The sequence below is a fragment of the Sus scrofa genome, chromosome 12 (genome assembly GCF_000003025.6).
Source record: "Sus scrofa isolate TJ Tabasco breed Duroc chromosome 12, Sscrofa11.1, whole genome shotgun sequence".
NCBI lineage: Eukaryota > Metazoa > Chordata > Mammalia > Artiodactyla > Suidae > Sus > Sus scrofa.
In genome coordinates this window covers 21,452,678-21,523,999 of record NC_010454.4, presented here as the reverse complement: position 1 = coordinate 21,523,999, position 71,322 = coordinate 21,452,678, and the positions used below count along the sequence as shown (strand labels likewise).

The 71,322-nt window shown below is 43.4% G+C and overlaps 5 protein-coding genes across 5 annotated transcripts; all 5 read right to left on the bottom strand.

The window, feature by feature from the left end:
• KRT39 (keratin 39) lies at positions 23,625–32,324 on the bottom strand. Its single transcript, XM_003131481.4, is given in 9 exon segments — positions 23,625–23,895; positions 26,191–26,411; positions 27,749–27,874; positions 27,986–28,092; positions 28,095–28,146; positions 28,787–28,803; positions 28,806–28,942; positions 29,572–29,654; positions 31,081–32,324. Coding segments are annotated over 9 exon segments (1,473 nt in total). The 5' UTR covers positions 31,549–32,324; the 3' UTR covers positions 23,625–23,633.
• On the bottom strand, positions 34,502–43,275 carry KRT40 (keratin 40). The gene is made up of 7 exons (XM_021067013.1): positions 41,668–43,275; positions 40,333–40,415; positions 39,769–39,925; positions 38,122–38,283; positions 37,917–38,042; positions 35,854–36,074; positions 34,502–34,813 (listed from the first exon to the last, which is right to left on the bottom strand). Exons 1-7 carry the CDS (start codon positions 42,100–42,102, stop codon positions 34,714–34,716), a joined length of 1,284 nt encoding a protein of 427 aa, XP_020922672.1. The 5' UTR covers positions 42,103–43,275; the 3' UTR covers positions 34,502–34,713.
• On the bottom strand, positions 46,503–47,283 carry LOC110256009 (keratin-associated protein 3-2). Its single transcript, XM_021067010.1, has one exon. It carries the CDS (start codon positions 47,178–47,180, stop codon positions 46,881–46,883), a length of 300 nt encoding a protein of 99 aa, XP_020922669.1. The 5' UTR covers positions 47,181–47,283; the 3' UTR covers positions 46,503–46,880.
• LOC110256008 (keratin-associated protein 3-3-like) lies at positions 53,346–54,421 on the bottom strand. Its single transcript, XM_021067009.1, has one exon. The coding sequence runs from the start codon at positions 54,013–54,015 to the stop codon at positions 53,713–53,715; it is 303 nt and encodes a 100-aa protein (XP_020922668.1). The 5' UTR covers positions 54,016–54,421; the 3' UTR covers positions 53,346–53,712.
• On the bottom strand, positions 66,848–67,477 carry LOC110256010 (keratin-associated protein 3-1). Its single transcript, XM_021067011.1, has one exon. It carries the CDS (start codon positions 67,406–67,408, stop codon positions 67,112–67,114), a length of 297 nt encoding a protein of 98 aa, XP_020922670.1. The 5' UTR covers positions 67,409–67,477; the 3' UTR covers positions 66,848–67,111.

The following is a 71,322-nucleotide window of genomic DNA, read 5'->3' as shown; positions in this document are numbered from 1 at the left end:
GCAGCTCACGGCAACACCAGATCCTTAACCCACTGAGCGAGGCCAGGGATCGAACTCGCATTCTCATGGATACTAGTTGGGTTCTTAACCCGCTGAGCCACAACGAGAACTCCTGGTGCAGTTTTCTGCTTTTAGGTAGATCAACTGCAAATTGCTGAGCTTATTTTTAAACTGCTTTAAAAGAACTCTATGGATAAAGGCTCAACTGCACTCAAGTTCTAATTGTTCAGCATCTAAACTGTTCTTCTTTGTGTGACTTTCCAGAAGAAAGATGTGTAAGTTTCACAGTAGGTTCATCTTTCTGATAACCTAAGATATCGTTCCTAAAAGGAAACGATTTTGCAGGAGAGGTTGGAGGTGAGTGGATGGATGGGGTTTTACGTGGGTGTACCAGGGATCAGAGGAGAGTCCTGGCCACAGGTAACTGTCATTCACTGGGAGCACAGCGTATCTGTGCCTTTTGAAGATAACCATTCATCACTGCAGCCTTCCACAGGCTCCCTGTCCTTTACAGTAAGAATGGTCAAAACAAACCCTAGGTAGGTTTTCACTCTGCATGACATTTCAGAACCAATGAGTAGTAGATCTTCTGGCAAAATTGCTATATCATTATCCTGTGATTTAGGGAGTTACATAAAAAGATTAGACTTTATAGAAAAAAAATACAGCATCTAGTGGGACGCCAGGACAGACGTTTTATAAGTGCCTAAGTTTATCAAATGGTAGTCAAACAAAAATGAGATTTTCTCCTCTCTCGATTTTTCCTGGAAAGAGGGGCCACCAGCTAGAAGGTTGAAGCTGAGAAGTATTCAGTGTGGTATTTCAGAGGAGGAGGGGAAGGCCAGTCAACTTAAAGTTGCTTCCAGGGGTTCCTGTTGTGGCTCAGCAGGTGAAGAACCTGACATAGCGTCCATAAGGATGTGGGTTTGATCCCTGGACTTGCTCATTGGGTTAAAGATCTGGCATTTGCCACAGGCTACAGCATAGGTCGCAGATGTGGCTTGGATCTGGTGTTGCTGTGGCTGTGGTATGAGCTGCAGCTCTGATTTGACCCGTAGCCTGGAGACTTCCATATGCTGCAGGTGCGGCCATAAAAAAAATAATTAAATAAAAAGTTGCTTCCAAATAGTATCTTTATGTATTGACTGACAAACCAGGAAAAACGTTAAAACACACACACAGGCAAATAGAGTTTTAAGATCACAGAAGGAAGTTTTCTTAAGTGGTAGGTAATGAGACAATGCTGGTGGAAATCCTTCTAAATTTGATTTTTAAAAGCAGGAAAGCATTAGATAAGGGTACAGAGGTGGACAGGGCCTTATAAGTGACCACAAACAGTGTGGGAGCTTTAAGGGAAGAGTCAGGAAATTTTAAGAAGAGAAGGTATCAGAGTAAAGAAAGAGAAGGGAGATTTCAGTTAAGACTGCTATTGACAGAAATCTAATTCAGTATTTCTTCAAGTCCTAACTGGTATTAGCATATTTCTGAGCAACTTGAACACATAAAAGTGAAAGATGGGAGTACCCATTGTGGCATAGAGGGGTAAGGATCTGGCGCTGTCTCTGTAGTAGAACAGGTTCCATTCCTGGGCCAGCTCAGTGCCTTAAAGGGATCCAGCTTTGCCGCAGCTGTGGTGTATGTAGGTTGTGGCTGCAGCTTGGATTCAATCCCTAGCCTGGGAACTTCCGTGTGCCATGGCTGCAGCCACAGAAAAAAACCAACCAGCAAATGAACAACAGTGAAAGATGTTCTTGCACATATTCTGTGTCAAACAACTATCTAGCTGTTCTGGCACTTTATTTTAAGGAAGGTTAAGGGTCCAGCTATGGATGACTCATCTTTAATTTCTCAATACTGCCAGTGTATAGAGGGCTGTGGCTGGTCCTCCATCCATGTTTCTTAACCTTGGTCTTGGGCAGAATATAAAGCAGTGGATTTTGTGGGATAGACTGGGATAAAAATGAGAGGAAAAAGAAGGATGACTGTGGCAGGTGCAGTTCAAAAATAGTGACTGGGTCGATATGCTGTATAGCAGAAATTGATACAGTGAATCGCCTATATACTTATAAAAATAAAATAAAATTAAAAAAATAAGTGCTCCAACAGAGTAGATATTTCGGGGACATTCATTGTTGGGAAGGAGCAAGAGGTCCCAGGGAATAGCGTCAGAAAGAATCGATGGAAAGGAAAGAAGTCCTGTGGAATTTCCCAAAGTCTGGATTTGGCTGATTGCATCTCTGCACTATTTTTTTAACTTGTTCCTCTAGCTCTTGTTTTTCTTGTAAGGTGGCAGTTAGCTTGAATGACTTTATTAGATTCAGATTTGGCATTTGGGGCAAGAATACCTCATAGGAAAAGTTGTATAATTCCTATCATCCATGCTGTAACAAAAGGTCCTATCTGGACCTTCCTTGATTATGGATGCTTAGGCTCTTGTAGCTTCTGTTTCCATTGTGAAAAATTCTCAACTGAAAAACAAGACAATGCTTCTATTTAAACTGTTTTTTTTTTTTTAACTTGGAATTCAGTGGATAGACTTCAGGAGGTTAGTAAAGTCTCTAAAACTATGTGCAGAGTTTTCTCTGCATGTTCATATGTTTATTCTTCTGAGGGGCGATTATAACATCCAGTAACTTTTCAAAGGAGTGTATAAACAGAAACGGTTAGGATCCAGTGATGGAAAACTTTAAAGTTTCCTTCTTTCTCTTGGCCTCTAGTTACTAATAAAATGTTTAGGAGTTTTATGTATTCTAGGAACATACTATTGGACTTTGAAATGAACATATTTGTCATCTGTCTCATGCCCTTCATTTTACAGACAGGAAACAAAAGAAAGGAAATACCTCTGATAAGGGCCCATGGCTCGTCAATAGCAGAGTGAGGACCAGCAACAGTATTCGTTCTGTTTTAGAACTCCCTTATTCCTTTTTTTTTTTTTAAGGCTGCATCTGCAGCATATAGAAGTTCCCCGGGCTAGGGGAGGAATGGGAGCTGCAGCTGGAGCCTTCACCACAGCCACTGCAACACCAGATCTGAGCCTCATCCACGACCTACGATGCAACATGTGCCAACACAGGATCCTTAACCCACCAAGCAAGGCCAGGGATCGAACCCGCATCCTCGGGGACACTAGGTCGATTTCTTAACTGCCGAGCTACAACGGGAACTCCTTATTTTCAGATGGCTGGCTAGGTGTAAATATTTTTCATTTCCTTTTTTCTCCTATCCCAAATTATGTGTTGTTTTTTTTTTTTTCCTGATTCCATTGTTGGTTATGGTCTATAATCACAAATACTTAGTGTTAGAACCATCTAATTTAATTCACTTCATTATCTTAGTGAGAGTTTATTTTAGAGGTGCTCTGATTCTGTGACTGTAGACTAATAAGACACAGTCCCTGCCTTCAAGTATCCTTCAGTCTATGGATGGGGCAGGGGTTGTTTGGTTGTTTGCAAATTCAGTATTCTGCCCAGTGATACAATCTGTTATGAGAGGGTCTGTTCTGGGGGTGCTGAAAACACCCATTTTTACCCATCTGCACCTTGACCTCAGAGTGGCTATTTCTCAGGGGGATGGGACCACTTAGCATTATCATTTCCTGTTTGTCAGGATCTTTCACCTTTGAGCGGTGAAGTCACCATCATTTGAGTGGTGTTTTTGTCATTCAATACCTCAGCGTGGAGCTTGGGAAGGATGGGCGGGCCTCTCCCACGATGCTGGGAGCTGCATCTCATTTATCACAGTCACCTTCGGAAAAGGAGGCCCACCTCCTCCCTTCTCACTTCCTTTCCCAGATGACACCAAACCTATCTGAGAAAGTAAATGACCTGCCAGCCAGGGGACTTCCTTGAAAGGAGTGCCAGGACGGTCTGGTTTAAACCTGGCTTTAGGAAGATACGTCAGGTCCTTTTGGGCAACCTTTGGCACGCCACCGGGTCTGCTGGTGTGATCTTGTTCATTTAAGGCTACGGAAGAAACAGATCCTCGCTGGTGGGTGGGGAGTGTTAGTGCAAGATGACATGATTTCACTCTTCTTTTATTCTCCTTCTTAATCCAAAGAACATGATAGGTAATCAAATAAATCCCTTGTACAAAGACCGTTGTCACTGATAATCCTTGAATTAACCCACACATTAGCTTTAGTGCCTACTGGGTGTGACTTTCTTTTGCCATTTAAGGAGGCGTTTTGAGTAATTGTGGTATTTGTTTGTTTAGATGTCATCTCATGCAATTTGCTGAGTTTTTTTTTTTTTTGTCTTTTTAGGGCCACACCCATGGTATATGGAGGTTCCCAGGCTAGGGGTCGAATTGGAGGTACAGCTGCTGGCCTCTGCCACAGCCACAGCAATGCAGGATCTGAGTCACATCTGTGACCTACACCACAGCTCACGGCAACAGCAGATCCTTAACCCACTAAGCAAGTCCAGGGATCGAACCTGCAACCTCATGGTTCCTAGTCAGATTTGTTTCTGCTGCACCACAATGGGAACTCCTGCTGAGATCTTTTTTTTTTTAAATTGAAGTACAGTTGACTTAATTTCAGGTATTCAACAGAGTGATTTGATATTTTTATGGCTTATGCACTATACAAAGTTACTAAAATATTATTATTAGTAGTAGTAGTATTTTGTCTTTTTAGGGCTGCACTTGTGGCATATGGAAGTTCCCAGGCTAGGGGTCGAATCAGAGCTGTAGTTGCCCACCTATGCCATAGCCACAGCAGTTCAGGATCTGAGCTGTATCTTCAACCTACACCACAGATCACGGCAACACAGGATCCTTGGCGCACTGAACAAGGCCAGGGATCGAATCCGAACCCTCATGGATACTAGTCAGGTTCATTAGTGCTGGGCCATGATGGGAACCCTGACTTATTTATTTATTTATTTTAATTACTGGTAGCATGTGCCTCTTAATCCCCTTCCCACATTTTGCCCATCTTCTGATTCTCCTCCTCTCTGGCAACCATCCGTTTGTCCTTTGCTTTGTTAAGTTTGTTTCTGTTTTGTTATGTTTGTTTGTTTTAGATTCCACATGTACATGAAAACATACAGTATTTGTTTTTCTCTTTCTGACTTATTTTGCTTAGCAACATACCCTCTTGGTCCATCCATGTTGTGGCAAGTGACAAGATTTAATTTTTTATGACTAATATTCCATGGGTCGTACCACGTATGCCACATCTTCTTAGCCATTCATCTGTGGACGAGCACTTAATTGCTTCCATACCGTGGCTACTGTAAGTAACGCTGCAGTGAACATTGAAGTGTCTGTATCTTTTTAAAATTTTATTATTATGAAAGTATAGTTGATTTACAGTGTTACGTCAAGTTCTGTTGTACAACAAAGTGACCCAACTTGTGACACACATTTCCCTGTGCTGTACAGTAGGATCCCATTGCCCATCCATTCCAAATATAACAGTGTGCATCCAAAATTAGTGGGGTTTTTTTTCTCCCCTTTGGATAAATACCCAGATATATAATTGCTAGATCATGTGGTAGTTCTATTTTTAATTTTTGGAGGAAGCTCCATACTGTTTTCTGTAGTGGCTGCACCAGTTTACATTTCCAACAGCAGGGCACCGGGATGACCTTTTCTCCTCATCCTCTCCAACACTTGTTATTTCTTGTCTTTTTTTTTTTTTTTTTGGTCTTTTTTTGCTATTTATTGGGCCGCTCCTGCGGCATATGGAGGTTCCCAGGCTAGGGGTCCAATCGGAGCTGTAGCCACCAGCCTACACCAGAGCCACAGCAATGTGGGATCCGAGCCGCGTCTGCAACCTACACCACAGCTCACGGCAACGCCGGATCATTAACCCATTGAGCAAGGGCAGGGACCGAACCCGCAACCTCATGGTTCCTAGTCGGATTCGTTAACCACTGCGCCACAACGGGAACTCCTATTTCTTGTCTTTTTGATCATAGACGTCTGGAAGGTGTGACATGATAGCTCATTGTGGTTTTGATTTGCGTTTCTCTGATGATTAGTGATGTTGAACATCTTTTCGTGTGTCAGCTGGTCATCTGTATGTGTTCTTGGGAGAAATGTCTCTTCAGGTCTTCTGCTTATTTAATTGGATGTTTTTGTTCTTTGATGTTGAGTTGTACGAGTCCGGTGTATATTTTGGATATTAACTCCTTATCAGGCATATCATTTGTAAACATCTTCTCCCATTCAGTAAGTTGATTTTTTTGTTTGATTGATGTTTCCTTCAGTGTATAAAAGCTTTTTAACTTGATGTAGTCCCATTTGTTTATTTTTGCCTTTTTTGCTTTTGCCTAAGGAGATGGACACCCCCTGCCCCCGCCACCCAATATTGCTTAGACAAATGTCACAGAGAGTGCTGCATTTCTTTTCTCCCAGGAGTTTTATGGTTTCGGGCCTTACATTCAAGTCTTTAATCCACTTTGAGTTTTATTTTTGTGTATCATGTGAAAAAAGTGTTCTAGTTTCATTGTTTTCCGTGTAGCTGATCAGTGTTCCCAGTACTGCTTATGGAAGGGACTTTTCCCCCATGGCAAATTCTTGTCACCTTTGTTGTAGATTAATTGAACATAAGTGCATGGGTTTGTTTCTGGGCTCTCTGTCCTGTTCCACTGATCCACGTGCCTGTTTTGGTGCCAGAACCACATTGTTTTGATTTCTGTAGCTTTGTAGTATAGTTTGAAGTCAAGGAGTATGATACCTCCTGCTTTGTTCTTCTTTTTCAAGATGGCCTATGGGAAAGTCCTTGCACACCAAGATTCTTCCTTATTTGGCAGTTCTTGGTGCCTAAAATTCAACCATGTATCGTGTTTCATTTGCCAAAATATTGCTTCCTATTTAAAAAAAAAAAAAAACCTTAAGGTATTGTTTGCTTTTTTATTCATCCATTCATTCATTGAAAAAATATTTATTGACTACTCAGTCTAAGTGGCTGAGGCATAGAGAGCAAGGGGGAAAGTAGGATGAAATGAGTTGGCAATGAACACAGGTGCTGGGTTGTTCCGGGATTTCTCAACTCTGCTAAGTATTTTGATCTTTCGTATGAGAGCTATGGAAAACCACAGAATGATTTTAATCAGGGGAGTGCCATGCAGTGGTCATATTAGCATTTTAATATGATAACCCTGGCTGCCTTGTGGAGAATGAATGAGAGCAGGAATGAATGTGTGGGGGTCAGCTGGGAGGTTATTATACCGGTGCAGGAGCAAGAAAATGGGCATTTGTTTATTTCTTTCTTTTCTGGTAGAGGAATGACTCAGAGAAATGTGCAGAGATATTAGAGGAGTAGCACAGCATTAATTAGTTTTCTGCCCAGAAGAAGAAGACATTGGAGTAAAATTCAACTTATCATTGATTTTTTTTTTTTTTTCTTTTTAGGCTTGCAACTGCAGCATATGGAAGTTTCCAGTTGAGGGGCTGAATCGGAGCTGCAGCTTCTGGCCTATGCCACAGCTTATAGCAATGCCAAATCTGAGCTGCATCTGTGACCTACACCACAGCTCACAGCAATGCTGGGTGGTTAACACACCAAGCGAGGCCAGGAATCGAACCTGCACCCTCATGGATACTAGTCAGGTTTGTAACCCACTGAGCCACAACAGGAACTTCCCGTTATTGATTCTCATGGCATCCATTGTAAGCATATGCTTCATTCATCTATTCTACAGTATTATATATAAGAAATAGTATTTATTGTGCTATCTTTAGCTATGCATACCTGGTAATATTCTAATCAGTATGCTTTTTTGACAGGATGTCATCATATATTTTGCTAAAGTATTTTTTTGTTTAAGGATCTTGTTTCATGAGCCGATAACTATATGACGGACTCTTTATAGATGAAAGAATTAAACCAGTGAAAGGAGAAAGACCTGCCTAGATAAATATCCCCTTATAAAACGTATTCTTCTGTCTCCAGATGAATTAAAAAAAAACATTAATTTCAAGTGTGCCGGAGGCCAGCTCCGGTGGCCAGGGAGTGTATACTTTTCCCGAAGGAGAGGGACGCGCATCAGCTTTTGCAACGGAGACAGCCTCTTTGTCCCTTCTTTCAGGGCGCTGGACTGTTCAAATTTTTTTGGCGTAAGTGGTTGATTATATAGACAGTTCCTCACTACAGATTACATCATAGTGTTAAAAGTACATTGGTTAACTTTTACATGGTACAGCAGCTGTACATCATGTTCTAAGATCTTTGTTTTAACTAAATTTAGTGAGTACAATTTAAGGGCAATTAGGTACAATACATCATGTGGAAAGGAGGAGACTCAATACAAATCATCCCATAGCCAGCAAGTCTCCTCAAGTTAAAGAAGTCACAGACACAAGAATGTGGCATTCACAAATCTTGTTTTTAGACTGGTGCTTATCTTTAAAGCGTTATGGCAAGGAGACAGTGTAAGAAAATATAAACCAACTTAACTAGCTATCACTTAAAAGCTTCTATAACTCATAGCTAGGTGTCTTTTGGTCATGAATAATATATGTCTAACTTCTATGAACCTCATTAAAATCCTAACTCTAAAGTTTATTGTATAACTAGTTCGTAGATAAACACTATGTTTTAATTAAGTTGGATTTAAGTAGGGGAAAGTCCTTCAGGATGAAATTCTTATTATATTATTGTTGCAATTTTGTTAAATCACAAATCACCACAGGAAAATAAGAATGAAAAATAAGAATAATAAGCAAGTAATCAGGAAAGACTGAGGAAAACTGAATAACAAGTGCATAACAGAAAAGACTAAGTCATCCATGGAACAATCCCCACTCAGCAGCGCAAAATGGAAATTGTTTCCTGGAAAATTCAGTTCCCCACCAATGTCAGCAGGCGAGCCTTATTGTCTTCTGGGGCCTGTCCTCGGAATTGCGCCCGAACAGGCAGACGTCTCCTTGTTTAGGAATCTGCCCTCGGAACTGCACCGTTCAGACAGGCCCCTTTTTCTGATTAGGAGCTTGCCCTCGGAGTTGTACCGTTCAGGCAAGCTCCCTTCCTCGGCTCCTTGTATCTTCTTGGCTCCCCGCACAAGTGTTTAAAAAAATGTTTTTATTATAGTTGATTTACAGTGTTCTGTCAATTTCTGCTGTACAGCAAAGTTGACCATACATAGACATTCTTTTTCTCACCTCATCCGCTCATGTTCTAAACCAAGTCCATGCAAAGGTCAGCCTAAATTTACGCTGATGAATGTTTTGGTTACCAGCATGAAGTTCAAATTCTGATTTTACTCTCTGCCATCCAACCCCTCAGGCCTCAGTTTCCACAAATGTGAACTGAGATTCATACTCACCCCTGGGAGTTCTCACTGTGCTTCAACGGGTTAAGAACCAGATTAGTATCCATGAGGATGCAGGTTTGATCCCTGGCCTCACTCAGTGGGTTAAGGATCCAGTGGTGCCATGAGCTGTGGTGTAGACTGGCAGTTGCAGCTCCAGTTTGACCCCTAGCCTGGGAATTTCCATATGCTGCAGATGCAGCCCTAAAGAGAAAAATAAGGAAAAGAAAAAGATAAAAACCTCAGTCCTGATTGATGGGGTTATTGTGGGAATTAAATTAGAAAATCCATGCATTGCACATAAAAAAAGATTCAGTGGTTCTGTTTTGTTATATTTGTTTATTTATTTAGTTTTTAAAAAAATATTCCCCGGAGTTCCCGTTGTGGCGCAGTGGTTAACGAATCCGACTAGGAACCATGAGGTTGCGGGTTTGATCCCTGCCCTTGCTCAGTGGGTTAAGGATCCAGGGTTGCCGTGAGCTGTGGTGTAGGTCACAGACGTGGCTTGGATCCCGTGTTGCTGTGGCTCTGGCGTAGGCCAGTAGCTACAGCTCCAATTGGACCCCTAGCCTGGGAACTTCCATGTGCTGTGGGAGCGGCCCAAGAAATAGCAAAAAGACAAAAAAAAAAAAAAAATTCCTCATTTAGGTGGAAACACAAGAGTACTTGTTCTTCTTTGACTTATCTAAGTATAAATACCTTCTGTGTCCATCTGTGTTGTGGCACGTGGAAGATTTCATTCTTTTTCATGGCTCAGTAAAATTACATCATATTTTTACCGTATATTCTTCAGCCATTCATTTGTTGATGCACATTAAGAGGTACAAACTACTGGTTATAAAATGAATGAAGACACACAGGTGTACAGCACAGACAATATAGTCAGTAACTTTGTGTAGAGTATAGTCTATAATAATTGAATTTCTATGCTGTGTATCTGAAACTAATATAATATTGTAAGTCAACTATACTTCAATTAAAATGAAGGAAGAAAAGAAAATATGGGCAGAAGGAAGAAAAGGCTCAGTAGTGCTATTATTAAAACACATTTGTTGTGTGTGTTTGTGTGTGTGTGAGTTGTTGGAATATTCTATTTTGCACACCTCAACAACCTGATTAAAAAATGGGCAGAGGACCCAAACTGGCATTTTTCGAAAAAAGACCCATGGAAGGCCAACAAGCACATGAAAATATGCCCTACATTACTAATCATCAGGGAAATGCAGTTCCAAACCACAGTGAAATGTCCCCTCCCACCTCTTAGAATGGCTCTTATCAAAAAGATAAGAAATAACGAGTGTGGAGTTCCCATCGTGGTGCAGTGGAGAGGAATCCGACTAGGAACCATGAGAGGGTGGGTTCAATCCCCGGCCTCGTTCAGGATTTAAGGATCTGGCGTTGTCATGAGCTGTGGTGTAGGTCGAAGACTCGGCTCGGATCTGGCGTTGCTGTGGCTCTGGCGTAGGCTGGTGGCTATAGCTCCGATTGGATCCCTAGCCTGGGAACCTCCATATGCTGTGGGTGTGGCCCTAAAAAGACAAAAAAAAAAAAAAAAGTAAAGGAAAAAAAGAAATAACAAGTGTTGGAGTACATGTGGAGAAAAGGGAATCCTTGAACACGTTGGTGGGAATGAAAATTGACGCAGCCACCGTGGAAAATTGCATGGCGATTCCTCAAAAAAATAAGAATAAAACTACCATATGATCCAGCTATTCCACTTCTGGGTCGTTCTCCAAAGAAAATGAAAACAGAAAAGATATATACACCCCAATATTCATTCACTGAAGTATTGTTTACAAAAGCCAAGATGTGGAAACAACTTGTGTCTATCGATGGATGAATGGGTAAAGAAGATGTGATACCCACCCACCCACAAGCACAATGGAATACTATTCATATTAAAAAAAGAAATCTTGCCATTTGTGACAACATGGATGCACCTTGAGGGTATGGTGCTAAAGAAGTCAAGTGGAGAAAGGCAAAGCGTATGATTTCACTTCCATGTGGAATCTAAAAACAAACAAATGAACAAGCAAAACAAAGCAAAAGCAAACTCATAGAGAATAAACTAGTGATTACCAAAGGGGAAGCAGGTGGGATGGAGCAAAGTGGATGGAAGGGACCAATTGCATGGCGATGGATGATAAATAGACTTATGGCGAAGATCATTTTGTGGTGTATACACATATCTGAATTATAAAGTTTTACACCTGAAATTTATATAAGGTTACGTGCCAGTTTTACAGCAATAGAATAGAAAACTGCCAACTACCAATTTTCTCTAAAATTTTTAGATGCGGTTTTGACGAACACAAAATAATACATTAAATGTTGTGAAGCATAAAAACCAGAATTTCACAACGTGAAGACAATTTGGGGATTATTGCAATATTGCTCATGGTTTACCAAAATCCAATATCTCTTCATCTGTAGAAGTGGAATTTTGGCCAAGCCCATGTCTGTCCAGCCACAGTGCCTTTCTTAGTTTTGTTTATGCTCAGCTAGGGCAGCGTGTCTAAGCTCTTGCCAATGCAGTGCAGGCAGAAGGGCGCGCGCCTCCTTACACCTTGCACCTGAGCCTGTGCCTCTGCCATGTTCTCTTTCTTCTTCCCACCAGCTGCAACCCAAGAGCACAGCTGTGATTTATGCAACTCCATCAATGCCTGGGGCTGGAGTCACAATACAGAAGAATGAACCTGGGTCCTTGGATAAACAGTGTAGGGCAGATATGCCTGCCCACCTGGAACACTCCCCTGGGACTGTTGCAAAAGGAAACAGTCCATTTTGACTTCTTTTGTCACTTAAAGAAAAAGAATAGGGAGTTCCTGTTGTGGCTCAGTGGTAATGAACCTGACTAGCATCCGTGAGAACCAAGGTTCGATCCCTGGCCTCGCGCAGTGGGTTAAGGATCTGACGTTGCTGTTAGCTGTGGTGTAGGTTGCAGACGCGGCTCGGATCCTGCATTGCTGTGGCTCTGGCGTAGGCTGTGGCCGTGGGGTAAGCCAGCAGCTACAGCTCTGATTAGACCCCTAGCCTGGGAACTTCCATATACCGCAGGAGCAGCCGTAGAAAGACAAAAAGGAAAAAAGACAGAAAAAAGACAAAAAAAAAGAAAAAGAATAGTCTATTTTGGTCAGACAAAATGAACCTATAGCATACTGGCTTTGGATCCAGTTTGCTGGGAGATTATATACATTTTTTATAGAGTTCTCTAAATTTATAGACTTCACTTCAATATCCACTGGTGCATTTTATTATTTATGTACTTATGTATGTATGTATTTATTTATTTCTCTTATTAGGGCCGCACCCGCAGCATATGGAAGTTCCCAGGCTAGGGGTCAAATTGGATCTGCAGCTGCCAGCCTACACCACAGCCACAGCAACACCAGATCTGAGCCACATCTGCAACCTATACCACAGCTCACAGCAGTGCCAGGTCCTTAACCCATTGAGCAAGACCAGGGATCAAATCCACATCCTCATGGATACTAGTGGAGTTCTTAACCCTCTGAGCCCCAGTGGAAACTCTGTCCTGGGGAACTTTCAAAGTCTCTCTTTCTCATATTTGTTTAAGTTAAAGCATAGTTGATCTACAATGTTGTGCCAATTTCTGCTGTACAGCAAAGTGACCCAGTCCTACATACATATACATTCTTTTTCTCATAGTATCTCCCATCATGGTCTGTCCCAAGAGATTGGATATAGTTCCCTGTGCTGTTCAGCAGGACCTCATTGCTTATCCATTCTGGATGGAATAGTTTGTATCTACTAACCCATCCCCTCCCTCTCCCCTCCCCCGGGCAACCCCAAGTCTGTTTCTATGTCCATGAGTCTGTTTCTATTTTGCAGATAGCTTCATTTGTGCCCCAAGTCTTTCTTTCCTTTTCTTTTCTTTTCTTTTCTTTTTTTTTTTTTTGTCTTTTTGCCTTTTCTAGGGCCCCACCTGTAGCATATGGAGGTTCCCAGGCTAGGGGTCTAATCAGAGCTGTAGCCACCAGCCTATGCCAGAGCCACAGCAATGCAGGATCCAAGCCTCGTCTGTGACATACACCACAGCTCACGGCAACGCCGGATCCTTAACCCACTGAGTGAGGCCAGGGATCAAACCCACAACCTCATGGTTCCTTGTGGGATTTGTTAACCACTGAGCCACGACGGGAACTCCCACAAGTCTCACTTTTCTATATAGATTATATCCCATATATAATTCCCAGTTAATTTGATTGGTATATTTTATTCCTACTGCTTCCAAGTTATCTATTGAAAGTTATTTTATATCTTACAATGGATGCTATTTCTACTCTGAGGTTCCCAGAACATTCCGTATGTCACAATGTGTTATAAGACCTGGGGTCCGAGGTAGGGTGGAGCAGTGAACCAGCTTCCCTAGGGAGGCTTGAATATGTCCTATTTCTTTGGAGCAGGTAAAAGTCACCTCCCAGTGCCTGTTGTTGGATCTCACTTCCATTCTTTCCCTCCCATCTCTCTGTCTTCCTCACTTCCTGAATGGACTATGACTCTCTCTTTCTCCCTCTCTTTGTTCTTTCCTTGTGCTCCCAGAATTAGAGGAGCGGTCATCAGGCAGGGGTGGGCAAGTTGGCTGGAGAGACGGCATCATTCCAGCTAGTTGTCCTTTTTCTTTAATATTAAGATCATAACAAGTCAATTAGGGAATACATTCTGGCCACGGGTACCGTGATTGAAAAAAGAAGAGATGGTTTTTGCACGATGGTTGAAAGAGTAGGATCTGGAGTCAAATCGTCCTAGGTTTGGATCCTGGCTCTGATACTAATTATGTGTGTGACTCTGATTTAAGTTTAGAATGATTTCATGCCTCAGGCTCCTCCTTTGTAAATGAGCAGTGCAGCAACTGCAGGTAGAGAACACTGACCACTTTGTCTGGCACATGGGAAGTACTCAGTAAATGCTCATTGTTATTATTGTTGCTATAAAAAGATGCTCCCCAGAGGGTTATGGAGCATGTTTACATCTTCAAACCATTAGTTAAGGTGTAAGCCTAAATATATACTATCTTTAGGTCAGTTGTGTTCCCTGAGGCTTGGAGTACAATATGGAAACTTGATTTCATGTTGAAACTTTATTTAAACACTCATGACATTGTATGCATCCATCTTCAGATTTGGTCTTGGCATTCTAGGAGATAATACATGAGTCTCTCTCCCTCTCTCTCCTACTTAATTGTAGGCGAGTATAAGAGGCAGAATAATGGCTCCCCAATCAATGGCAAAGGAGAGTTTAGGATACTTGCAGTATCCTAACTGTTGAGTGCCTGATGAGCAGGCTAGAATGCAAATATGTTCATTTGACATTGACGGATGATCCATGCTGCAGCCATAATGTTCCTGTCTGCTTCTCAGGGCATCTTCTTTGTTGTTGTATCTGAGTATCCAAGAAAACAAATTGTGACATGGAGTTTGTTTGGCAAAATGGACTCGGAAGAGAGATGTGGGGTCTCAAGCATGAGGCCTCAGGAATGGCTCCAACACTCCATGTGCTAACGTGATGGTGTCCAGGGTCCCTCCTTCCTGGATTGGGCTGATTATCGACAGCATCGAGTTGGAGTTCCCCTCGTGGCTCAGTGGTAACGAACCCAACTAGTATCCATGAGGACCTAGGTTTGATCCCTGGCCTCACTCCATGGGTTAAGGATCTGGCATTGCTGTGGCTGTGGTGTAGGCAGGCAGCAGCAGCTCTGATTTGACCCTAGCCTGGGAACTTCCATATGCCATGGATGTGGCCGTAAAAAGACAAGCAAAACAACACAAAACAAAAAAATCATCCAGTTGCTTTGGGGCTCCCCTTTTTCAGAACTCCATGACAAACACATTATATCTTTAACCATCCATGCCTTTGATTGGGTTACAGGTATTATATTGTCCAATGTGAGTAAGATCAGGCCATTTTGAATAGAGAAGACTTGAATTTGTTGAAATTTTAACTTGACCCTTTAATGACCATATGATTCTGAGCAAGTTAACTTCCGTAAGCCTCAGTTCATTTATTAGTGACCTGGAAATAATAATGGTATTACAGGCTTGTTTTGAGATTGGGTGAGATAATCCATATAAAGCACTTAGCCAGGTCCAAGGCATGGTATTCAAAAGACCTTTAGTTGAGTACAAGTAGCTCTCTTCTTTGTACTTTTTGGCCACAGGAGGGATTGTGGCTTCTGCACAGATCTAACTGCTTTGATTGTCTCTTGCCTGTATTACGTTAATTCTGAGAGTTTTGAGGAGCCTTCCTAATGCTTTCTCTACTGGGCCCATAACCTGACTCCAGGGAACACTGGGCCCTGAGAGACAAGGGTAACAGCAATTGTACCAAGAGAAGAGCTACCAGTCCTTTGTGAACTGCCCTGTTCACAAAAATGATCCTGCTTACATGCCTGGCTTCATCCTCGTCTCTCTCCTCTTCCTGGGCCGTCTTCTTCCTATTGGCTGCCAAGTATGAAGGTTGGCATATTATGGGGAGGTTTTTGCCAGCTGAGTACCATAACATTCTGGAAAATAGAAGAGTTGGACCCATGTGTGAACATCATTTTATGAAGTTTATGTAAAACTAAAATAAAAGGTATTTCATCCTGGAGTTCCTGTCGTGGCTCCGTGGTTAAGGAATCTGACTAGTATCCTTGAGGAGGCAGTTTTGATCCTTGGCCTCACTCAGTGGGTTAAGGATCCGGTGTTGCCATGAGCTGTGGTGTAGGTCACAGACACGGCTCGGACCCCGAGTTGCTGTGGTTGTGGCGGTGGCTGGCGGCCACCACTCTGATTCGACCCCTAGCCTGGGAACTTCCATATGCTGCGGGTGTGGCCCTAAAAAGCAAAAGCAAAAAAAATTCCATCCTAATCATTATCAAGATGGCTTTGTAGGGCTGTGCCATTGTCTGATTGAGTGAAATACCTCATTAGCTCAAGTGTGAGTGTTTTGCCAGTTGAACGGGAGCTTTTCAAAGCAGCACAATGAAATTATACTCATGATGTTACCAGATGCCAGGGGTGTTTTCAGGGCTTTGCGTGCATTTACTGGTGTCATCATCTCAACCCTGTGAAGTAGAGGCTATTTATAGCCTCAGTTTAAAGACGAGGAAGTGGAGATGGAGAAGTTAAGTCATTGCCCAAGGTCTCAGGGTATGTGGCAGGGCTGGGAATCAGACCGGCTGGTCTAGCTTCAAGAATCTGTTCTTAATCAGCATGTGATTCTGCCTCTTGACCAGAGACGGCCAGCATTCTCTTCTGGCTTTTTCTCATGCCTCAGGAGGAGCCACTTGTTCTGAATTTTTGTCCTAGCCTCCTTTTCACCCTCAAGTGACGGAGTCCTCTCAGATGGGTTGTAATTTTTATCTGCCTTCCACTGTGAGACTTTGCCCTGCACCCACAAAAACCATGCTGAAGGATGGGCAGGGGTGGTTTCTCAGGCTGTGGAGGTGGAAGAGGAGGGCGGAGTTAGTTTTTTTCTGATGGGTCAGTGGAGAATGAATTGACAAACACTTACCGTCTATTGAGAGGCAGAGAACAGACCTTCTGCTGTTACATACAGGTTAGACCCGCGCGGTTCTCTATAACCAACTATGTGGATTTGGAGAAACTTGGCCTCAGGTTTGGCCTCTCTCTAGGTCTTTTGGGTCCGTACAGTTAAGTTGCTTCTCCAAGGGCCACGCACCTCAAATATGGGTACAGTTCTCCCCAGAGTAACTCTCAAGCACCGACTAGGTTCCCTGGGTCACCATAAAGAGCCAAAATATCAGAGATTTTTGCCCTGGTTAGAGTAAAAGCTTGCTTGATTTTTTTTTTTTTTTTCCGGTGGTTCTTTAGAGAAAGACACAGAGACAGGAGCCCCAAACACGCTGTCTCTTTCTGGGAAATAGGAAGAGAAACTTTAGCCTCAGGTGTGTTCTCCAGGTACCAGAGAATGTGTCTGAGTTGATTTTTAACTCTGTTCTAGACAGAGAGGGACGGGGGAGGGAGAGAAGGAAGAGAAGGAGGTGGGGGGGGGGAAGAGGAGGGAGAGGAGGGGAAGGAGAGTAGGAGGAAGTAAGAGGACCAGAAAAAAAAAAAAAAAGACCCATATTCAGAAACCTTGCTGCTGGTGACACCACCTTAATTAGGCTATTTGGAAACAAGGCATGTTACATGCTTTTCTTATGTGTCTCTTAGTGGTGGCCTGTGTCTTCAAAGCAGCGCCCAAGAAAACCCTCCAAATATGATGTTCTACCTGAAATGGTAATTCAATTAAATACACCTTTTCAATGTGGCCACATGGGGTTGTGCCCATTTGAACGTGTGTGTGGGTTGTTCCCAGGAAGCTTGTGAATCATGCATGGACACCCTGGCCAGCTATTCCTAGCCACCAAATAGCCAAAGGATTCATTTCCTATAAAAGACATTTGATTCCAGTGTTGAAACAATTCTTCACAGGCTTGCTTGTGCTGATACGAACCCATGGCACCGTCTTATGGGTGCTGCTTGCCTCAGCCTAGAAACTTCCTAGCATGGGTGGAACTTATTTTTCTTCTGGGACCCTTTCCTTTTCTCCTGAATTTTAATTCCCCCTTTTTAATTTAATTTAATTTAATTTAATTTATTTTTATTTTTGGCTGAACCCACAGGATGTGGAAGTTCCCAGGGTCAGGAATCGAACCTGAACCACAGCAGTGACAATGCTGAATCCTCAACCATTAGGCCACCAGGGAACTATAAAACTTTGATTTTAAATCAAAACAGTTAAGATAAACCTACTCAGGCAATGAGTAAGATACTTTTTATTTGATAAATGGAATTTATGGGAATTTATAGTAGTAACAACATACTATTGTTATCTTACGGAGAACTTAAAGATCTTATCAATCACATCTAATTGCTTGTAAAAGAAACCAGAGAGAGAAGGAGTTAGAGGATGTTAATTCTGGTGTCATTTCCTATGTGCAGATGCAGAAGATTAGACACAATGGGGTGAAGTAATATCAGGGCTTATAAGGGAAACTAAAGATATTAGATCAAAAAGATCCTTGGTTGAGTACCCCCCGTCTAAGCATAGAGAAGTCAAATGATGCTCCTAAGAACTATACCTGAAGGTCATGTGTAGGGTCCAGGGTTGTTTCCATCAGACCCAACTCTAGCTGTCTACTATATCCCATCCACTGCTGATTCAACTGGGTGTGAGAAGTAGAAGAGAGGGCACTGGATTCTCATTGACTGTGTACTGATGGACCAGTCACCCTTCTCTCTGGGCTGCAGTTTCTCCATCTCTGGTATGAAAAAGGCTGTTAGACGCCACCAAAATACCTTTCTAATTTTCGAAGAGATATTAGCACTCTCACGTTCATTGCGGCACTATTCTCAATAGCCAAGAAGAGGAAACAACCACTTCTGTTCATTGATGGATGAATGTGGATGAATGCATAAAACAGAATCATATACACACACATTGGAATATTATTCAGCCTTGAAAAATAAGGAACTTCGTCAATATCCAACAACATGGCTAAACATTACACTGAGTGAGGTTAGCCAGTCACACGAGGACAAATAATGCACGATTTCATTTATATGATACCTCTTAAATAATAAAAGTCATAGAAATGAAGAGTAGAATAGTAGTTGCCAGGGGCTTGGAACTGAGGAGGCGGGGGGGAGTTACTAATCAAGAAGTATAAAATTTCAGTCAGACAAGATAAATCTGTTCTAGGCATCTACTGTACAGCCTTGTGCCTATAGATAACAAAACTGGAATCATTCATTTAAAAATCTCTTAAGGGGATAGATCTCACGTAAAATATTCTTACCACAGCAAAACAAAATTTAAAATAAATTCACTTGTCTATGAATTTCCGGACAAAGAGAATGATCAGTGCTAATGACATAAAGACTCCTTGGATGGTTTCTCGGTAGAAGCAGTGACAAGCAAGCTGGAGAAAGGTGCTTGGAGTGATTGAGAATAATCTGTTGCTACTGTGAATTGTTTCTACTCTTGGGGACTGATTGTACAATGTGTCAATACAATGCTGTATTGACTTTCCTAGGGAAATCAGAGAACTTAAAATTCAGCCTTATTACTGTGTGGCAAATATAACTCCTCAAGGGAATCACCTAACTTCTCTATCTGTTGGTTTTTTTATCCTTTTTTCTTGTTTTTAAAAAAATTTTAAGTATAATTTTTGTACAGTTTTAAATGTTTACTTTCCATTTATAGTTATTACAAAATACTGGTTTCTTTTATCTTTTTTTGGGGGGGGGGCTTTTTAGGACTTGCACCCATGGCATGTGGAAGTTCCCAGGGTAGGGGTCTAATCAGAGCTACAGATGCCAGCCTACACCACAGCCATAGCAACTCGGGATCCGAGCCGAGTCTGTGAGCTACACCACAGCTCAAGGCAATGCTGGATCCCCAACTCACTGAATGAGGCCAGGGATCAAACCCAAATCCTGGTGGATACTAGTCAGGTTCATTTTAGCTGCACTGCAGTGGGAACTCCTCTTCATCTTTTAAATAGGAATATTATTAGTAGCTCCTTCAGGGTAGTATTGTTAGGATAAAGTGAGTTAGTAACATTTGTTTTTTAATTTTAAAAATTATTTTATTTTATTTTACTATTTTATTTTTGCTTTTTTAAGGCCACACCTGCAGCATATGGAAGTTCCCAGGCTAGGGGTCAAATTGGTGCTTCGGCTGCCAGCCTACACCACAGCCACAGCAATGCTGGATCCTTAGCCCACTGATCAAGGCCAGGGATTGAATTTCATGGATACCAGTTGGGTTTGTAACCCACGGAGCCACAACAGGGACTCCCTAGTAACACTTCCTAATGTCTTTATTATTGACTAACTCCACTTACAATCAAGTAGGTAGGTATGTGGAGGAGGAACTGTCTGCAAGTGAGGTCATCTGTCAAGCTAGTGTCAGAACCTAAAAGAAAGCCTCAGAGAGGCATCAAGTCACCTAGATTCTTAAACCAAAAGACACCTGTCAATTAGAAAGCAGGGAATTCCCTTTGTGGCTCTGTGGAAATGAATCCAACTAATATCCCGGAGGATGCGGGTTCAATCCCTGGCCCCAACTCAGTGGGTTAAAGGTCCAGCATTGCTGTGAGCTGTGGTGTAGGTCACAGACTTGGCTTAGATCCTGTGTTGCTGTGGCTGTGGTGTAGGCCAGCAGCTGCAGCTCTGATTTGACCCCTAGCCTAGGAACCTCCATATGCTTCACCTATGGCCCTAAAAAGGAAAAAAAAAAAAAAAAAAAAAAGTAGGCAATTAATCTCTATCTCAAAAGCCTATTTGTTTCTTTCTGGGCTTTCTATGTATATATTTCCTTTATTATTGCTCTCTGTTTCACCCCATCAAATGTCAACTCCCCTAGGAAGGCACTTTGTCTTCCTTGTTTAATGCCGCATCTCTAACCATAGTCAGACACCTGGCACTTACTCCTCCAAGTACTTTAATCCTCAGAATGAGCTGGTGGTCATTAGCACTCATGCCCCCATTTCACAGATGGGAAAAGCAAGTCCCAGGAAGGTTCAACAAACAGCTTGAGGTCTCAGGGTGAAGAAGCAGAGATGGGACTTGAACCCAGACTCTAGAGTACCTGCTATTTCCTGACTCACGGTTGTCTTTTGATTTGGGCTACAATTCTACTTATATTGAATCCCCCCATCTCCCTCTCCATCAGCCCCCTTTCTACTAGAACTGCTAGCCTGTGCTAAACTGGGTAAAAACCCTTTACCTCCCTCCTGTGGCTGTAGAGGATTCTGATGTACCTTCCTGGCAAAAATCCATTACCTTTAAAAGTTTGATGACTCATAGGCAAGGTCTAGTAGATGACTCTACCTTCCCTTCTGTAGAGAAAATACTTGAAACATCCATCCGCCTTTCAGTAGTCCGGCTCCCTCTTCCCCACGCAGTTTGTAATAAGTAATTCTGATCATGGAAGGCATGTGGGATACTTTGCTCTGAGCGGGAGGAAGGTGTTCCTATCCTGAGCTCAACTGACAATGGCAGTTACCTGCGTTAGCTCAAGGTTTGCCTGAGTCCAGCGAGGTTCTTAAACCCTCAGTCATGTTGGAATTAAACCTCAGAGCACACCGACTGGTTTCCCATTGAGTGCAGATGGTATGGGGTCCACTAGGGACCATCTCTGAACCAGACACAAAGGAAGAAGGCGTGGAAGGAAATGACCTGGACTTCGTTTTCAGTGTAGGAAACTCCCTTCTGCACAGTGTTTTACAGCTGACCAGACCCTTCACATCCTAATTCCATTTCATCCTTCCAGCCATGCAGCAGGCAGAACCCAAATTGTTAGGTCCCTTTTAGGCAGAGACACATACGCCCACACTGGGTTGAGACTCTGTCTTAGTCCAAGCCCCATGCTCTTTGCACATTTCCGTCCTTCATTCTGAGACAGCATGCAAGATAAGTGCTGGCTGGCCAGGGGTAATGTGAGCATTCAAGAGGAACAAGAGATTATTGATAGAAAAAGAGATCCCTCTGGGAGTTGTACATTCCATTTGCTTAGTGTAAGTTGCTACTTGTCTGGAGGAAGTGGATGGCTAAGCCATGAGCTAAGTAATGCTTTGGTCTTTGATGTGGGTTTCTGCCATCAACTGATACCTGATACACACGCTAAGACTTCAAAAACACTTTATTGAGTGGAGCTTGGGGGTTTGATCACGGGAGATCTTGTTCTGTTCTTTTTCTCCCCCAAAGCCAAACACTTTTATTAAAACTCCCAAACATGACTGGAGAACTAAATTCATGGAGAAAGAATTTTAACCTGTGATAATCATGACATCATTAGGTCTAGGGGCTCATATAAAAATAACACAATGGAAGTCGGTATGAGAAAAAGATTGTATGTATAGGTATGACTGAGTCACTATGCTGTACAGCAGAAATGGACAGAGCACTGCAAATCAGCTATACTCTCATAAAAGGAAAAAATAATTTGTGGTGTACTTTTCAGCATACGAAGCAGCCTTCCATAGCCAATTTCATTTGATCTTCACAATAAAATAGGTATGATCCTCATTTAACAAACAAACAAAAAAATTAAATGTGATGAAGCCTAAATGTTTTACCCAGGGTGGTGGTTAGGAGGTGGCAAGCATAGGGCTTCGAGACTTTTTGACTTCACGTTCTGTGTTTGACTTGGAACGATTTACTAAAATCTCTGTAAATGTCAAATAGTTTTTGGAGGGATTGACTTAAATACTCTGCCACCCCACTAGTATGAGAAAAAGAAGGTATGTATTTGTATGACTGGGTCACTATGCTATACAGCAGAAATTGACTCCAACACTGGAAATCGACTATACTCTAATAAAAAAATAATTTTTTTTGAAAAGAAGATGCTTTGATAGTGGCTGTACCTAAATGGTGCTTTCTCACACTGGGATTGCCTTGTGCTTGTGAGCAGCAATTCTTCATGACAACTTTTCTGCAAGGTGTATATCTCTATTAAGTCCGTTTGTCTCTGATGGATAGACGGAAGCAGGCCTCTAGAGTATATTTTCATGGGCACCTGTCACAGGGAGAGAGAGAGTCAGGGTTGTCTTGAGAGTGCCAGCTACATGTCCCTGGTCAAATAATCAGAACCAAATATGATGCCCTAAAGACTAGAAAGAGACATAGCCAACATTTCATGAAAGGGTTCGTGCTGTTTCTTCCAGACGCCAGAGTTTCACTCCCCCCAATGATTCCTGAAGCTTGATGGAAATATTTGGAGCATCTCATGGTCCACAAAGTTTTGAAGGTCATGGACATCTTTCAAAATATCTCGGGGGAAGGTGATGTGTGTGCGTGGGGATGAAAGTAATGGAGGCGCCAGGGTTCAGCAAGATTCGGACTCGGGATGATCCAAGGAAGCAAAGTCTTCAGGGTCTCTTGCTCTGTTCATGTGGATCCCACGTAGGCTTCTTTCTACATCCAAAGAAGGTGTTTAGAAGGGAAGGTTGCAGCTTTTCAAAGCCTTCCTGTGCCATGGCCAAGAACAATCCACAAACTTGTCGGACTGGCTCGGATGTGGAACGTAAGTAAACAGGGCTGAATAAACAGACCAGAAACCTGCCCATCACCTGTGGAGGATGTAGGTCACCTTCCCGGGCACCTAGACTTCAGCGCCTGAACCTCGGATAAACGGGAAATGGGCTCCCAGAGAAATGTCACTGATTACCGTGTTGGCGGCAGCGACTTAGGGAAAGACAGAATAAAAGATTTTTCTCTCTAGCGATGGGCCCCTGATGAGTAGCAGGAAACTAACTACTTTAAGGGATTGGGGGGGGGTTCTTAAGCCTTTCTGGCAGGAGCAAGCATTGGCCTCTCTGTCATGAATGAGGGTCATTTTTATCACCTTTCGAGGTTAGGCTTTGGCAGTCCGGGTGATGAAGCAAGGCTGCACGTGCTCGTGAGAAGAAATGACTTTCCCATCCTTAATCTCCTTGGTGGTGGTGCAGATTTTGATGAGAATTCGGGACAGGTCTCTGCAGGCAGCTCGGGCCTCGGGTATCCCACAGGGGTCTGAGGGAGGTGTGTGAGGCCGGGCTGTGTGTTCCACGGCTCTGGTCTTACTGGATGTGCAAGTGGAAGGTTGATATTTGGTGGCACATGGATGACAGGGGAGCCTAGGGGGAGAAAAACAAAAAAAAACAACAAAAAAGGAATTTTACCTGTAATCGAGGGAAGGCAGCGATGGTACAGAGAAACATGGCAGTGGTTAATTTTTCAATACCTGTCATTCAAAACAAGTATTTCCTACAGCTTGTTTATTCGTGGATATGGCTGTCATTAGTGGAAGAAAAAGGATCAGACCAGATCTATGGGAAAGCAACATCCTAGGTTTAGAAGTACTGGGATTGGAGTTCCCATCATGGCTCAGGGGTAATGAACCCGATGAGTATCCATGAGGATGCGGGTCCCATCCCTGGCCTTATTCAGTGGGTTAAAGATCCAGTGTTGCCACAGATGAGGCTCTGATCTCGTGTGGCTGGCTGTGGTATAGGCTGGCAGCTGCAGCTCCAATTCGACCCCTAGCCTGGGAACCTCCATGTGCCGAAGATGTGGCCCTAAAAAAAAAAAAAAAAAAAAAAAAAAAGTGCTAGAATTATATAAGCTGCCATTACAGCCAATGCCACAGCATTGCATGAACGTTCCCAGGAATCAAAGACTGGGGTGGAGCCCAGCTCTGTCACTTGCCAGCTGGTGACCTCAGATGTCAGTTCACCCTCCCCAGCTTTAGTTTTTCATCTGCAGAATGGATATAATGGAAGCTCAACAGTGACAAGGAACAAGTCAAAGGGCATCCTATCTGAGGAAAGGAAGTTAATCTGGTATTTTTCATAATCAGAGGATGAGTTGTGATGCTTCTAGTAGCCTGATCCCCATCTCTGGAAGAGTCCTCAACGGCTTCATCCTGAAGCTCTAAAGTCCTTCCGGGTGTCTATAAATGAATCATCTTTAGAGAATCGGAGCCACAAGGAATTAAAAGTAAGAACTCTTTGGAGTTCCTGCTGTGGCACAGTGGGTCAGGAATCTGACAGCAGCAGCTCAGATCCCTGCAGAGCCGGTTTGATCCCTGGCCTGGTGCAGGGGGTTAAAGGTTCTGCAGCTGCAGCGTAGGTAGCAGCTGGGGCTCCACAGGCCGTGAGTGTGGCACAGCGTCATGCTTCTTTGATGATTCAAGGCACTTTGATATATTGCAGCTCCTCAGCGTGATGATGTAGGACAGCTCTGTGCTAGTACAATGCGCACCTGCCAGTTCAAAAGATGGCTGTGGACCCGAGTTCACTTGTTTCGGGGAGGGAAGTCTCCTTAGCATTTGTAACTAAGTCTGCATCTGCAGCGTTAGTTTGGACCGAGTTGCATCCAAGAGCTCGTGTTCCATGTCAGTTCCTTGTGAATTGGTTAGATTCTTATCATTTTTTAAAAAAATAACAACTTCTCTAAAAAAGTGCTGAGAGGGAGTTCGCATCACGGCTCAGCAGTAACAAATCTGACTGGTATCCATGAGGAGGCAGGTTCAATCCCTGGCTTCGATCAGTGGGTTAAGGGTCTGGCATTGTCATGAGCTGTGGTGTAGGTCGAAGATGAGGCTTAGACCTGGTGTTGCTGTGGTGTAGGCCAGCAGCTGTAGCTCCAATTCGACCCCTGGCCTAGGAACTTCCATATGCTGCGTGTTCGGCCCTAAAAGAACCCCCCCCCCAAAAAAAAGTGCAGTGCTGCTGTCGGCCATCAAGGACAAGTGGCTGGACAGAGCTAGGGTTTCAGCCATGGTGGAATGTTTCTCCAAAGGGGCAGGATTGTCCTGTTTGATCTTGTGAAAGTCAGGCATTCATCTCGGGAGAAATCTGTCAATCACCAGGAATATTTATCTCTGGGGAAACTTTTTTTCACTAGTAATTTTTTTTTTCCTTTTTGTGGCTGCACTTGCAGCATATGGAGGTTCCTGGGTCAGGAGTCAAATCAGCTGCAGCTGTGGCCTGTGCCACAGCCATGGCAACACTGGATCCAAGCCACATCTGCAACCTATGCCACAGCTTGCAGCAGCACCAGATCCTTAACCCACTGAGAAAGGCCAGGGATCGAACCTACGTCCTCATGGATGCTAGTCAGATTTGTTTCCACTGAGCCGTGATGGGAACTCCTCCTCATAATTTTTAAAACTCTTAAGAAGCTAGTCAACCTGTAAGGACTTGAACTGGACTGCTGTCTCTTCAAGAAGATGCAGCTCAGCTAACCCTTCACTAGGTGACAGTGGTGGTGTCCAAACGGCTCAGCTGGAGGGAATGGACGGACTCTCCCAACCAAGGCTCCCCGTCACTAGCAGGAAGACCTAAGCACCTGTCCCCTGCTGCCCTAGGCAGTACACACATGTGTGTGTTTGAGCCTCTTTCTCGTGGAAGCTGCTTTTATTTACGTACTTGCCATCTGAGCGCTCCAGAAGGCTGCGGTACGTGGTAATCTCACACTCCAGACGGGACCGGATGTCCAGCAGAATCTCGTATTCTTGGTTCTGTCTTTCCAGGGCCCCCCGGATCTCTGCCAGCTGAGCCTCTAGGTTATCGATCAAACGCTGGATCTGGGCCAGCAAGGCTGCGTAGCGGGCCTCCGTCTCCGCCAGGGCCCATTCCTGGGAATCCCTCTGCCGTGGAAGAGGACAGGAGGATTTACAGTGGGGACAACTCTCTAAACCCAGGTCACTTGTGATCAGTATCATTTCATTTCTTTCTTTCTTTATTAGGGCCTCACATTTGGCACATGTGCCACCACGGGAGCTCCTAATTTTTATAGATGTGAAAACTGAGGTTCAAGAGGTGAGAGTTGCCCGAGGTCACTTGACTAGCTGGTGCCAAAACCTGCTTTGGGTCAGGGTCTTTCTAATACCCTTTGTATCAGAGCATTTATTGCTTTAGAGAGGCTGTAGAATGAGGCAGAAGTGGTCCCACCTTTGGAACCAGCATTCTGGCTCAGACTCTTATTTCTTTTGGGACTTTGACAAGTTACTTAATGCTTCAGGACCTCATGCCTCCATTTACAAAATAGGGGAGATGAAACATCTTGGCTTTGACTTGGGAAAAAACACCTTAGCTCTCTGAGCCTCATCTGAAAAATTGGCTTCGTAATGATGCTGCTTCCTACATAAGATTATTTCATAAATTTGATAGTTTGTAAAAATGTTTTGCATATAGTAAAATGCTCTTTTGCTGTTCCCAGAATGTACTCTGTGGATTATCATTGCCATGAGGTGCTCTGAAAAAAGAGTCTATAGTCAAATACAAAATACTATATATCCCTTTCCTACAATTTTGTTTAAAGAACGTGCCCATGGCATATGGAAGTTCTGGGGCCAGTGGGTGAATCTGAGCCATAGCTGTGATCCGTGCCATAGCTGTGGCAATGCCAGAGCCTTTAGCCCACTGTGCCGGGCCGGGAATCGAATCCCTTCCTCTGCAGTCACCGGAGCTGCTACAGTCGGATCCTTAACTCACTGAGCCACAGCGGGAACTTCAGGAAGGTACTCTGTTTAATCTTTGTTTAAAACACCATTTCCCAGACTTTCTTGGCCAGAAAGTCCTTTTTTATCACCAGACCCATTAACCAAGAAAGGAACTGTTGGAGTTCCCGTGGTGGCGCAGTGGTTAACGAATCTGACTAGGAACCATGAGGTTGCGGGTTCGATCCCTGCCCTTGCTCAGTGGGTTAACCATCTGGCGTTGCCGTGAGCTGTGGTGTAGGTTGCAGACGAGGCTCGGATCCCGCGTTGCTGTGGCTCTGGCGTAGGCCAGTGGCTACAGCTCTGATTCGACCCTAGCCGGGGAACCTCCATATGCCGCGGGAGCGGCCCAAAGAAATAGCAAAAAGACAAAAAAAGAAAGGAACTGTTGTCCTGAGGACAGGCTTTGGGAAACATTGCAGCGGACAGGGGTCAGGGGCCACTGCCAACCCTGCTGTGCTAAGTTCGGTCAGTGTCTCAGGTACCATTCGGTGCAGGGCCTGCAGTTCATTCTCTAGAGCGTTCACGGTGCTTCTCAGTTCAATGATCTCCCTCTGGCAGCACTGCTGCTGCTGAGTGCTGGTCGCCACCTGCTGGTTCAGGTCCTCCATCTGAAACACAGTCAAAGCCCATGGGTGGCTCGAAGGACAACACGCTGTAAGTCAAAGGCCCCTGGACATGCAAAGTCGACTTTTGGTTTTTGACCCGTCTCCCCTCCCTACCTGTGTGCAGAACCACTGTTCCACATCTCTGCGGTTTGTCTCCACGACGGACTCATACTGACATCTCATTTCTTGTAGAACCCGGTTTAGGTCAATAGAAGGGGCCGCGTCACTTCAATGCTGAGTCTCTCCCCAAGCTGGCTCTGTAAGGAGCTGATTTCCTACGGACATAAGAGGATTGCAAAATCACTTGGTGTTCTTATTTCTCTCTAAGAGCAATAATGTAGCCTAATTGCGCCTGAAGGAGAGCCCACGATAAAGGAATATGTAATTTATAGGTGCTGTGAAGATGCTGTAAAATGACGTAAGGCTATTTCAGATATGACTGGTTGTTCAAATAGATGCAACATTAAAAGGAATTGACTAGCAAGATCGGGACTTTAAAGAATTTAGATCATTTCCAGGGGTAATGGTGAAGTGCCACAGAGATAGAATTCCTCATGAAACACCGTAGTCTCCATGATGCCAATACGCGCTTATGCCAATATTGACGTCTGCCAATGGTGGCAGAAGTCCGTGCAGAGATGCCTGCAAAAGAGATGGGAAACTGTGAGGACAGGAAAGTTGGGTTGCTTCCTTCTCCTGGAAAAGCTAGAGAAGACAACAGAAGTTTCAGATATTGTGTTGTAGGCAGTGGATTTGAACCAATGGATGGAACCAATGATAGTAGCAGTGAGTCTATTCAGGGCTGAAAGACAGAGCAGTGGCCAGTGGGAGTACCTTTTGTCAAATTCAACTCAAAGAAATTGATGCCATTTTTAGAGGTTTAGTTTGTGATGCCTCCCTTGACCTTTCTCTAACCTCTTCATGGTTGTTTTGAGGCAAAGGAGCTCCTCCTTCAGAGACCGGACTTGTGCTTCCAGGTCAGCCTCGCCCAGGGTCAGTGCGTTCAGAATCTGCCGGAGGCCATTGGCATCTGCCTCCACTAGCTGGCGTAGGGACACCTCAGCTTCGTACCTTGGAAAGTGAGACATGGCAAAGAAAACATTAACATGTAGGTGGTGTACCTCAAGCCACGCAGAACTTTCTTTTGCATGTTCCTCTGGGCTTCTCATTTCCTATATTACTAGCATAGGTTTTATTCTCTTTAGAGGTGTAACCACTTGAAAAACATCCCTACTTAGTTATGACTCCTAAATTAGTTTGCCAGAGTGATGCTACCTTGTTATTTGAGACGAGAGGGATTATCCTTTTTTTCCCTGCTCCTTGAGGTAGTGCAGGTAAGTGGAAAGAGCAAGGAATTATGGCTTAGCAAGCTTGGGTCCAAATTTTGGCTTTGTCTTGGATAAGTAGCTGAACCCTGTGAAACCTGTTTTCTCACCTTAAATGGGGTAGTAATATATTATTAGCTTTACCTATTTTACGGCTTATTGTGCTGGTAATCAGATGCGTTCATATGTTAGAAACTACAGGTACTGTATATATGTGAGTTGTTATGATTCAGTCATTTATATTGAATTTGCAGTCTTCTCTGGGCGAGTTCTGACATGGTATGGGCAGGAGGGCTAGCAGACTTGGAGATGACCTTTTTGGGCACGTGTAGCGTCAGGTGCAGGGTCATGAATGGCAGTGTTGGGTGGGCTTACTTGGCTCTCAAGTCATCAGCAGCCAGTTTGGTGTTGTCAATTTGTGAGACCAGTCTGGAATTCTCAGCCTTGGTACACAAGATCTAGAATTAAGAAGTTGGACACACAAATGAGACAAACACCAAGATCTCCTCTGTAAAAGCCTCTGAAGGGCTTATGAGTGTTTCAATTGACAGGGGCAGGCTAGTTAGGCTTCTTATAGCTTTAGGCTTCTCATAGCTATGCTTAGGATGCTTGGGAAACTTGGGAAAGTCATAGTTTTTGTTATTTTCCTAAAAGATCAGCAAAAATTACGTCAATAAATTTGAAAAGATACATGTACCCCAGCGTTCATTGTAGCACTATTTACAATAGCCAAGACATGGAAGCAACCTAAATGTCTATCAACAGAGGAAGGGATAAAGGAGATGTGGTACATATATACAATGGAATATTACTCAGCCGTAAAAAAGAATGCAATAGTGCCATTTGCAGCAACGTGGATGGATCTAGAGATTATTATACTAAGTGAAGTAAGTCAGAAAAAGACAAATATCATATGATATCACTTATATGTGGAATCTAAAAAAAGGATACAAGTGAACTTATTTACAAAACAGAAACAGACTCACAGACATTGAAAATAAATTTATGGTTACCAAAGCTGCCCGGCCTACACCAGAGCCACAGCAGCACCAGATCCGAGCCACGTCTGTGACCTACACCACAGCTCATGGCAACGCCGGATCCTTAACCCACTGAGCAAGGGCAGGGATCGAACCCTCAACCTCATGATTCCTAGTCGGATTCACTAACCATTGATCCACGATGGGAACTCCACTTCAATAAAATTTTTAAAAATGAAAAAAACTTTTATAGATGTTTTACTGTTAAAATATACAATTAATCCTAAATTTGCATAACATGCCATGCCATGGTCCACTAGAATGTAAATGCTACAAGGGTGAGATTTTTTAATTTGATATGTCCCCAGAGCCTAGAATAATATCTGGTGCCTTGTTGTTGATGCTCAGTAAATATTTTTTGAAAAAATATAACAGAACAAATGCAGCATGTGTAGCAGCAGCATATCATTCTGAATAGGAAACTTAGGTTTAGTGTGGGGAGAAACTATTTAAACAATTTGGGGATGATGAAATGAGCATTAAAATGGAAAAGAGTGGTGATGGTCGAAAAAAATGGGACAAAAGTTAAAGTGTGTAACTTATTAAAACAACATTCACTTTCTCAGATCCCTGTTTTCTTATTCTTATTAAAGGACGGTTGTTAATACATATACGCTTTGGTCTCACATGCTCCAGTTTTAATGGCAGAGTCTATCTCTGGAAAATGAAAACCTGTAACACTCTAAATGTTGCCTCAAGTTGACAATTTCATTCAAGAGGTTTTCTTACTCTACGGAATGTTGTTCAGCATAAAGGGAACTAAAAATATGAAAGTTTAGTCAATGGCCACTGCCTGGGGAATGTCAGTTCACAACTTGATTATACAGGTTCTTGAGCATCTTACCTTCTGCTGGAGCTCCTCAATGATAGCGTAGCAGGACTGGTAGTCAGGACACATGACCGGGAGCTCTTTGTCACACTCTTCCTGGATTTTACACTCCAGGGCGGCGTTCTCTCGTTCCAGCATTCGTACCTTTTCCAGGTAGTTAGCAAGGCGGTCATTCAAGAACTGCATGGTCTCTTTCTCCTTACAGTGGATGCCTTCCTCACACCAGTGGCAATCATCCAGAGAGGGACAGGCACTGCAGTTGTTTATTAAGCAGAGGGGCGGGAGCCCAAAGCAAGGAGTGGGTTGGCAGCGCTGAGACAGGTGATTTCTCAGACCGTGACCCATTGGTTGACAGCTGTTGGCTTCCAGACCACCATGCCGGCAGCTGGTATGAGAAACAATGGTCCTTACGTCTGTGATCCTAGAACAGCTTCGACGTGGCGCTGAAGAAGACATAGTTGTTGTACAGCCTTTGGTATCCATAGTGTGTGTGCCCGCCTCGGTTTAGGTCAACGTCTTGGTCTCCAGGATACAAAGCTCAAGCAACTGGGACGGAGTTTAAATTCCAAGCCTCTTGGCTTTTTCCTCTTTGAAGTGCTTATATAGCCTTTGCTCTAGGTGGTGTCACAGCAGGTAAGATGTTTTCCTTTCTAATGTTATATCAAATCCCATAGAAACATCTCATTAGTCTGCTTTTTACTTGCCTGGGAAGAGTTACTTGACTCATAAAAATGTGCGTTTAGGTGGTTACTAAGTTATGACCCGTCACAACTACTACTTGTCATGGGATTCAGAGCTTCACCGTATATCTTCAAAAGGAACTCTCCTTACAGTTCTAACAGCATCCCTTATTAAGCAGGTGTGAGTGTATTAGGTTCATTAAGGCCTTTTGACCTCTTCCTCCGGCATTGAGCTTGACCAGGAATGAATCCATCCTTCTTTTCCTTTCTTCTTTAGAAAAAGGTGTCTATTGGTATCTAATAATTATTAATGATCTTCGAAATCAGTATTTTATTTTCATCGTTCAGACATTGTGAATATGGATGAAAATGTTGGCCTTAAATAAGACTCTTTTAAAGGTCTAGATTCCTGGCTTTCCAGGTAGGGTTTGTCTGATAATAAGAAATGCCTTGGAAAAGAGGTTGGGGCGCTCCTATCGTGGCTCAGTGGTTAACGAACCCAACGAGGACCTATGAGGACTCGGGTTCCATCCCTGGCCTTGCTCAGTGGGTTAAGGATCTGGCATGCTGTGGCTGTGGTGTAGGCCAGCAGCTGCAGCTCCCATTTGACCCCAGCCTATGCTGCAGGTACAGCCCTGAAAAGACAAAAGACAAGGAAAAAAAAAAAAAAAGACTTGGTTAACTTCTGATTTTTCTGGAACTCACATTCTATAACTTTTTTTTTGTTGTTCTGTGTTTGCTTGTCTTATCACACTAGCTAAAAATTTGTCATGGTATTGGTTTTATGTTTGCCGCTGAAACCTGATCTTTGAAAGGTGTGTTCTTTCTTAGCATTTTCTTAAGAAAACTGTTCCTCATCCTTTCTGGAGGCCCTAGGAGAGAGTCATGGCCTTGCCTTTCCCAGCTTCTAGAGGCTGTCTGCGTTCCTTGGCTTGTGGTCCCTTCCATCTTCGTAGCAGGCAATGGCCGGTCAAGGCGTCCTCACATCGCTCACATCTGACACGGACTCTTCTGCTCCCTCCTCCGTATTTAAGGAAGAGGCCTTGTGATGATGTTGGACACACTCATCATTGAGGATAATCTTCCTATTTTCAGGTCAGCTTATTAACAACCTCCCTTCCCCTTTGTCCCGTAGCCGAACACAGGCAAAGGTCCTGCGGTTAGAACATGAACAACGTTGGGGGCCATTATTCTGCACAACCCACCCTGGTAAGGAAAAAATACACAACAACAGTACCAACACCTAAAAAATATGCAGGAATCAATTTAGTTAGAAAGGCAGAAGACCTACATGAATAAAATGTTAAAACAGACCGAAGAACAGAAAACTAGAATAAGTGAAAAGATAGGTCCTTGGACTGAAATATTATATTCATCATTATAAAAATGTCAGTTATCTTTACCTTAATGCCACTTAGATCTTAACACATTTATTGAGATTGTCTCATGATGTGACTTTTTTCAAGTAGGTAAGATAAGTGTAAAGTTTTATAAGAAAAAGGAAAATACGAATGTTCTGGAACTTGACATTTTATCAGTTCAAGTGAAGTATAGAAACCTTACCTCCCTTGATCTCCTTTTACTCTCCTCTTCTTGGTTATTTTCCCATCTATTCCAGCAGGTGTTTCTGAATGGTTGGTTTCTCCAATTCTGGGTGTATGAGGCAAAAAGAAACCCCAGGAAACTCACCACTGTGTGGTTCCTTGACTCTCAAAGACTCGAGTTGGTTTGGCTTCTTCTACCTTTCAGAGTCAGCTTTTATTTGTTCTCTATGTGATTCCCAGAATTTTTCGCCATACTTAGAAGAGGAATGGGGGGAATATACATCTACTTCCTCTTTCTGGAAGTTCTCTTCCTTACTGTTTAACTGCGTGAGAATATTCATTCTTACACCCTGAGTGTCCAATGAACCTTAAGGTATTTTATGCAACCACAAATATAATGATCATGAGACAATCTTATATTTTTATTAGGCATGTAAACACCTAGATGGCAGGGTAAAAAATAGGTCAAGGTTATATGTGTATGCAACTATGATTACTGCTATAGGGGAAAAACCATTGTGAGAAAGAAAAGTGGATGTTTTCAGAATACTGGCAGTGGATGTTTGGGCTATGAATGATGAGGGATTTTTCCCTTTCATGTTCCAAATTAAAAAAAAAAAAGGAATCTGGTACTTTGATAATTAAAAGTAAAATAAAATACACATTTATTATATTCCTAAGTTTTTTCTCAGAATGATTCATAAAACTAATGACATTTTACATAAATAAGCTAATCTATCTGTATTAGCTAATCTATCTGTATTAGCTAAATAATCTATCTATCTGCTAAAAATATTTCTCCTCTGGATTTAGGCAAAATCAAACCACTGGCACGGGCAGTAGTTAGATAATTACCTTGGCATCAAGTGGCTAGTATTTGAACAGTAATAAGTCACAAAGCTGTGTTTGCCATATGCTGAGGAATGAAAACATTTTATTTGGAGATCAGCAAGAAAGCTCTACAGACACCAAGAATATCGCAAGCAAGCAAGCAGGGGAGGGAATGGTAAAACAGATATACATCACGGATGCTTAGAGGACAATTTCAAAATACGAAAGCCTTTTTTTTTTTCTTTTTAGGGCCGCACCCGAGGCATGTGGAAGTTCCCAGGCTAGGGGTTGAATGGGAGCTGTAGCCGCTGGCCTACACCACAGCCACAGCAATGCGGGATCTGAGCTGCACCTGCAACTTACACCACAGCTCACAGCAATGCCAGATCCCCAACACCCTGGGCGAGGCCAGGGATCGAACCAGCCCTCTTGGTTCCTGGTAGGATTTATTTCCGATGCACCACAACGGGACTCCTATGAAAGTCTTCTTGACTTGAGTTTCAAGTGTGGGTGTCCTCGAATGAAGCGCCGTCCCCTTCCCGAGATGCTGCTCGATTCCATCCCACCATCTGCAGGGCTGGGTGTTTACACCTTCATGCACAGCAGTTTTCAACGGTGCAAATTATGTACGCTGAGCATGGCTCACAAGCATTGCTTGATGCGCTGGTTGCAGTGCATGGGTTACAGGGAAGCCTGTGGAAAAATCCATTTTTAACTGAGCTTCACATGAGGAAGCTGGATATAATGTCAATGCAGAGAAAAACCATGGCAATATGTGCCCTGCATATTATGTTCTGAGGAATACTCTTTGCAGAATAACATTTGACTGAAACCTATTTTTTTTTTTTCTTTTTAGAGCCGCACCTATGGCATATGGAAGTTCCTAGGCTAGGGGTCAAATTGGAGCTGTAGCCGCCGGCCTACAACAGACACAGCAACACCAGATCTGAGCCACATCTGTGACCTACCCCACAGCCCTCGGCAATGCCAGATCCTTAACCCACTGAGTGAGGCCAGGGATTGAACCATATCCTCATGGATACTAGTCAGGCGCTTAACCCACAGAGCCACGATGGGAACTCCTGACTGAAACCTATTTTATCCCTGGATCTACAATTGTCACTTCATATACATTGCAGCAGTGATGGTTGAATGAGCTTTCATGTATTTTCTTTACTTGGCAAATGCCATCTTATGTCTGTTCCTGAGTTCCCCTTAATGGAAGACAGGAGCAAAGGGAGACGACGCAGCATGAGATGTCATATAGGATATCTTTGCTGCTTTAGAACTTTAGAATACTTGGAACATTTCTATTGTCATGGGATTAGCCTCGGTTGCTTTTCATTCTTTTTTTTTTTTTTTTTTTTTTTTTTTTGTCTTTTGTCTTTTGTCTTTTTTTTAGGGCCGCACCCGGGGCATATGGAGGTTCCCAAGCTAGGGGTCCACAGCAACGCCAAATCCGAGCCGTGTCTGCGACCTACACCACAGCTCACGGCAATACCGGATCCTTAACCCACTGAGTGAGGCCAGGGATCGAACCCACAACCTCATGGTTCCCAGTCGGATTCGTTTCCACTGCACCACGACAGGAAATCCTGCTTTTCGTTATTCTTTAGGGAGATCCTTTAACACATCAGGGATGTTTGACCTTGGCCAGATCTTGAGGAAGTAAGATTGTCCTTGCGCCTCTCTGTGACTCTGGGGCATGTTGAGAGTAATTGTGTGGAACTTGCCTGCAGTCCTCGCTCTCCAGGAGCCCCCGGTACGTGGTGATCTCACACTCCAGCCGGGCCTTCGTGTCCAGCAGCACCTCATACTCCTGGTTCTGACGCTCCAGGTCGCAGCGGATCTCAGCCAGCTGGGTCTCCACGCTGTCGATGAGGTGCTGCATCTGGGCCAGCTGCGAGCTATACTGGGCCTCGGTTTCTGCCACCGTGCATTCTAGAGATTCCGTCTGCAGAAGGAAAAGAGTACAAGAGCTGTTTTTACTCAGTCGCCAGGGCCAGATCACCTGTTTTCCACCCTTGTCTTAGCTTTTCTTCCCCACCCACCCCCAGCTCTGTGACTTTGGGAAGATTACTTAACTTCTCTGAGCTTCAGTTTTATTCTATAAAAAACGAGGAATGCAAAGCACCTTATTTCACAGGATGGTTGCGAGGGTTAGGCGAATAAATATATATAAAGTATGTAAAACGGTGCCTGGAAAAACTTTAAGGGTGGGTAAGCATTGATTTTCATCATCACTACAACCACCCAACCTGCCACATACATCTGTAGCCTAAAGAGGATCAAAAGCATTTCAGAGGCAACGTTGTATGTGGTCTCCTGGCTCCTCAGAAGAGACTCTGAGATTGAACCACTTGGATTCAGTTTCCATTTCTGCCTCTTAAAAATTGCAGGACCCGGAGTTCCCGTCGTGGCGCAGTGGTTAACGAATCCGACTAGGAACCATGAGGTTTCGGGTTCGGTCCCTCCCCTTGCTCAGTGGGTTAAGGATCCAGCGTTGCCGTGAGCTGTGGTGTAGATTGCAGACACGGCTCGATCCCGCGTTGCTGTGGCTCTGGCGTAGGCCGGTGGCTACAGCTCCAATTCGACCCCTAGCCTGGGAACCTCCATATGCTGCGGGAGCGGCCCAAGAAATAGCAAAAAAAAAAAAAAAAAAAGCAGGACCCTCTGTTACTTAATCCCAGTCTCGGTTCTCCTCATCTGTCTCACAGGGTCAGTACAAGGGCTTTGCCCCATGAGGTTATGTTGATGCTTAATTAGCTTTGTGCCTCTGCCTTTCACACAGTGAATGCTCAGCTATTATTCACCTAAATGTTCTCTGGAGGACCTAGGGTGGCACCCACAGAGGAACGGCTTAATGTAATCTCGAATGCGTGGTAGTCTTTTTGCTTGCGTGGAGTGGGAGGCAGGGAGGGGTCCAGGTGAGGTGTGGATCCTGGGAAAGTTTAGAATAGTTGTAGAATGCCAAGTCTGGACCTCTGTGTTTCAGATGGGATGGGGGGCTTGGAAAACTGGCCCGAATCAAAAGAGAGATGGAATCCATTGGAATTCTTGAGTGCCTTTGACTCAGAAGTTCCCCTCTTTCTGCTCCTGCCCATTCCCTCTCCCTCCTTGTCTCTGGACGGTGCCGCAGGATCATGCCTGAGCCCCGGGGGGGAAGGTCAGGGCATCCTAGTGGGGCAGTGCAAGCTGCTGACCTATCCCTTCTGCTTCTAGCTGCATAAACAGCATACTTGAAACAGGCAAGGGTAGAGATTACTAATATGTGAATCACATTAAAAATGATACAAGAGAACTTATTCACAAAATAGAAATGGAGTCAAAGGTTTTGAAGCCAAACTTAGGGTTGTGAAAGGGAAAACGCGGGGGGAATAAACTGGGAGATTGGCATATACACACTACGATACACAAGATCAGTAAGTAACAAGCACCTACTGTATAGCACAGGGAACGCTGGCTATTCAGGACTCTTTGATAGCCTACGTGGGGAAAGAATCTGAAAAAGAATGGATATATATATATATATATATATATATCTCCACTTATGGAGATATCCATATATATTTCACTTTTGCTGTGTACCTGAAACTAACACACTAATATAGTAAGTCAACTATATTCCAACAAAATTTATTTAAAAAAGAAAAAAAAGGCAAGGAAATGCAATCCTTGCACATTGGAAATTCAGACCTTCTGCTCCATGAACTGTGGGTCTCTCCTTTGGGTTATGGGGACACTATCTCGAGGCCTGACTCTTCAGTGACAAAACAGTTATCTTTCCCTTACACACCAGGCTTTGCTGTGCTTGAAGTTCAATCTCCAGAGCAGTGGCTGTGCGTTTCAGTTCCAGCATCTCCGTCTGGCAGCCCTGCAGCTGCTCTGCACTGGACAGCTGCTGCTGGTTCAGCTCCTCCGTCTGTAACACAGGCCTGATTAAGAGAAGGCAAATAGGGCACAATCGGGATGCCTGGCATTTTGCTGCTCCAGATGCTCACCTGAACGGCGAACCATTCTTCCATGTCTCTGTGGTTGTTGGCGAGCACGGTTTCATACTGACCACGCATCTCATCCAGGACCTTGTTGAGGTCCACGGTGGGGGCAGTGTTTAGCTCCACACTGAGTCGGTCCCCCAGCTGTTCACGAAGCACGTTGACCTCCTGTGGGTGGATATTATGGAGTAAATAATATCAGAGTGGTGGGAAAAAAAATTCAACTTGACACCCCAAAGGCATCCCATTTCTGGTTTGGGGAGTAGTGGGTAAAAGTGGGGGATCAGATTCAGACTGCCTAACCTGAGTCTGGTTTCATCACTCAGTTTCTCCACCTGTGGAATGGGTATGATTTTTACCTTTACCAGAGAGTTATTGCGAGATACACGAGTTAAGAGACATAGAAAACACTTATCAACACTTATTGGTGCCCAGTAAGTTCTCAGTGTCGGCTGTTATTATCGTCAACAAATGTTCAAGGGGAAGTTAGACTTTGTTATGTCATCCAGCTCTTCATTTTTTTTAGCATCATCAATAAGGGATAAGTAGGAGTTCCTCTGTGGCTCAGTGGTTAATGAACCTGATTAGTATCCATGAGGATGAGGGTTCAATCCCTGGCCTTGATCAGTGGGTTAAGGATCCAGTGTTGTCATGAGCTGTGGTGTAGGTCACAGACGCAGCTCATATCCTGCATTGCTGTGGCTGTGGTGTAGGCTGGCAGCTACAGCTCAGATTTGACCCCTAACCTGGGAACCTCCATATGCCAAGGGTGAGGCCCTAAAAAAGACAAAAGACAAAAAAAAAAAAAAGAGATAAGTATACACTTCACATTTAATGATTTTTTTTTTGGCCATGCCCAATGCATGCAGAAGTTCCTGGGCCAGGGGTTGAACTGTGCCATAGCAGTGACCAGAGCCACAGCAGTGACAATGCTACATATTTAATTGCCAGGCCACCAGGAAACTCCACATTTAGTGATTTTTAAAAGTTTATAAATGCAGCATATTTAAAAGTATTTGTCCAAATACTGCATGAGTCTATATTGCCTTTTTTTTTTCTTTTTCAGGGATGCACCTGCAGTGTGGAAGTTCCCAGGCTAGGGATCCAATTGGAGCTGCAGCTGTCGGCCTACACCACAGCCACCACAATGCTGGATCCAAGCTGCATCTTCAACCTACACTGCAGCTTGCAGCAATGCCGGATCCTTAACCCACTGAGCAAGGCCAGGGATCGGACCTGAATCCTCCTGGATACTAGTCGGGTTCCTAACCTGCTGAGCCATAATGGGAACTCCTATTTCCTTTTTGAAATGGCCTTTATATTCTGCAATGATCAGCCTGCTTTTCACACCTTATGGGTTAGAGTTAAGAGCAGCAGAAAGCCTCCAGGAAAACCATGTGTGGGTTTGCCTCGGCCACAAAAGCAGTGGCAGGTGAAAGGTTTGGTTCCTCCAGCTGGCCCTGGCCAGGGGTTAATTCCGTTACATTCAGAGACACACCAGAATGATCAGGCTGGGGAGTAATAGTGCCTCGAGTCCTTTTCTTCCACCTTAAGCAACATCTGCTCAAGTCCAATCTATATACACAACACGGGTTCTGTCAGTTTAACTGTGCCCCTCTTAGAGCCGTTCAGGGATTTTGCCCTTTTCCTCACCTCTTCATGGTTTTTCTTAAGGCAAAGGAGATCATCCTTCAGAGACTCCACATGAGCTTCCAGGTCAGACTGGCACAGGCTCAGCTCCCCCAGGATCCCACGCAGGCCGCTAATGTCCATCTCCACCAGCTGGCGGAGGGACAGCTCAGCATCGTACCTTTCACAGCAAGAGACACAGCCGGTGCTTACCCCGCTGGACACTGCGCAAAGCGCTGGGCCTACCAATGACTGACGCGTGGACCCAAGGAACCCACATATCGTGACTCCTTCTACTCCCCAAATAATGAAAATTCAAGCTGCGTGAGCATTCTTCGCTTTATATATATATATTTTTGGAGGGGAGGGGGGTTGGAATTTTCTTCTGTTTTCTTTACACAGAATGAAGCATTTTCATAGCACATATTTTATAGGGTTTGCTTAGAGATGAAAACAGAAGGAAATTTCACAATTACTTCTGGCTTAAAAAATATTATGTAGAGAATACCAGTGGTGTGTGTGGAGCTATGTGAGAGAAGGAGAGAAAGAGGCAACCGTAAATTATTTTCCAATTCAAATTAACCTTACTTTGACCTAAAGTCATCGGCAGCCAGTTTGCAGTTGTCAAGCTGTACAGCAAGTCTTGAGTTCTCTGCCTTCGTACACAAGATCTGGGAAGCAAGATATTATGTCATAAGTGGTTCTGTGAAAAGAAACCCAAGTATCTACTTGTTTAACCACTAAGGCATCACTTATCTTTTAAAGTTTTACAAGAAAATATAAAGTAGCTTTCAGGCTGCTTTTATTAACCGTGTCACTTTGTGAAGAAAAAAAGGAGCACCAGTTATAAATGAAATGGAGAAATAAAAAGGTTTAGTTTTTTAATGACACAAGACTTTTTTTTTTAACCGTCACACCTAAGGCAGGGCCAGGGGTCGAACTGGAGCTGCATCTTTAGGCTAATACCACAGCCACCTCAAGAGTAGATCCAAGCCACGTCTGTGACCCAGGCTGTGACAATGCCAGACCCTTGACCCACTGAGTGAGGCAAGGGATTGAACCTGCATCCTCATGGATACCATGTCACGTGAACCTGATGAGCCACAACAGGAACTCCAACCTAAGACATTTTGCAGTATCCCTTGGCACTTAGGTTTTTCTCCAGAAGTAGTTTGTTTTACGACTATAGTACCATCCAAGATAATAAAAAATTCATCAGTAATAAAGGGAAATAATTACTAGGTGAAATTATAGGATTAAAAAGATGGCATTTTGGGAGTTCCCTGGTGGCCTAGCAGTTAAGGATCTGGCATTGTCACTGTCATGGCATGGGTTCAAACCCTGGCCCGGGAACTTCTCCATGCTGCAGATATGCCCCTTCCAAAAGACATTTCAATATCTGCGTTAAAAATACTATACAGGATTTCCCGCTGTGCTCAGTGGGCTCAGCAGAGGCTCTGGACTGCTAGAACGAAAGTTCGATCCTGGCCCAGCACAGTGGGATAAGGATCCCACATTTTCTGCACCTGCAGCGTTAAGTCACAACTGCAGCTCAGATCTGATCCCCAGTCCAGGAACTCCGTGTGCGGGGGTGGGACGGGACAAAAAAGAAAAAAAAACGCGTACATGTGTACACGTACAGTGTGTCACACAGAAGTCCTTCTCGATATAACACTGTTGTTCCTCCTTCCCTAGCTGATAAAGGTAAATTTAGAGGTCAATTATTTTATCATGATCACTTAGTAATTAGCGGCAGCCTAGGGGCTGGTGCTGAGGCCTCCTGACTTTCCTCTGCATCGCATTACCTCTGAGAAGTCCCTCCCCTTTCCCTGGTATCCTGCCACAGAACAGCCTCTAGCAGAACAAAAATAAAGCAAGTCACAGACTGGGAAGGTGGGACTTCAGGGCGATGAAATACGAGACCTTTTGTTGGAGCTCTTCAATGGTGTCGAAGTAACTCTGATAATCAGGGCACACCGACGGGGCGTCCTCTTCACACTGTTCCCGGATCCTGCATTCCAGCTCCGCATTCAGCTCCTCCAGCCCGCGCACCTTCTCCAGATAGTTGGCGAGTCTGTCGTTCAGGAACTGCATCGTCTCCTTCTCGTTGCTGTTGAACGCGCCATCCTCACCCCAGACACAGTTCCCCACCAGGCACGGAGCGTGGCAGCTCCCGGCCAAGCAGCGCGGCCTGAGGCAACCAGCTGATGCACAGGACCTGGGAGTGTGGCATCTGGAGGTGGCACAGGCGCTGGGGAGACACGTGGCGTCCACGGGACCGGTTGAAGCAATCGCGCCATCAGAAGCCCCGGCCCTCGACGCAGAAGAGCAGCAGGAGGGGGAACAGTCAGAAGCCATCCTATCAGACGAGAAGGGCAGAGACTAGTTGCAAAACTCCAGCTGCCTGCCTCCAAAAGTCTCCTTCTCTCCGGAGACTTTTATATCAGCCCCCAAATGGGTATTTACGCAAAGCACGCAAAGCACCGGATGTTTTCCGGTGCCAGTTTTCATATGAACACTCATTAGTGTTGTTTATTTGCTGAAGAAGAGTTTTATGCCTCATAAAACAGGCATAACTTCAAGTTGCTAAATAAGGACACTGTTGCCATGTGCCGGGAGGATAAAAATGCTTTTTTTCAGAAAATCTTCATAGGAAATACTTTCCTTTTGACCAAATAAGGAAAGAAAAGGGAAAATTTGGCCAATCAGTAATTATAGATACAATTGATTGGGCATAAGGAAAATAATATTCCCACAGATTTTGAGCCTGTGCCTTGAAAATGGTTTATGTCTTCTTTTAAAATTAATATTACAAGTCATTTTTTCATTTTTTTAAGGTTTTATTGAGGTAGAGTTGACTTACAAGGTTGTGATAATTTCTGCTGGACAACAAAGCGGTTCAGTTATACACGTGCCCACATCCATTCTCTTACAGGTTCTTTCCCCGCATGGATTATTACAGAATACCGGGTAGAGTTCGCTATGCTATATGGCAGGTGTCCGATGGCCAGTCATTCCATATACCTCAGGGTGCATCTGCCCATCCCAACCTCCTGGTCCATCCCTCCCTGCCCCCACTTATCCCCTTTGGTACCCACAAGTTTGTTTTCAAAGTCTGTGAGTCTGTTTCTGTTCTGCAAATATGTTCATTTGCATCTTTTTTAAGATTCCACTTATAAGTGATATCACTCATTTAAGCGCCCCTTGTTTGTTTGTGTCACCACCATAAAAGTGTCCTGTGTGGTTTGCAGTCCTTGCAATGCTTTCTGTGGTCTCGCCGTGCTCACATGGTAAAGGAGTGAGGTGTGTACTGGGTTTAAAGTGTGTATGTGAACCATACCTACTTGGGTGCAAATTGACAAGTCACTTTACATAATGGATGGGCTTAATTTTTGCCCTCCAGTCCGAAAATATAAATTGGTTATCAAGTTATGGGGTTGTGATCATTTGATTTTTTTTTTTTCTTTTTTAGGGCCACACCTATGGCATGGGGAGGTTCCCAGGCTAGGGGTCCCGTTGGAGCTGTAGCTGCTGGCCTACGCCACAGCCTCAGACAAGCCAGATCCAAGGCACATCTGTGACCTGCACCACAGCTCACAGCAACACTGGATCCTTAACCCATTGACTGAGGCCAGGGATCAAACCCGAAACCTCATGGCTCCTAGTTGGATTATTTCCACTGCGCCACGACAGGAACTCCTGAAGTTGTCATCTTTGATTTCCTGAAAATTGCCGTCTCCACATTTCTAATGCCTCGTTTTCCTATCAGGGATACGGTGGTTTTTTTTTTTTTTTTTTTTAAACTGCATCTCTAATAGAAATGAAATACAAACTCTCTTATAATCTTTTAGTTTCTTGGGAAACTAAACCCTCATTAATTAAATTACATTTCAGAGTAGGGGCAAGGAAGAAACAGGCTTTTCTTCTGGGATATGGAGCCTCTTTTCTCTTTTTTACTAATTTATTTAATCTTGAAGCTCCCAAGAGCATGAAAATTAAAGATACTGGAACTTATGAATAAAATTCTATGAGTTCCAGCAGTTCCATTGGATGAAATCTCTTGTGGTACCAAATGGATAGGTATTTGAGATGTAAGTTTTCAGGATTCTCTCTTAAATTTTATCTTCACTTTTCACTTTTCTTGGCTTTAATTGTGATATTTATTTCCTTAAAAATGTACAGAATAATTTGTCTGCAGAATCTTTAAAATCTTTATGGGAAAAAAACAATTATTCTGACAACATTAATATTTTCTTGATTTAGAATAAACAGTTTTTTTCTAATTCTGAGCACTACTTCCTTAGGTAGCTGATAGCAAAAATAAACAAATAACCAAAGCCAAACCTAGAAATCTTAAATAAATGCATTAAAATAGTCTCTTATGACTTATTATTCATTGAGCAGAGTTGGGTTTTTTCTTTTTAGGGCCGCACTGATGGCATAGGGAAGTTCCCAGGCTAGGGGTTGAATCAGAGCTAGAGCTGCCAGTCTATGCCACGGCCATAGCAAAGTGGGATCCGAGCTGACTGTGCGACCTGCACCATAGCTCACAGCAATGCCAGATACTTAACCCATTGAGTGAGGCAAGAGATGGAACCCAAATTCTCACAGAGACTAGTCAGGTTCATTACCACTGAGCCACAGTGGGAACTCTGAGCAGAGTTGGGTTTGATTTTAGTAGTTCTCTTAATATTTCAACACTTGTGCTTAAAATTCTTAGTGTGCCAATGGTATAAGATGCAGTTCTGCAAAGGACATGAGTTCAAAGTTTCAAAAACATACTTGAAAGTTATAAATATCCACAGGAAAGTTATGATCCCACAGTGACCTAGAGTCAAAGGAAAAGTTTCTTTGAAAAAATAATCCACGTCTTGATTGTCCACCCATAGGTTCCAGGGGTTAAGGATCTGGCATTGTCACTGCTGAGGCTCAGGTCACTACTGTGGCATGGGTTCAATTCCTGGCCCAGGAACTTCTGCATAATGTGGACACAGCCAAACAATTTTACAAAAAGGATGTTACTAGATTTTCCCCCAATATAATTATACCATTTTACATTCTTGACAATAACATTTGAGAGATTTAGTTCCTCCGTATCTTCACCAACATGTGGTATTGTCAGACATTTATAATTAAAATGATTTTTTGGGTCACGTTTAAGTGTTACAGTTTAATTTACATTCTTTTGACTAATGATGTCGAGCAACTTTTCATGTATTTATTGGCCATTTGGATATCTTCTTTTGTGAAGTGACTTTTCAAATCTTCAGCGTATTTTTCATGGGCTGATTATCCAGGAGAAAGTATATGTTACTTGGCAATACAGTCTCTGCAGTTCTGCTAAATTGACCATCTCCAGGATTCTTTTATGCTTCCTGTAGGTCTGAGATTTCATTTGATATAATTATTCTTTTAAAGAAAAAGACTATTCTTTAGTGTTTTTCACAGTATAAATCTTCAGACATTTTTAATCAGTGTTGTTTATCTAAAAATATTTTTGCTTTCCTTTCAAGTTTTGAAGGCTATTTTGCAAGGTATTAGAATTCTGATTAACACTTTTTTTCACTTTCAGGACCTTAAAGATGAGGTTTGACTGAGCAGAGGTTAGATATCATTTTTCTCTTGATCCTTAGGCGTGGGTTTAGCTTTTTCTGGGACAGGTGTAATTTAGTGTGTTCTTTACTCGGGACTGTGATCCTTACTCTTTTCATAAGGCTCCTTACTCTTCTGGAATACGACTGAATGTCTAAGGGACTCAAAGAGCTTTGCCTGCTCCAGAAAGCCTGGAACTTCAAAGTCTTTTAGACTTGAATGACTTCTTGTATTTCCACTCAGCTCTTTATCCCCCAGCAGCCATTCTATGCTAGCATCTTGGAATTTCATCCTGTGTGCACGCAACGCAGCCTTTTGCAAGTACTTGAGCAGATCTTTTCCATAGACCTTTGCTCCTTCCCTCATACCTCATCCTCCTAGAACCCTACTGTGCAAATTCCAGCTGCCTGGACTTCATTTAGATATGCCACTTGTGTCTTGCCATGTCTGCAGCAAACCTCAGTATTCCCCTTTTAATTCTTTCCTGCTTCTCTGCTCCCATGCTCAGTTGGTGACCTAACACCACTGCCCAGTCTCTCTTTGGCAGCGTCTTCTTTATCATAGTCTTTTGATCTCCAGCTTCAGTCAATTTGTCCTTGACTATGTCTTTCTCTTCTTTATCTTTGGGGCAGCTATCTTGATTTCTTAATGGTTCTCACTTTTGTGGTACCACAGAAGTTTATTAATGCTACTGGTAGAGCACTTATATTTTTATCATAATACCATGCCTGGCATTCAATTAATAATGATCAGTTGTATGAGGGAATGAGAGGGTATTGTGTATGTATCTGCCTCATCCTCCAGACAGTCAGCTTATTTTTAGCAGGGACAATAAAATAGATTTTTAGTATGCTTATTGAATGGATGATATTGTTATTATTATTTTATTTTTTTGCAAAAACAGATCAGGCACATCTGGGTTAGTTGATTTATTATTTCATATTTGGTCTTACCTTAAACCATTTTTGGGGCAGAAAGTCAGAGAAGCTATGCCGATATACTGGACCATTTTATATGCAAAGCCATTTAGGTTTCTTGAAACAACAAGAACAATAAAAGCACCCTTTTCGATTTTTCAGATGTTCTCATTTCTTAAAATGCAGACCTTTGGATTCAAGAAATACACTCAATGAATTAACAAAAATAAACAGAAGTAACTATAGACATTTGTGCTATGCCAGAGATGTAAAATTTATTAGGATAATCATGAAGAAGTTCCTCAATTTCCAGAAAGATACCATTCAAGACTGGAAACAGAATTCCCAAAGCACCCAAAGAAAGATACACTTTCACATGAAGGAATCAAGCAACTTTGGCAAGTCTATGAGCATCCACCTATTCCAATTGCCCTAGTTTACTGATCTCTGATCCATGGCCATTGAAAATCTCTTGGTTTCTTTTTTATGGAGGTTGTCAATGAGAGTGCCATCCTTGTTCCAGCATTGAAAGTGGAGCCACATTTGTTGCAGGTACCGAGACAGGTGAATACTAGAGCTTCTGGGTTGACTCGTTCCACATCAGGCTCCGAGCAAAGCAGTCATCACTCAGCAGCATCTTGGGATGCAGGGCTCACTGCCGCCGGGCTGAACGTAGGTTGTAAGATTGAGGGTCTCCAGGCCAGGGGTGGGCTGGGAGGAGTTGAGCAGGAAGCAGGTGGGCACACAGGGCTGAGGGATGTGGCAGGGTGGGGGGCAGTTGTCACAGCAGATTGGCTCCAATAGCCAAGTCGTGTGGGGGCAGGTGCTGGGCAGGCAGACTCCACACCGGCAGAATTTGTCAGAGGAGCAGATGGTGGTGGCGGGGCCGGTGGGGACGCTGCAGCATCGGGCAACACAGCAGGCCATGGTGTTGGGAAACTGTGTTTTTGATCGGTTTGATTTAAAGAAAGCTGGGACTTCTTCTGAGATGTGAATGTCTCTCTTTTGCTCTGGAGCTCTTATATATCCTCTCCAGTGGGTGTTGGTCCAACCAGAAGGCTTCTTTCCTGGTTCTTGTTTGTGTTAGTGCACCCATTATCCTTTGATTGGTTTGACATTTAGAGGCTTGTAAAGAGTCTCTAGTTTCCTAATTAACCTTTATTTGAGTTCATTGCTAAATCGGAACTGATTACTCTTGCTATTTGTCACTGGAACACAAGCTTTATGAGGTATCACTGAAGGCTTCTGCTATTATAATTCCAACACCAGCCCTGACGGGAATATGCGTGATGTGTGCCTGTAGTATGTAGGTCTCTTCTCTGGTGCTGCTCAGTTTTTATTCTCATGACCCGTTGGTCTGATGAAGTATTCTTGTTTTAAAGAGAAGAACCTCGTTTCAGTAACTCTCTTTTAGCTTTTGGGTCTTTAAAAAATTATCTAATTTTTAATCGATGTGTCATCGATATGGAATATTGTATTAGTTTAGTCTGGGTACTTCTGAAGATCAAAATTACATTAATATGGGGAAATACGCTATTTTTCCAGTCTTTATCATCACATATTATGTATTCATTTAAAACTCTGAACTACATAGAAAGGTATAAAGAAGACAAATCATCCATAATTTTATCATCAGGAGAAATTCTCTACTAATGTTTCCATATATCCCTCTGGTCATTTTTCTATACATTTGTTTATCATTTTATTAAATCACAGGAGTTACATATATATATATAAAATATATAATATATATATCATATCTATCTTTGGCTACACTCTCGGCATGTGGAATTTCCGGGGCCAGGGATCAAACCTGGGCCCCAGTAGTGATAACTCCGGGTCCTTAACCCTCTGAGCTACCAGAGAACTCTCCTTGGAATCATATTGTGCCTACTGTCGTATAACTTGCCTTTTTGCTTAAACATATACATTTTCATTATCTTGTATTCTTAAGTATATTTGATAACGTTATTTTTAGTATTTCCTAGTGTTCATTGTAAAACTGTATTTCTAAGTTGCCTAAAAATCTTATCTTTTTCATCATTTAAGCTATTTGCAACTTTATGATAATTGTGGCCATAGTTACTATTGTCTATAAATCTTCATTCACTTTCCTGATCACTTCAGAAACGAGAGTAATTACTGGGTGGAATTATTGGACCAAACATTAAGGAGTGATATTTTAAGGCTTCTGATATTCATTGCCATACTGCTCTCCAGAAATGGGTCTATTTACCTTTTTTTTTTTTTCCCTATTATGTATTCCTAGCAACTCTGTTTGAGAATTCCTGTTTCCCTATGCTTATGGTGGATCTGTTATTTGAAAAGTGTTTCCCAATTTGGTGGGTGAAAAATGAAATTTTATTATTGTAGTATTTGTATTTCTTTTATAACTGTTGGGTTTGAACATTCGTGCATTGTCCATTTATCTTTCTAGTGAGAACAAGCTTGCTTCGTTTTCTTCTCTGCTAAGAATTGGAAAGTTGATTTTTTTTTTTTTTTTTGTCTTTTTAGGGCCAAACCCGTAGCATACGGAGGTTCCCAGGCTAGGGGTCCAATCGGAGCTGTAGCTGCTGGCCTACATCAGAGCCGCAGCAGCAACGTGGGATCCAAGCTGCATCTGCAAGCTACACCACAGCTCACGGCAATGCCAGATCCTTAACCCACTGAGCGAGGCCAGGGATCGAACCCGTGTCCTCATGGGTGCTAGTCGGGTTCGTTAACTGCTGAGCCACGACAGGAACTCTGAAAGTTGGATTTTTAACTTATTTCTATATAATAAGTAAAAGAATAATTAAGGACAGAGATACTAATATTGCTACTAGTGGAAAGTGAAGTAAAGGGGGTTCCTGCCGTGATGCAGTGGGTTAAAACTCCAACTGCAGTGGCTCGGGTTGCTTCAGAGGCTCTGGTTTGATCCCTGGCCAATGCGGTGGGTTAACAGATCTGGTGTTGCTGCAGCTGTGGCATAGGTTGCAGCCAGCTGTGGCTCGGACTCAGTCCCTTGTTTGGAAATTTCCATAGGCCTTGGGTGCAGCTACAAAAAAGAAAAAGAAAAACAGAAAAAGATAGTGAAGTTAAGGACCTAAACTAATTGGTCCACATTTGACCTTGTTCACTGTTATTGTTGTTGCTGTTGTTTTCCCCAGTGTCCTGCATTTTCTCCCCAGATAGTAGAGACTGGCTTCTAGTTCCAGTAGACGGCTGAAGCGTCAGGCTTGGCGCCTTCTGTAAGAGGGAGCGCAGAGTGGGCTCCTGTCCAGGGTTGTCCTGACAACTCAAGCCAATTTCCCCTCAACTGTGACTCACCCATCCTTCAAGCCTTCTCACTTCCTTTAGGTATTCTTGTATCTCAGTGCACAGTGGCGGGAAGCCCTGTGTGGTTTTTTCGGGAGATGGTGTAGATTCAGAAGGGCTACATTCAGGGTTATGAGAGCCCTTTTCCAGGTATTGCTGGTCACTTCTTGTTAGGGCAGGCAATGCACTTTTGAAGCCTCACCTCTCTCCTCTGCAAAATAGGGGTCTTTCCATTTGCCTTCTTCCCCTCTGAATACCATTGTGAGGCTCGCAGGAGCTAAAAATGGATTCAAGTCCACAGACAACCATAAAGTGCCATTCAGAGATATGTGATCATGGCCATTATCTGAGCGCGTCCCAGAGCAAACTCAGGGCAAGAGAAAGGGGAGGAAACATAGTGCAAAGAAGAAAAAATAGTTGAAAGGAGGAAAAAGAGCAACCTTATAGGAAATAGCAGATATTAATCTACCAGTTCACACCTATGGTTAGAGAACATGACTGGCATAGAAATGAATACATTTTTTTTGGTCTTTTTTTCCTTTTCTATGGTGGCTCCCGTGGCATGTGGAGGTTCCCAGGCTAGGGGTTGAATCAGAGCTGTAGACCCCAGCCTATGCCACAGCCACAGCAACGCAGGATCCGAGCCACGTCTTCAATGTACACCACAGCTCATGGCAACGCCGGATCCTTAACCCACTGAGCGAGGCCAGGGATCGAACCTGCAACTTCATGGTTCCTAGTCAGATCCGTTAACCACTGAGCCATGATGGGAACTCCAATAAATTTCAAATTAAGAAAAACTCTCAACGGTTCTTGCAAGAAGGGGTTCACGATCTCTGCTAAGGTCCCTAGATTCCTCTCGGATTGATTTTTGTGTGAATACCTGCAAAATTGCTCACCCTTTTACTCTGGACTGATTAATATTTTTTTCAGTATCTAAGAAATAATTCAACATGCATTTATTGAACAGTTGCCCTGTGCGAGGCACTGTGGTAAGTGGTGGATGCACAGCAGGGAGCAAAATAAACATTGTCTCTGCTTTCATGGACTTTAGAGTCTGGTGGGAGGTTTAGCGTATACACAATGGATTATTATAAATTACTGTTGCTATAATTTATGATAGGAAGGAAAACAATTGAGTTCCAAGAGCAAAAAATAAACAGAAGGGAGTTCCCGTAGTGGCACAGTGGTTAACAAATCCGACTAGGAACCATGAGGTTGAGGGTTTGGTCCCTCCCTTTGCTCATTGGGTTAATGATCTGGCTTTGCCGTGAGCTGTGGTGTAGGTTGCAGATGCGGCTCGGATCCTGCGTCGGATCCTGCGTTGCTGTGGCTCTGGCATAGGCCAGTGGCTACAGCTCCGATTGGACCCCTAGCCTGGGAACTTCCATATGCCGTGGGAGCGGCCCAAGAAATAGCAAAAAGACAAAAAAATAAAATAAAAAACAGAAGGAAATTATTTTGACGTTTTAAGAAAAGCATCATAAAGGGGTTTGCAGACTCTCACAATTAGAATTTCATGGCAGAAAAATAACAGTCTTATTTAGAATGCATATTATTCTGAGTAAACCTTTTAAGGATAAAGGAATTGTTCCTATTTGATGTGGAATAGTACGTTTTTACATTGGAAATTAGATTCAGGGTTACAGTTTAGAAGGTTGTAAAATATCGAGTTTATGAATAAACTCTCTCTTATTGGAAAGCCTTGCAGTACTTTATTGACATTTTCTCTGCAATGATCTCCAACACCTGGGAATAGTCCTTAGTTTACAAATTAGGGGAGTGAGTTCTAGAGAGATGAGATAACTTGCCTTCTATGGCCTGGTGACTGACTTGACTAAAAACATAAACATATGATCTCTTAGGAGTGAGCTACCTTTTATGTGGTTTAAAATGTAAGTTTAAAGTGTATGTCAGAGACGGAGTTCCCGTCGTGGCTCAGTGGTTAACGAATCCGACTTGGAACCGTGAGGTGGCGGGTTCGATCCCTGGCCTTGGCTCAGTGGGTTAAGGATCCAGCGTTGCTGTGAGCTGCGGTGTAGGTTGCAGATGCTGCTTGGATCCTGCGTTGCTGTGGCTCTGGCGTAGGCCGGTGGCTACAGCTCTGATTCGACCCTTAGCCTGGGAACCTCCATATGCTGCAGGAGCGGCCCAAGAAATGGCAAAAAGACAAAATAGAATAAAATAAAGTATACGTCAGAGATACTGAGCATATTTTATTTTTAGAAACAAAGGGTGCCCTTTTCCTTTAAGGAAATGCAGGAAAAACATGGTAATTCTTGATGAGATGGTAGATTTTCAAAGTGTTTAAAAATCTATATACACACACACACACACACACGAACTTGCCCAGTTTTAATTACACTTTTCTATAGTCAATGAAGCTATCTGTGACCATGAAGATGCAAATTAAAGATTGATAATAAAAAGAAATAGAAAGGAAAAGGGAAGTATGATTGTTAGTCTCTTGCTTCAAATCTCATTGCTTCAAGGGTTCAGCCTGAACCCCTCTGCACGGGGCAGGAGTGGGGAGGTGCTTCTCTCTCCGTGCCTCAGCCTCTCCCCGCTTCACTGCATCTGGGAGTTACTGAGCTGCTGTTGCGTCTGAAACAGCTCTTCCCACCTCTCCTGCCTTGTCACCTTTTAATGCTGAGCCTGGAGAGCTTGCAGGCTTTCGGTAACTTCCCCTCACCCTGACGCTGAGTCACCAAATGAATCCGGGGACTCCTTCTGCAGGCTTGCCGGGCACCACAGCAGCAATCACAGGGCATTATCATTACATTCATACCACAAACACCCAGATTTTGTGACTGCAAAAACTTGTCTGTCTCCTTCACCAGATTTGAGAGAAACTCGAGGGCATTTTAGGTAATAACATTTCTTCTGTCTTTATACTCTTAGTGTGGGTTTGGAGCCTGGCCCTGGGGAGGCACTCCAGAAATAATGGCCAAGTGAATGGACTAAATCCTTTGTTGACCTTATCCTAGGTCAAGGCCCATCTTCCCATGGCTTCCAAGTTCTTTTCATTCAAAGCTGAGCTGTTCATAAGCCTATGGGATCCTCTAAGAAATCCTCCCCCTGTATGAGACCAAAAGCACAAGGAAAACATTTAAAAACATGTTTATTTAGGAGTTCCTGTCATTGTGGTTCAGAGGAAACGAATCTGACTAGCATCCCTGAGGATGCAGGTTCGATCCCTGGCCTTGCTCAGTGGGTTAAGGATCTGGCGTTGCCGTGAGCCGTGGTGTAGGTCAAAGAATTGGCCTGGATCCCGAGTTGCCGTGGCTCTGGGGCAGGCCAGTGGCTGCAGTTCCAATTTGACCCCTAGCCTGGGAACCTCCATATGCCTCGGGGTGGGGCCCTAAAAAGACAAAAAATAAAAAAATAATTACAGAATGAAAGGCAGACGTGCAAGGAGTTGAATCCTGGTTTCCTTAGCAACTAACTTTGCAACTTTGCGAGTATTGACTCACTCTTAAAACTGCATTTTCCTCATCTCTTATGCTGTTTTAAGAGTCAGATGAGTGAATAGAGTGATATACCTGGCAAAGGATGGGCAAATAAACGTTGGCTCACCCTCAAATTGTATTTATTTGAGGAAGAAAAGAGAAGATACACACTTTAAAGTTAGCAAGCCAGCACTTTTAAAGTTAGCAAGCCGTGTTAATAAGCTAGTTTCCATCATTCCTCTGAGATGCTTTAAAATAAATAAATAAATAAAAGGATTATCTTAGCATTACCTTTCTTCAATGAAAGAAACATACCCAAACCTCTAACATAAATGAAGAACACATCTCACCACACAAGTAAAGTTTATTGGAAAACCCATCAAGAAATTAATTTCCCTCTAGGAAAACACCCGTCCAAGAAATGGGATCCAAGAAGCCACATGATCAGGAAAGTGGAGTCTGAGGTCTTGTAGATTTCAGTACTGTTTTGATTAGAGATGACGTTCTCTGCCCAAATGAATCCAATGGTTACTTAGCGAAATAACCATTTAAAAAGTCTTGATTTTCTTTCCATTATGATGAGAGGCAGGTTTTCCACATCTAGGCCAACTGGTCTGCCTCAATATCTGATAAAATCTGGAGGCAAGTGAATGCTGAGGACACAGCCCAGCCTGCGTTCTTTACTGCCAGGCGCTGAGGGCGTCAGCCATCACTCAGCAGCATCTTGGGATGCAGGGCTCGCTGCAGCCAGGCTGAACGTGGGTTGTGAGATTGAGGGTCTCCAGGCCAGGGGTGGGCTGGGAGGAGTTGAGCAGGAAGCAGGTGGGCACACAGGGCTGAGGGATGTGGCAGGGTGGGGGGCAGTTGTCACAGCAGATTGGCTCCAGTAGCCAAACAGTGTGGGGGCAGGTGCTGGGCAGGCAGACTCCACACCGGCAGAATTTGTCAGAGGAGCAGATGGTGGTGGCGGGGCCAGTGGGGACTCTGCAGCAGTAACGGATCGCGGAGCAAGCCATAGTATCGGGAATCTGGTTTGCTTTGGTTTCTTGGAGAGAAAGACGAGATTTCGAGAATGCAGATGTCTCCTCTGACTTTTGGGCTCTTATATACTTTGCTCATTGAGCGTTGGTCCAACCAGAAGGCTTCCCCTCATTGTGGTTTATGTCACTCTTTTCCACCAAGATTCTCTAATCAGTTTGGTATTTACTTGTCCACTAAGAGTTTCTGCCCTTATTAAAGGAATCATGTTTTTGACTCATTGACTTGTTATTTCTTGTCATATGATCACAGTTTACCTTCACAGGGCTGTGGAATGTCAAATCGTACATAAATTACGGATAATCAGTCTAAGTGACTCTTCAGCTATCATTTCAGAGGCTAAATTCTTCTCCTTTTTTCCCCCTTAGTTTTAAATAATATGCATAACATGATCAGGATTTTTAATGAGTAATTTCCAAATATGCAACTCAAATCATTTATTGGATCATTTTCTACTCAATATTGTCAACAAAGACATGGCTACTTATAGATGAATGTTGCGCATAACTATATGAGTCTCAGACATATTTGCCTTATTTATTGATGATATAATTTAAATTTTATCGAGACAGCAAGGTGAAAGCCTGAATGGAATAAATGAAATCCATTTCATTATTTTAATAAGTCTATAGTGAGTTCCTAAAAGTTGTATTACTCTATGGGTTAAGGTTTTTTTAAAATTTAAATATTTTTTAAATTAATTAATTTATTTTTGTCTTTTTCAGGCCACACCAGCGGCAATGGAGGTCCCCAGGCTAGGGGGTGAATTGGAGCTATAGCTGCTGATCTACGCCACAGCCACAGCCACGCAGGATCCGAGCTGTGTCTTTGACCTACACCACAGCTCATGGCAACGTGAAATCCTTAACCCACTGAATGAGGCCAGGGATCAAACCTACATACTCATGGTTACTAGTCAGATTCGTTTCCACTGAGCCACAATGGGAACTCCTAATTTTTTTTTGTTTTGTTTTTGTTTTTTTGTTTTTTGTTTTTTGTTTTTTGTCTTTTTGCTATTTCTTGGGCCGCTCCCTCGGCATATGGAGATTCCCAGGCTAGGGGTCCAGTCGGAGCTGTAGCCATCGGCCTACACCAGAGCCACAGCAACGCTGGATCCGAGCCGCGTCTGCAACCTACACCACAGCTCACGGCAATGCTGGATCGTTAACCCACTGAGCAAGGGCAGGGACCGAACCTGCAACCTCATGGTTCCTAGTCGGATTCGTTAACCACTGCGCCATGACGGGAACTCCGGAACTCCTAATTTTTTTAAAACAGTCTCTTGGAGTTCCCTGGTGGCCTAGTGGTTAAGGATTCGATATTATCACTGTTGTGGCTCATATTTGATCCCTGGCCTGGGAACTTCTGCATGCCATGGGCAAGACCAAAAAAAAAAAAACCAAAAAAACAAAACTCCTTCCCCCAGAGACCCCAGTCTCTGTTCTCAAAGTTGTGCCAACGTTGTAACAAGTCAAAGTGTCAATTTACTGGAAGAGAAGACCTACCCACTTCCTACTGATAGGGAAATGTACCCTTAAAAGAAAATTATCCCCATCTTCCTTCATTTTCTCAGGAATTATATACTTTAAAATAAGATGAAACAGGCAAGAAGAAGTCATAAGATTCACAAAGAAACCATCAGTCCTGGGAGGGGATCTGGTCCAGTCTGGAGATTTGGCACCATGGCATTCATAGAAGTCGTTTTTTTCTAATGACATATTCCCGCCCTGGTGTCTTGGTTTTCATATCTCAGGTCGTCAGCAAGGTTGTAAATTCCTTTGAACCTTCTTCACCTCAGGTGGCCTTGGTTTGCCTCCTGCGGGCTGGCCGATGAGGAGGTCGAAGCAGATCCTTGCCGGTGTGAAATTCATCACGGTTCCACGTGTCCACGAACTGCCCCACTCGCAGCCCCCCAGCAACTCGGGGAGGAGCACCTGCGTCACACAGGCTTTGGGTGGCAGATGGTTGTTGACTAAAAGCAAAGTACAGAATCTCTTGTCTCTGAGGGCACATTTATGGCAGGACACTCTGACCTGCTTCTCGGAGAAGAAGGCGGGCTCAGACACATCCGTGGAAAATAATACATGTCATTGGTAAGGCAGCCTCGTGGACGTTGAGGAGTCGTTTGTGAAGTTGGTTTGACTTGGACATAAATATTGATGTTTATTATAAAGCACATTAAATAGAAGCGAAGGTGTACCCCTGTGACCATGGTCATATTGTTTCTTTTTTTTAAATTTTATTTAAATTTATTTATTTATTTATTTATTGCTTTTTAGGGCCACACCCGAGGCATATGGAGGTTCCCAGGCTAGGGGGTCCAATTGGAAATGCAGCCGCTGGCCTATGCCAGAGCCACAGCAACATGGGATTTGAGCCCTGTCTGCGACCTACACCACAGCTCAGGGCAACGCCGGATCCTTAACCCACTGAGCAAGGCCAGGGATCAAACCTGCATCCTCATAGATCCTAGTCTGGTTCATTAACCACTGAGCCATGTATTTTTATTTGAGTATAGTTGATTTACAGTGTTGCGTCCATTTCTGCTGTACGGCTTAGTGACCCAGTTGTACATACATATACATTCTTTTTCTCATAGTATCTCCCATCATGGTCTATCCTGAGAGATTGGATATAGTTCCCTGTGCTGTTCAGCAGGACCTCGTTACTTATCCAGTCTAAATGTAATAGCTCGTATCTACCAACCCCAGACTTCCCATCCATCTCTCACTTCCACCCCCCTCTTCCTTGGCAACCATAAGTCTGTTCTCTATGTCCATGAACCTGTTTCTGCTTTGTAGATACTTTCACTTGTGCTGTAATTTAGATTCCACATATGAGTGAGATCATATGGTATTTGTCTTTTTCTTTCTGACTTAATTCAATTTTTTTTTTCTTTTTTAGGGCCATGCTTATGGCACATAGAAGTTCCCAGGCGAGGGGTCGAATTGCTGCTGTGGCTGCCAGTCCACGCCACAGCTACAGCAACGCAGATTTGAGCCGCATCTGCAGCCTATACCACAGCTCACAGCAACATCAGATCCTTAACCCACTGAGTGAGATCAGCAATATCCGAGCCACATCTGTGACCTACACCACAGCTTGCAGCAATGCCAGGTCCTTAACCCACTGAGTGAGGCCAGGGATCGAACCCGCATCCTCACAGACACTATGTTGATTCTTAACCCGATGAGCCCCAGTGGGACCCCCTAAAATTGTTTTGCATTCAAAGCTTCACCTGGATGAGACAATGAAAAAAACGTGGCTCGGCTCAATGTCTGTCTCTTACTGCCAGTTCTTCAACCTCTATAAAGATGTCTATGAGTTACTTCCAGAGGCAGGGAAAAAATTAAAATTACAAGTAGTGGCTGACCTTGGAATTTAAAATGACTCCAAAGTTAAGAGTTTAATATATTTTATTATCTGCGGAATTTTCTTCACATAGTCACATATCCCTGTGAGGCCTTCTTTTGACTGGGAGATTTATGTGGATGTCAGCAGAAAGGGTAATTCTGCTGGGCATATTTATAGGTTCCTGATGCATGCATGTGTCAAGAGTCGGGTAATTATGGCATTAAACATTGAGACAGCACATGGTTTGGGGAGCAGTGGTGTTTATTGCAAATAAGGATGTCCATGAGAGCGTTTTTTCCACTTCTCATTTGAAATCATTGTTCAAAACGCAGAACACTTCACAGAGTTCCCCTTGTGGCTCAGCAGGTTAAGGACCCAACTTTGTCTCCATGAGGATGTGGATTTGATCCCTCACCTCACTCAGTGGGTTAAGGATCTGGCATTGCCACAAACTGTGGCATAGGCCGCAGCAGTATCTCGGATCTGGTGTTGCTGTGGCTGTGGCGTAGGTCTCAGCTGCAGCTTTGATCGGGTCCCTGGCCTGGGAACTTACCTATGCCACAGGTGCAGCCTTTAAAAAAACAAAACCGCAGAACACGTCTGCAAAACTGAAGGCACAGGGTCAGAACATTTCGTAGCTTCTAATTAAAGGCTGCTGAGCAGCTCTTTGTGACTATTGCAGGCCTTTAGGGCAGTGTGGGCAAGCTCGTTGAGTCATCTTTGGTCAGCAGCTCGGGGCTCTGCATTCCCAGAGCTGGACGCAGGTGGTGACAGAGACGCCACTCAGGTTTGGAGCAGGGTGGCTGCTGTGGAGCAGCCAACACGATGGCACATAGGAGTCAGGCACGCAGCAGGGTGGGGGACAGGTGTCGCAGCAGGTGGGCTGAAGGAGGCTGATCTCATGTGAGCAGGTGCTGGGCAGGCAGACTCCACATGGACCGCACACATCAGAGGAGCCGATGGTGGTGGCGAGTCTGGTGGGGATGCTGCAGCTTCCTTGCAGACAGGACTTACAGCAAGACATGGAGACAGTGGATCAGGTAGATTTTGGTTGCAAAGAAAGGTTTTCTCTTCCAAAGTTGTCCTCTGTGTCTTTTATAACCACCCGTCTCAGGGAACATGGCTTCTGCCCATCAGAATGTTTCCTCGTCATTGTTTGTATAATGCCGTACAAATAACTCGCTATATTCTTATTTATCAACAACGGAAGAGCTCTCCTTCAGTTTTATTTGGTTGTGTTGCTACGTTCAAACTTGCTTCCTGGTGCAGTTTCAAAATGGTGTCAATGTAGGCTCTCCACTTACCTATGCACAGGTAAATAATCAGTATCTACTCTTTTTAAAATTTATTTTATTTTTATTATAGTTGATTGACAGTGTTGTGTCAATTTCCGCTGTACAGCATACTGACCCAGTCATACATATACATGCATTCTTTTTCTCGTAGTATCTCCCATCATGGTCTATTCTATCCCAAGAGACTGGATATAGTTCCCTGTGCTGTACGGACCCCATTGTTTATCCATTCTAAAAGGAATAGTTTGCATCTATCACCCCCAAGCTCCCCATCCAACCCCCACTTCCACCCCCCTCCCCCTTGGGCAACCAGAAGTCTAGGCCCGTGAGTCTGATCTACTCTTTCCTCTTTTTCACCAACCAGAATGTGTACTTAGAAGGAATCACTGCTGAGTGTGAGGAGTCAAGAGGGATTCCCCAAGAAGTTAGAAATGATCCCTCTCAGAATGTGTGCCTGGATCTATTCGGGAAGTCAAAACCCGTGGGATGGTTTATTTTAGCAGATTCAGGGCTTGCTGGCTTTTCATGGGTTTGAGGAGATAAATAAATATTGACGATATGTCGGATGATCTTGATGGGGACGTTCAGAGCCCGCTGGATCATTTTCACTACCTCGTCTATGTATGCGATTATGTATAAACATAAACAAGCTCTCAGGTTTAGAAAGGACGTTGGCTTTTTTAAACCAGAGGTGAGAACATATTAACACATTGATTCATGAGACAATCCAGGGCCTGAAAAATGAATTTGGCTCTCTTTGCAAACTAGCATGAAAAGTTCTTTCTTTTGAGATAACCAAACTGCCAACTTGCCTATTCTACTTTTTCTAAATCACTGCCAAAGCGGATGATCACTATCAAACAGACAGCTGCCTCTAAAAAGTTCCTTCCACTTATTTCGGTTACAGTGTTACGATATCATGGCTAAAGCCCATATGTAACTAGAGGAAAGGAGACTGGTCAGCAAATGCATTCACGGTGAGTCAAGTAGTTACTGAATCTCTTGTTTGTTTGCTTGTTTGCTTTTTAGGGCTGCCCCTGCAGCATATGGAGGTTCCCAGGCTAGGGGTCAAATCGGAGCTATAGCTGCCAGCCTACACCACAGCCACAGCAATGCAGGATCTGAGCTGCATCTGCGACCTACACCACAGCTCACGGCAACGCCGGATCCTTAACCCACTGAATGAGGCCAGGGATCGAACCTGCAACCTCATGGTTCCTAGTCGGATTCATTTCCGCTGAGCCACAACGGGAACTCCCCGAATCTCTGATAGTAGGAGAGATAGAAACATAGAAGACATGGTGCCTGTCCCCAAGGAGTACGTGTTCAGATGGAAAAGGTTAGACATCCCTTTGCACGTAATCCATACAACATATAATTAAGTACATGATGGGGAAATGACAGAGTTTCAGAGATGGGTCTGAATCTTGATCATAACTTACATGCTGAGAGAACTAGATGAAGTTACAAACTTGGGGGATTCAGTTTTTTCAGTTACAAACGTGGGAAAAATAGGAGGTCCTGTTGTAGCTCAGGGGTAATGAAGCCGGCTAGTATCCGTAAAGACCAGCTTCCATTACAGGCCTCGCGCAGTGGGTTAAGGATCTGGGGTGTAGGTGGCAGACTCAGCCCGGATCTGGCGTTGCTGTGGCTGTGGTGTCAGCCTGTGGCTGCAGCTCTGATTCAACCCCTACCCTGGGAACTTCCATATGCTGTGGGTGCAGCCCTAAAAAGACAAAAACCAAAAATCAAAAAACCAACCCACAAATTTGGGAAAAAGAATTACCTACTATAGGCTTATTGCAAAAGCTAGATTAAGTGAGAATTACATATGCAACTCATTCAGCACTGTGTATGGTACAGTAGAGTCACGAAATAAATGGCAATTTCTCCTCCGGAGATTGTGAGAATTCCCATAAGAAGAAATATGATGAAAGAGGGCTGAAAGACCACAAGTTCTTCATGTAGGGTTTGGGGTAAATTGTTCTGATGAGAAATGCTTTGAAAAGTTAAGGAAAGCAGGAGTTCCCATTGTGGCTAAGTGGTTAACAAATCCGACCAGGAACCATGAGGTTGCAGGTTCGATCCCTGGCCTTGGCTCAGTGGGTTAAGGATCCAGCGTTGCTGTGAGCTGTGGTGTAGGTTGCAGATGTGACTCAGATCCAGCATTGCTGTGGCTCTGGTGTAGGGCGGCGGCTACAGTGCCAATTAGACCCTAACCTGGGAACCTCCATATGCCTCGGGAAGCGGCCCTAGAAAAGGCAAAAAGACCAAAAAAAAAAAAAAAAAAAAAAGTTAAGGAAAGCAATGACTTCTATCACACTGCTCTGTCTACCCACAGCACGGCCCCAGCAGAACTGGCCATGCCTCTATTGCACCCATATCCACCCATATCACTTTGCTGCATTTTGGGGGTGCACACATTGTTTTCTCTTCCTGCGAATGTAATCTTCAAAGAAGGTACTAGGTCTCATTTTTCTGACTTCCTTGTTATCTTGTACAGACCCTGGATCACGAGGTGGAGTCTGAGGTCAGAATACATGGAATGCATAGCTAAGGAGGTTTAGAAGTTGATAACGAGCATTTATGGGTTGCTTCTGTATCCAGGTTAGTCAGGAAAACAAGCCAACAAAATCCTCACATAATGATTTCAACAGAGAGACTCTTAAAATACGAAATTGGTGAAGCAGGTATGGGAAGACGGAAAAAGCAAAACGAAATGAAAAAATAGGTAAGAGGAGTTCCCGTCGTGGCGCAGTGGTTAACGAATTTGACTAGGAACCATGAGGCTGCGGGTTCGGTCCCTGCCCTTGCTCAGTGGGTTAAGGATCCTGCGTTGCCGTGAGCTGTGGTGTAGGTTGCAGACGCGGCTCGGATCCCGAGTTGCTGTGGCTCTGGCGTAGGCCAGTGGCTACAGCTCCGATTAGACCCCTAGCCTGGGAACCTCCATGTGCCGCAGGAGCGGCCCAAAGAAATAGCAAAAAGACAAAAAAAAAAAAAAAAAAAGAAAAAAAAAGGTAGGAAACACAAGAAGCAGCTATGAGAGAGAGGGCTGGGAATGAAGGAAAGAGGTGGCGGTTGACTGGACCCGGAGCTTGGAAGAGTGGCCCTACAGAGCTGGCCTCAGCCCAGAGGAGAAGCCCGTGGGACCAGAGCTTGCACCTTCGTGGGCAGAAGGTGGCGAGTTTCCCCTGCTGATGCTGGTGATTCTGAGGAGGTGAAATGATGCTGTTTTTTGGAGAGTGAGAAGAAGCTGGAAACTAGAACCTGCTGCTCCTGCCTGAGGAAAGACTGTTGCTAGGGCAACAGGACCCCCTCTTTCCTCCTTCAGCCATACGTGCTCCTTCTAGTGCCCCCTACTGGTGGAATCCAGTAGAAAACCAGCCAGAGGAGAAAGAGTCTTCATTCCAGCATCTGAGTATTAACAGGTGAACTTAGAGGCTGACAGTCAGCACACACTGTTCTAAGGGCTGAACATATTTTAATTGACGTACTCTTCACTACAGTTTTAGGAGGTACATACTTTAAAAAAATTAGCTGTTTATTTTTAAATAATTTTAGATTACAGAAAGGTTGCAAAGATAGTACAGTATTCCTGTGCGTCTCTCCTTCTCATTCCCTTAGTGCTAATATCTTACGATACCATTGTGCGTATGTTGGAACCAAGAAGCTAATGTTGATACATTACTGTTGATTAGACTTCAGGCAGTGTATCCATTGTGTACACTGTTACTAGTTTTTTTCACTAATGTCCTTTGTTCCAGGAACCAGTCTGAGCTATCATATGATATATATATCATGTCTTTTTAGTTTCTTCTGGTCTGTGTTAGTTTCTCAGTCTTTCCTGGTTTTTCATGATCTAGACAGTTTTGTAGTGTATCAGTCAGGTATTTTGCAGGGTACATACTGCCTTTTTTTTTTTTTTTTTTCAATGGCTGCACCCATAACATGTTGAAATTCCTGGGCCAGGGGTTGAATCCCGAACCGAAGCTGTGACCCATGCTGCCACTACAGCAACACTGGATCCTTTAACCCACTGCAGCGGGCTGGTGATCAAATCCACACGTCTGCAGCAACCCGAACCGCTGTAGTGGGACTTTTAACACACTGTACCATAGCGGGAACTCTGGGTACACACTGCTTTTAATCTTATTTAACAGTTGAGGAACCTTAGGCATCGGGGAGTTAAATAGCTTGATCAAGAATACAGAAGGATTAAGGAATTGAGGTACCATTTAAAGCAAAACAACCTGGTTTCAGAGACCACGCTCTTGAGGATTGAGTAGGGGGCATTGCTCTGAAGAGACAGAAGTCTCTTCTGACAGAGATATGGTTTGGGCTGGGGAGAGAGGCACAGAATACTTGACTCAAGGTCAGCGAGGAGACTGCTTTTGATCAGTGGTGCGGTGTCCAAAGTCTATGTTTGGCTAGAGTCCATGAAGATAGAAAAGCTGGAGGCCAAGGAGCAATTTTAAGGAAAATTATCTGATTTGGTTTTCTATTCTATTCTCAAGTATAAACTATCTTTAAGAAGGGCTGGTTTTGGGGAGTTCCCGTCATAACTCAGGGGTCAACGAACCCTACTAGGATCCATGAGGATGAGGGTTCGATCCCTGGCCTCGTTCAGTGGGTGGGGGAATCCAGCGTGGCTGTGGGTCTCAGACTCAGCTCAGATCCCGCGTTACTGTGGCTGTGGTGTAGGCCAGTGGTTGTAGCTCTGATGGGACCCCTAGCCTGGGAACATCCATGTACTGTGGGAATGGCCCTAAAAAGCAAAAAAAAAAAAAAAAAAAAAAAAAAAGAGTGTTTTGTTTTGTCTTTTTTTACCTTGAACGAGGTCATTGAAACTCATCAGAAAATTGAAAATGTGTCCAAGCTGCCAAATATTTCAACGCAAGTCTAATGAGCCAGTTGGTATTTTTCTTGTGCTGATGTTGCTAAGCAGTATTTAAAGTCTGACTGTAAAAAAGAAACAAACCATGCTTTGTTTTCACCTTAGAAACCTAAACAGTTTTTCCTATACCCACTGTGTACACTCATTTTGTCTTAAGTTATAATCACCACAGAGAAAGCTGTTACCGTATATAACCAAATAGACAATTAGAGAAATAGTAGAACACGCATTGTCAAGTAGCATACTCTCTTCTGGATAAAAAGATCCAAGCACGATCAATTTTCTTTTGGGCACATTGCAGATGCTTTGGTGTAGAGGAAAGTGGAGGGACTCAGACTTTAGGCGGTTTTAGGTTTAACCCCTTTTCTGCCACTTACTGTTTGTATAACTTTCGCAAGTAACTTTTTTCTTTTTTTTTTTCTTTTCTTTTTTTCTTTTTATGGACACACCTGTGGCATGTGTAAGTTCCAAGGCCAGAGGTCAAATCCAAGCTGTAGCTGTAGTCTATGCTCCAGCCACGGCAACACCGGATCCTTAACCCGCTGAACGAGTCCCAGGATGGAAGCTGTATTCTCACCGGGACAATGCTGGGTTTGTAACCTGCTGAGCCACAACGGGAATTCCCACAAGTAACTTTCTTAGTGTCAGTTTTCTCACCTGTACAGCGTGAAGAAAATGGGAGCCACCTCTTAGTGTTTTTGTTAGAGAATAAATGAGATAATACCCATGTAGCCCATGCCAGTGTGCCTAGCAGATAGTCGCCAAATATTAGCTATCACTTCTGAATGTGGCAAAAGTTATAAGGTTGGATAGGGTTGGCTAGTCACGTGGCATATTTGTTACTTAAAATGTTTCTGGATAATATAGAGCCACAGAAAGTTAAAACGGAAAGTGACTTTAGAGAGAATTTGGTCAACTAGCCCACTTTACTCATGTAAAACCTGAGGCCCAAAGAGCTCAAGAGACTTGATCAGGGACACAAAGGCAGCCTGAAGCAGTGCCAGGACTGGAACACACATTGTCTTGTTTCCATTTGGGGCTTTTTAACTAGCCAAGGGCCCTTGAATGCTTCAAGGCCCACAGTGGTAATAAAAGGACATGTAGTTATTTTCAATATTAAAAATAAAATCTCAATATTTATCCTTTATAAGCATGTATGAAAACATTAAATTTTTTGCTTTTGACTGAAAAAGAGGTAAGTTGGCACACTAGGAATGGTTATCTTGTATTAATCTTAAAATTGTTACTATGCTACAAAGCTACAGTCACCTATGGCAGTGACACAAAAACAGACATTCAGATCAATGGAATCAAATAGAGAGCCCAGAAATAAACTCACACCTGTATGGTCAAATAATCTACAGCAAAGGAGGCAAGTATATAAAGTGGAGAAAAGTCTCTTTAGTACGTCTACAGATAACAAGTGCTGGAGAGGGTGTGGAGAAAAGGTAAACCCTCCTACACTGTTGGTGGGAATGTAAATTGGTACAACCACTATGGAAAACAGTCTGGAGGCTCCTCAGAAAACTATATCTAGAATTACCATATGCTCCAACGATCCCACTCTTGGGCATATATCCAGACAAAACTATAATTCAAAAAGATACATGGACCCCTTTATTCACTGCAGCACTATTTGCAATAGCCAAGACATGGAAACAACCTAAATGTCCATAGACAGATGAATGGATTAAGCAGATTTGGTACAATGGAATACTACTCAGCCATAAAAAAGAATGAAATAATGCCATTTTCAGCAACATGGATGCAACTAGAGATTCTCATACTAAGTGAAATAAGAAAGAGACAAATACTGTATATATAGAAGAATGATATTAGAATATTCTCTAACACTAACACCGGGCCAGAGATCAAATCCAAGTTTACACAAAAATAAACTCAGGTGGATTAAAGACCTAAATGTAAGCCTGGAAACCATAAAACTCCTAGAAAAAGTATAACTGGCACACTCTGACATAAATCATAGCAATTTTTTTTGGCTCTGTCTCCTAAAACAAAGGAAATAAAAGCAGAAAATAAACAAATGAGACTGAATCCAGCTTAAAAGTGTTTGCACAGCAAAGGAAACCATAGAGAATACAAAAAGACAACCTACAGAATGGGAGAAAATATTTGCAAATGATACAACCAATAAGGGGTTAATATGTAAATTATATAAACTCAGCATAAAAAAAAAAAAGTTGATAAAATGCCTCAGTAGGTATTTTTCCAGAGAAGACCACCAGATGACCATTGGTACATGACAAGATGCTCAACATCATTAATCATCAGAAAAATGAAAATCAAAGCTGCTATGAAATATCACCTCACACCTGCCAGAATGGCAATCATCACAAACAGCTATTAATGGGAATGTGCAGAAAAGGGAAACTTTGTATCCTGTTGGTGGGGGTGTAATTTGGTGCAGTCACTGTGGAAACAGCATGGTTTTTCCTCAGAAAACTAAAAATAGAACCATCATATGATCCAGTTATTCCACTTCTGGATCTTTGTCTGAAGAAAACAAAAATACTAATGTGAAAAAATATACATACCCCAGTGTTCATAGCAGCATTATCTACAATAGCCCCCAGGTGGAAGCAACCTAAGTGTCCCTCAACAGATGAATGAATAAAGGAGAAGTGGTATATCTATTCAATGGAATACTATTCAGCCATAAAAAAGAGTGAAAATTTTCCATTTGCAATAACATGGATGGACTTGGGGGTATTATGCTTAATGAAATAAGTCAGAAAGAGAATGACAAATTCTGTACAATATAGCTTACATGTGGGATGTAAAAAAATATAATAAACTAGTGAATATAACAAGAAACAGATTCACAGATAAAGAAACTCTTGGTTACTGGTGAGAAGGATGGGGGAGGGACAAGACAGGGTAAGGGACTGAGGTACAAACTATTACATGTTAATTAAATAAGCTACGAAGATGTAGTGTACAGCACAGGGAATATAAAAATACTCTGTAATAACTACACAAAGAGCATAACCTTTAAAAATTATGGCTTACCACGTTGGACACCTTAAACCTGAAATTTAGTATTGTAAATCAACTCTACTTGATTTAAAAAACAGGGAAAAAAGATCCTACAAAATGACCGGCTGAATATTTCACTTTTCAGCTTATCACAAAGAACCAGTATCTAATTTTTCAATGATTCCACCATGGGATAACTCTTGGGAAATATGACAACCTGCTGTCTTAGGCAGGTAGCCCACTTTGCCTAAGAAGACACACAAAGCCACATTTGCTAAGCCAGAATGACGTTTATTAAGGAAGAGTCAAAAAGATTCTTTCTCAAAGAGCAATGAAATACCCTAAAAGACAGAAAGAAGGTCTCCAACTCTCCTCGAGAGAAGGAAGGATTAAGAAGTCGGGCACATGCAGGAAAACACCGCCCTGGCAGATGCGATTGGTTTAGACGGACGTCGGTAGTAGTGAGGGTGGAAGCCCGGATGAGGCGTAAGACGTTGAGCAGCTCATCACAGGACCGTGCAAAGCCGTGGCTACTTAACAGCGGGGCTCACAGCGACTTTCACAGCCAGGCTGAACGATGGTCGTCAGGTCGATTCCACTCAGCCCGGGGGTGGGGTAGGAAGAGTTGAGCAGCCAGCAAGTTGGCACGTAGGTGTCAGGCTCACAGCAGGGTAGGGGGCAGTTGTCACAGCAGATGGGCTGGAGGAGGCTGACCTCATGGGGGCAGGTGCTGGGCAGGCAGACTCCACACCGGCAGAATTTGTCAGAGGAGCAGATGGTGGTGGCGGGGCCGGTGGGGACCCTGCAGCACTGGGAAACACAGCAGGCCATGGTGTCGCGAGTTGGGTTTTGGTTGGGTTGAGGAGAGAAGTCTCTTGGTGTCTCGATGCTTCTGTCCTCTGCTCTGGCTCTTATATACCCGCCTCTCGGGGCGTCAGACCTATGACCCAGGTTATTTTCCCCCGTGTTTCAGTTTATAGCTGTCCCCATAAAAGACATCTAATTACTTAAGTGTTTATTACTTAAGACACACTCCTCACCCCGTAAAAGGCATTTAGGTTGCTTTGTTGTCAAATTAGGACTCTGTACATTGGCTGTGTGTCACGGCATAGACATTTCATTTCAGTCTTCAAAGGCACCAAGTCATTATCTTCTAATCAGTACGCAGCAGTGATGACGGCCTGACATGCTACGTATCTGCAAAGCAACCTCACGTTTTTTTGTTTACTTTTCAGATAAGGATATACCCAGGTTTTACGATTGCTCTTCTGCCAGCCACCAAAGATTCTATGGGAGGATGTAGGTAGGCCTTCTGGCTGAAAAAGGGATACAGCTTTGTTTTGTTGTGTTTTGTTTTTCCTTTTTCAAAGTTTTATTGGCGTATGGTTGATTTACAAGGTCGTGAGAAGTTCTGCTGAAAAAGTGATACAGGTTCGCTTTATTTGGTTTTTCCTTTTTTAAAGTTTTGTTGACGTATGAGCGATTTACACGATTGCGGTCATTTCTGCTGTGCAACAAACCGATTCAGTTATACGTGTATACACATCCATTCTCTTTCAGATGCTTCTCCCACATAGATTATCATAGACTGTTGGGTCGAGTTCCCTCTGCTGTACGGCAGGGCCCCATTGGCCTGGTGTATGGTTATTGCATATACTTCAGTGTGCATTTGCCAGTCCCCAAACCCCCAGTCCATCCCTCCCCATACCTGTCCCCTTTGGTTACCATAAGTTTTTCAAAGTCTGTGAGTCTGTTTCTGTTTTAAGATTTATTTTTCATGCTCCAAGAGGTTAAGTTCAGATGAAAGGATGGAATCAGCAGGGAAAGAGACCCTGGTTCTGTGCTAAGAAGCACTTTGTTATAGAGCTGTAACAAACCCGTGACTCTGTTCCCTTCATTTGTGCTTTGAATGATAACTTGTAGGGGCAGGTAGATGGAAGTTCAGATCCACATGGGCGGCAGCGATGGATGCCCTTTAAAACTCCATTCAATCATGTTAGGAATTAAGATTATTTATGACTCCAAAGCTTAGTTGCATTGGGCCATTTGGAGGTGAAACAGTGCAGTAGTTCTTAAAATTAGTTTCATGAACACCTGTTCCAAAGAACATGAAAGGGTTCCCTGGAAAATAAATTTGGGAAGTACCAAATTCTTCGTTGGTGGAACTTTCAGAGCCTTTGATATGCTAAAGTGCTCTGTGACTTTTCTTTTATCTTTTTTTTAATGGCCACACCTGCACAGCATATGGAAGGTCCTAGGCTAGGGGTCAAATTGGAGCTGCAGCTGAGGCCTACACCACAGCCAAGGCAACACCAGATCCAAGCCACATCTGCGAACTTCACTTCAGCCTGCAGCAACACCGGATTCTTAACCCATTGAGCGAGGCCAGGGATCGATCCCGCATCCTCATGGAGACAACATTGGGTCCTCAACCCGCTGAGCTACAATGAGAACTCTGTGACTTCAATAAAGGGATATACCATGCATTTTTCTCCAAACTTACTTGACCATGGAATCATTTTTGTTGGCTAGTTTTCATAAATGAGCTTCATAGATCAGTGTTCAATGGAGTATATTTGGGGAGCTACCCCAGTTACACTTAAACCACTAATGCCTTCATAATATTATTTAAAAAATAATGCCATTTGCAGCAACATGGCTGGAACCAGAGACTCATACTAAGTTAAGTAAGTCAGAAAGAGAAAGATAAATACCATATTATATCACTTATATCTGGACTCTAATATACAGCACAAATAAACTTTCCGCAGAAAAGGAACTCATGGACTTGGAGAACAGACTTGTGGTTGCCAAGGGGGAGGGGGAGGGAGTGAAGTGGAATCTGGGGTTAATAGATGCAAATTATTGCTGTATACCACTGGGAACTATATCTGGTCACTTATAATGGAGCACGATGGAGGATAATGTGAGAAAAAGAATGTATATATGCATGCATGACTGGGTCACTTTGCTGCACAGTAGAAAATTGACAGAATACTATAAACCAACTATAATGGAAAAAATAAAAATCATTTTTTAAAATTAAAAAAAAAACCCAAACCCTGGGAGTTCCCATCGTGGCACAGCGGAAACAAATCCGACTAGGAACCATGAGGTTACGGGTTTGATCCCTGACCTCGCTCAGTGGGTTGAGGATCCGGTGTTGCCGTGAGCTGTGGTGTAGGTCGAAGATGTGGCTCCGATCAGTGCGTTGAGGATCCGGTGTTGCTGTGGCTGTGGTGTAGGCCGGCAGCTGTAGCTCTGATTAGACCCCTGGCCTGGGAACCTCCATATGCCGCAGGTGCGGCCCTACAAAAAATAAAATAAAACTGCTTTCATTTTATCCATTTTCTCATTTTATAATTTTGGAGCCCTCTGCTGGAAATAAACTCATTGTCCACATCACTTCAATAGATACCTTTCAGTTCAGTCAAACACTCATTGCTCGAGCATCTGGGATAAGTTGGCATTATGCACAAAAGAAGCAAGTGGTTTCCTGCCGTTGACGAGGTCACAGAGAAGAAGCGATGCAGAGATGTAAACAAGGCCCATGAGACACGACTAAGGTTGTACCTTCAGGTTTTCTGGGTGAGACGTGGAAGTTTAGAGGCAGTAACACTGCGGCTACCTGGAGGATGTGGGGAGCACTTGGTGAAAAGAGAAGCTTTGCGTGGGTCTTAAAGGAGGAACGGGTAGAAGGGAATTGCAAAGGAATCTCAGCAAGTAAAGCAGAGACACAGAATTCCCGGGATAGCAAACGGTGTTGATTGGTTAAATCACACCTCCCGTGTTACGTACTTGGATGTCAGGATGATGAGATAAGAGGTTGCAAAGGTGAGCGCCCCGGAAGAATTTGCCCTGTGCCTAGTGTCCTGATCTTAGGATATTTAACTGCATCTGATGGGCAAGGGACATTAATGACCATCTGTAAACATGTAGATGGCACGATGGGGTTTGTCTTTGAAAGAGATGACTTGTTTTTGAGGGGAGGCTCCGCATCAGCAGCATCATTACTAAGGGTCAAGCCTTGTGCTGTGTGCCTTACGTGTATTATATGCTTCTCACCACAAGCTGATGAAGTGCGTCATGTGACCTTCTTTGTGGTTTTACAGATGAGGAACCTGAGGTGTAGGGAGGCGAAGTAACTACTAAGTGAGTAAGTGATGGAGCTGGAGTTGGAAGCCAAGCAGTCTGTCTCCAGAGGCTGTGCTCTGGCGCATAATCCCTCTCACTGAGGGCGTGTCGTTCTAACTAGAGTGACAATGACCTTGCCGATTAGTCGCATTTAAGATGGGTGGGGGGAGAAGAGAGGGAAATATATACAATGGAATATTACTCAGCCATAAAAAGAATGAAATGATGCCATTGGCAGCAGCGTGGTTGGACCTAGAGATTATCATACTAAGTGACGTTAGTGAAAGACAAACCTCATCAGTATCACTTATATGTGGAATCCAAAAAAGGATATAAATGATCTTATTGGCAGAACGGAAACAGACTCACAGTCTTTGAAAAATTTACGGCTGCCAAAGGGGGCAGGTGGGGGGATGGACTGGGGGTTTGGGATTGACATAGGCACATTGAGGTGTATAGCATGATTGGCCAGTGGGGACCTGCTGTACAGCACAGAGACATCTACCCAATAATATTCTAGGATAATCTGTGGGAAATGGATCTGAAAGAGAATGGATGTGTGGCTCTGCATCACCGAATCACTTTGTTGTGCAGCAGAGGGATCACAACCT

Coding starts and splice junctions, on each gene's coding strand:
- KRT40 (XM_021067013.1), bottom strand. CDS start 42,102: ATGGCTTCTGACTGTTCCCCCTCCTGCTGCTCTTCTGCGTCGAGGGCC. Junction 38,284..39,768: donor TTAAGAAAAACCATGAAGAG/GTGAGGAAAAGG, acceptor ATCCACCCACAG/GAGGTCAACGTGCTTCGTGA. Junction 38,043..38,121: donor AAGAATGGTTCGCCGTTCAG/GTGAGCATCTGG, acceptor CCTGTGTTACAG/ACGGAGGAGCTGAACCAGCA.
- LOC110256010 (XM_021067011.1), bottom strand. CDS start 67,408: ATGGCCTGCTGTGTTTCCCAGTGCTGCAGGGTCCCCACCGGCCCCGCC.
- LOC110256008 (XM_021067009.1), bottom strand. CDS start 54,015: ATGGCTTGCTCCGCGATCCGTTACTGCTGCAGAGTCCCCACTGGCCCC.
- LOC110256009 (XM_021067010.1), bottom strand. CDS start 47,180: ATGGCCTGCTGTGTTGCCCGATGCTGCAGCGTCCCCACCGGCCCCGCC.